Genomic DNA, 70,616 nt, shown 5'->3' with positions numbered 1-70,616 from the left:
CATCTAAATCCAGCGTTTTTATTCAGAAAGTGGAGTAAGCGCCTTTCATACACACACATAGACAATAATATATTGGAAACACATGGCCAAGTCCGTTTCTGTGTGAAGTGGATAAACATTTCAACGTGCGATGCTGAAAACAACAATGTAAACCAAACGAAAGCTCTCCATTCCTGACTAACATTTACTTATTTACTTTAATTCCTGGTAATTTGGATGCTTGTAAAAGAGAGATGGGATTCTCTGTTGTGGTTTGGTTTGCTGGGGGCAGAAAACAGAGTCTAGGAGGATGAGTTCTGTGAATTATGACATGGAAAGAAAATGAGTGGAGAGGAGTAGTCAGCATTTAGTCTTTAAGGGGTCATTATGTTTCACTAGGGCAAGATGTCTCTCGGAAACTTAGCTTGCATGTTAAAACACCTGCTGCGGTTCTACAATGAGGTCAAATCGGATCACAGTTGGCTGTCAATCACCAGAACAACAAGTCTGGAAAACAGGGTGGAGGAAATGTCAAAAAAATATCAGTGCTAAAGTTAGCTGATGAGCAAAATTAGATCTAAATCATTAAACTGAAAACTTGGTTAACAGATGAGAGCGAAGGGAGACATTACGAGAGAGTTCAACTGTTGTTCTGAGGTCAACATAAACATACGATATACAGAGCAAAAACACAGTTGCAAACATTATGTTTCATACAACAGGCCAATAGGCAAGACGTTAAAAGTGAGTAACTTATGTTTTAGATACAACATTGCCAGTACTTTGTCTATGAGAATATGTACTACAGAATCAGCCGTTGTGCATAGCGGAGGAATACAAAGTACGTTAGTTCTGTTTACTGTTTAAAGAATCTGTGAATGATTTTTTTTTTTTTATGAATCAATTCAATGAATCGCCTATATTAGTCACTTGTTTCGTTCCTGAATTAGTCTGTGTTTGTGACCGAATGCTTTGAGGAAATGAAAAAAATGACTCAAAGTCTGGTAGCTAGTTGCCACTTACTGGCGTAACAATGTAACCTACAGAAGGAGTGACTGAAAAATTGATAACCTTTCTACTGACTCTGAACAGAGTGAACACTCTGAACAGAGTGTATAACCTACTAAATTATTATAGGCCTAATGTAAACGACTGAAAAATGTGTGTGAGAAATTATTTTTGGTTTGTTTCAGTAAAAATAGGCAGAGGGAAACTCTATTCTATTCTCATAATTAGGTGAAGGGGCACCTCCTTTTTTTCTGAACTTCACCTTGAGCCTGTCAGCTGTTCACTGCTTCACAGAAGCCGCAGTGATCGCCACCCACATGCAGGTGCTTCCTCTCCTCCTCCCTGAGTCGACTCACTCTCTGCTCATCTCTTTTTATTGATCTCCAAATTAACCTGCCCTCTCCTGCTCTTTGTTCATGTTTTGCCCCTGAGCGGCGGCGTTTTCCATGAAACTTGGCTTGAGATCATGCTCTCAGTCGGCCCTAATAAACAGTAAAAAGATCCAGCCCTGCAGCGACAAACAGCACCGGTTAAACACGGGACATGTGCTACCTTACAAGTTGACAGGAGTCAATCAAGCAGAGGTCTTTGAGAAAGAAAACAGGAATGAATCTTGGTGCAGACAAGTGGTCAATAGGCAGAGACAAAGTTTGTTTAACTTAATTTGAAATACAGAACGATGCCTCAGGTTCAAACACAGATGGTTCTTTTTAAATGACCTCGAAACTGAACTTTCAGTTTGGTTTTTTTGTCTCTCCCCCTCACACACACACACTTTAAAGTCAGCATTCAGTCAGACATGATCAAACACATCCTTACAACCTCAACGTTAATGTTGTCTTTCAGCACGGCCCAGTGTACGTGCCATCTTCAGCGAGTCCTAAAGAACCAGGGTTCAATTATAAGGGCATGTTTGTACAGTATCTTAGACACACAATTAAACACTTGACATATATTGTCATTGGAAAGTTGTCTCCCTTGAAATGGTTTGGGTTGATCATAACATCACTGGTGAATGACTCACCTTTATCAAAGTAAGAGTTTTTATCCAGATTCTGTAGGGTAGGTGAGCGTGATTTCACCAAGTACAGCATGTTCCTGGATCAACATCCTTGTTGATCCTGAATCAAAATTCCAATCAACCAATCAAAACTGAGATATAACTTTTCGGAAAACATCTGTTTTAGGCTTACAACCACAGAAATACAAGATCAAGTGTTTCAAACTTCTGACTCTACATCAGGGCAAATAAACAAAATAATAAATAAAAAAAATATATATAATTTGTATTAATATCCAAAGTAATATTTTTATGCATATTATTTTTTTATTCCTTTTTTTTTTTTTGCTGCATTTGGCAGTCATGCTAATGGTTTCTATCAGCCACAGTTTACATTCAAGTAGGGATACAAAGTCGATAAAAAGTGATTCATAATTTCCAAAATAAAAGTTTGTGTTTATATAATATGTGTGTGTACTGTGTATATTTATAAGTAGGCTACAGTGTATATACACACAGATACATTCATATATTCAAGAAATATATGTAATATATATTTATATATGATATAAAAAATAATAAATACAATAAATATACATATATATTACATATATTTCTTGAATATATATATATATATATATATATATATATATATATATATATATATATATATATATATATATATATATATATATATATATATATATACACATGTATTGCAAGTGCATACATATAAATATACACAGTACACACATACATATTTTGTAAACAATTTATCGTGATTCATCGATTTTAGCCTTACCCTAAAGCATATGATACACTTTACCCCACTGCAACCATTTCGGGAAAGAAATAATTTACGTGGTTTTATATACTGCCAGTTCACCAATATGTGATTCAGATTTTTTTTTATATAATAGCTGCTATAGAAAAAACATTGAAATGTATTGATAATGGAGGAGACACAGCTTAACCACTGACATACTTTTTCCTATATCCGGTGCCGGCCCGAGCCTCTTGGGGGCCCTAAGCAGAATTTGATTTGGGGGCCCCCGTCCCACCATGCGGAGTTACCTGTGCTTCAAGATTATTGACACAAATGTCACACTATAATGTTACATTATAAATGAATACAGTAAGGTTATGTATTAATACAAAATAAATAAATAAAACTCAATACTTAACATACTTCACTCTTAAACTTCTGAATACAAACTGTCACAAAACATGAAATAAATAATTTGCAAATGTGCATTAAATCTGCAATCTTTTAAATGAAACCAAAATAGACAAACATTAATATACAAAAAAATATAATGCTACAAAAAATAGTTAAAACCTTAAATAATGAAAGCAAACATAAGAACAGGATTCAACAATGACAATTGTACAACAATGACCTCAAAATTGTTCCTTGCTAGCTTTTCAGGAGGCAAAGTCACTGATAACATCGGGACAGCAGGTAATGTATTGTTGTGCCCCCCCCCCCCCCTTCCTCAAATATGATGATGGAAAATAAACACCTACTATAGGGGTGAAAATAGAACTTAAATCAAATAAAAAAGTAAAATAATAAATTGTATTATTTACTAATTAGAATTGTACCATTCAACATTTACCTATGTCTATAACTTTATTATGACTAATTTATTTCATAGTCTTAAGAATTCAGAAATCATGCAATGCGAAACTAAGCAGTTTTACTATGATAAAACCTTGGTTTCTTTTTTGTAAGGGTTGTGAAATGCACGTTTTTTGTTTAAGAAATTATATAGGCTGTGTCATCTATAGCAAAAATGTAACAGCAGCAATTACATGGCATTTGGCTCCCTGTGCAGGAATTTGTAATAACATGAAGTCAATTTAAACGTTATTGATGGCTTAGGTGTGTTTTTATAGCAACAACAAAGAAATATTACAGTATATTAATACTTCTTTGTAAATTATTATTTGAAGTAACAAAACCATGGTTAATTTGCAGTTGGCTACAAGAACGATGATTTGTGTATTGATAAAACCATTGGTAATTTTCGTAAGGGAACCTGAAAAAAAAAAAACAACCTTTAACAGGAATGCACCTGAAAGTGATAAACAGGCCTCGTTTTTGCCTAAATGATTTATACTTTATTTTAATATATATTAAAAATGTATAAGGTGACTGCAATTCTTTCTCCTCAAATGCTACTGAGCTTCAAATTTGCCTTTGAGCCCATGTGAAAAAGTAGCATAATTTACATATAATTTACAGTTTATTTTAATAAATATTCAACATTATATTCAATTGTGCATTATAGCTGACACCTAGATGAACAATTACAGTTGCTTTTATGACTGTAAGTCATTCTCCTCAAATGCTACTGACGTTAGAAAAGTGTATCCCAATATCGCATGTAACTTTAGAGACAGCCCCTAAATTTGAAACTCTCGACGTCCGACGACAGCCAACTTTATGTCCTTTTCTTCTTTCTCTTTTCGGCACCAGAGGGATACATCCTTTTTGTGACATGGCTTAACATTTATTACAGTGACGCGCACTTGCGCGCCGGCGTGAATTGTCAATGCACGCGAGGTGTCTATGCGCAATTGCGCATGACTCAAATGCTAGCAGAGACAGCAGCAGTTGTCGGTAAATACATTTTTTTTTGTCTGGAATTATTCATTTATTCGTTCATTATTCATTCATTCATTCATTCATTTATATCACTTGTTTAAGTTATTTAATTGTAAATATATATATATATATATATATATATATATATATATATATATTGGGGGCCCCCTGGTGGCCCCAAGCAGCCGCTTAGTTCGCTTATGCCTCGGCCCGGCCCTGCCTATATCCCTCAGATATGGCTTGATTTTATGTTGAGAACTTAAACAACATATCTTGATCAACTCATACTCCCAGTGTAATCAGATACATACAGTATTGTACATTAAAATGAAAATTAGATCACTTATACAATACATTCTTCTGTTTCTAAAGTGCACTCCAGCATGTGTTCAGTTTCTATTCTAGTGTTTCTGAAAACAACAGAGTATCAGCAAAAAAAAAAAAAAAAAAAAAAAAAAAAAATGCATTCATTGCATCCGTATCGTCCTGGGGTGCCAAACAGTAATTCAACTACATATGAAACAACTCTTCTAAAAAGGAGTTTGGTACATTCCCCAGCGCACAAAACCTTTTCCATTGCTTGCTTTTTACTCTATGTTTATAGCATGTCCTTGTGCCACATAAACAGTTTGAGCAAACAAGCTGCAACGGTTTAAGATGCTTAACATTTTTTGCCTGGTCTTTTGGTCTATGGGGGGTCATTAACTCAGCATTAATCAAATGAGGAGAAAAAAAGCCTGTGGTCTGATGGGAGGAAATAGCAAGGAACACAACAGAGTGCAGTTCTCGCAGTCAACACGCAACACTGGCGTGTGCACACTCTTGGAATGGATGCTGTGGATGCAGAGAGACTTTGAGAGAGGCTCTAAATAGGAAAAATGTGTCTACTGCCTCACAGGTTCAAAGAGTTTGGCAATGTGATTTATTCTTTTATTTTCCATGTTGCAATGAAGCTTGGACTGATTTGGGGAAATATCTGCAGGGGTCAGAGGCAAAGCAAGTGGATGTAAAAAGCCACCAAAAGTCTATCTGTATTTCCTGTTTACTCTTAATTACTTCCGAGATTTCAGTCATAATGATGCATCATGCTAAAGCATTTGGCACAGAACATTCATTCACTCACCCCTCAACCACATCCAGCATCTTTGAATCATCAGCGCTGACATCATTGCGAATCTTGTTGAAACACGTTTGAATCTGACAGGTCTCAGAGCAGAAACTCTTGACAATGTAATGATGTTAATAATATCATGGCAACTAGCAGATATATTTTAAAGCAAATACATTTCTATTCATTCTATTGTGTCCCATTCCTTTTGACTAATCCTCAAAGAATCATGGAAAAAATGTATCACTGATAATAATAAGAAATGTTTCTTGAGCACCAAATCCGCATATTAAAATTATTTCTCCAGGATCATAGAATTTCTTGTCTTATTTTTAATGTATACCCAGTTTGCTTTGCTTACAGAAGTGGTCAAGCAAAGCTGCATGAACTCCAAAACCTGATGATCATGTTCTCCAGCATATTTTAAGATGATCCAAAGAGCATCTTGTGCTTTTTGTAAAATCATCACACTTAAAAATAGTGTTGAATCTGAAATATTTCTCCTTAAATTTATATCTTTTATTCAAAACCTGTCAACTTTGTTTATTTCCTGGTCTATTTTTTGACCCCACTGTGATAGAGATAAAATTCAGGAAGAAGAAAAAGAAGAAAATGCTCATCTGTTGTCCCCATACTGGCCCCATTCTATCAAACATTTACATTCCAACTGAAACACACACACATAAAATATTCAGGCACAGCGGTTGTTCTTAAATTCCGATTAAGTTTTTCATATTCCATTTAAAATGAATGTAAATCAAATGCAATTATCTTGTGGGCCGCGGGGGGTGAAGTAATTATTTTTGCGATTACAGAGGACTGTTGTGAATTAAATTAGCTGGCTCGGAGAATGTTTAACTAACATTAGAAGGATGACAACCTCTCCATCTTACTAAACATGGCACATGATTGGCAGACTTACTAACATAACATTTATCTTTTTCCACTGATAACTCTCCCGTTCTCTACCATAAACCTTGAGGTTTCTTCTTAGTGCTTAAAGTATCATCATAAACTTGCTTATTTTATACAGACAGCTCTAAACTGGTCTGTCGTGTGCTCTAAAGCGCAGCTCATAAGCATCATGTGACTGATACTCTTTTGCAATATCTGAATGGCTTTGAAATGCCAAATGGGAATAGTCTATAAACCCTTAGATAAATAATATGCATGATTTATCACTTTAACTCACATGACTTTTTACTCATCATTAAACACATTTCAAAATACACCAGAGGTCTCAGAAAAAAAATCATCCACCTGAAATCCTGCTAAAGTCTTCTTACATATTTACTCAAAATCCAGCCGCATAACCGTAAAAATGGCAAATTGAAGATGACAGTGCTTTTAATCATTGCTACAATATGACACTTCCAGAAACAGCCCAACAGACAGATAACATTCTCCGGACTATATTTCTGGCAAAAAATAAATAGTCTTTTTACGATACCCTTTGGACCCGGTGGAATGAAGGTCTAATTCAAACCAGAGAGGGTATCCTATTGGGGTGTCAGATGTTTCAACTGTCCCATGTCTGTCTGTTGTCATTCACAGCTGTATCCCCGTTTTCTAGTCGAGCCCATTAAAAAATGGAATGATTACAGCTGTTCGTATGTTTATTTTAACATTGTGATTCATCAGCAGATGAGCCAGTTGTTAGCGCTGATTTTGTTTGTCAGGGTGTTTTTATTGTTGCTGTTGCTACATTGAGAACACACAGATATTTGTATTATGTTGCAGCCCAGATCTAGAAAACATGGGTAATATGATACGTACAAATGCAGATGACTCCAGTTTTGGGATTAGGGTGTGCAGGTGTTACGGTTACAGCTTGCATTCCCGACACTGTCTGTGCATGTGTTAGGGTGTAACCATGGAAACTAAATGGGAGCTCATGCAAATTATATGCTTCGATCACACCCTGTTTGTTCAAGGCATTAAAATTCATATGAACAAAAAAATATGATTTGATTCTCAGTTCAGTTCAAATAAGGGGGTCTACACAAAAACACTGATTTATAGCAACTGGCATTGATTGATGTTTTTTATTAGTCACAGTTTTTAATTTTTTATTTATCAATATACATGAACGCACAATGAGAGAGATAAATTCTTCATTAGATGGCTTTAGACACAATACAGCTGTTAAAATACAAATAGTATTTTTTTTTACCCTTGAAGATATAGTGGTTACACTTTACAATAAGTTTTCATTTGATGACTACATTAGTTAACATGAACTAACATTGAACAACACTTCTATAGCATTTATTTATCTTCGTTAATGTAAATGTTTTATTAATAATTTTTTTTAATTATTTGCTAACATTAGTTAATGCACTGTGAACAAATAAAGATTGATTGCATTTTAATTATTAACAAAGGTTCATACTAAGTTCTGTAAAATTAATTGCTTGTTATTATGAACTAACTGACATACAACTAATATTAAAGCTGCAGTACGTACGTTTTGCCTATTTGTCGCCATCTCTGTTTGAAAACCTGCAATTGCAGCTGTTATGTAAAAAAAAAAGTTAGCCTGAATGCACCGTGGATAAAAAGCGTCTGCTAAATGCATAAATGTAAAGGTAATGTTTTGAGGAGTATATGTGTGGCAGTCAGTCACCACAAGGGTGTGGATATTTAATATACTTCGCATTCACAGATTCTAGTCTACGTGCTGGAATATAAGACGCAAAAAAGAATTTAAACTGGATATTGTCATCTGAACAAGTAAATTACAGGTCTGCCACATTTGTTCTGACCAACTGAGGAAAAAAGCATAAAAATAAATTGCGATTTGGTGATTTACTCTAAAGATCGGTTAGCTCATATCACATAAAACCATGCAAATTATTATTATTGTGTGACGAGTCAGCTGCCTCCTCCCTGGTTTTCACCGGGCTGGCGGCATGTGATGGGGCACACCTGAAGAAATGGAGCCTCATCACCACCGCTGTTTTAAAAGCCCAAGGCCCCTCTCTTCGGGAGACCGGTCTCTTCCCTGTGCATGCACGTTGGTGTCCTCGTGGGTCCAGGAAGGGTGCGTTGAGGGACTCCCGCGCTACTGGAGACGTGAGCTGCCGGCCGATGGGCCAGGATGCCGGGCCGTCCATCCCCTGCCAGCGCCGCGGCCAATGAGAGTGATGCGGCCGCTAGAGGAAGCCGCCGCCTCTCACGCCCCGGACAGAATAGGGGAGCGCGTGCGGCCACCGGACTCCGCCACTTACCTGGACCCTTCCTCCATGAACACTGCCCGACCCACACGAACCCTGCAGCATGACGAGGACAACAGATACCCTGTTATTTTGGACACTCTCCCCCATTGGCCACTCTTATTCCCTGTTTTGTTTTATTTTCTATTAATAAAAGCCTCTCTGAGGCCTGACACCACGCCCACTGTGTCTGTCTTGTGCTCCTCCCGTGAAAGTGGTGGAGAATGCGGGCAAGGCGGAGCCTAGACAGCGCAGTTGGGTAACATCTGGTGACCTCACTCCCTCTCGCTTGCAAACGTTCATGAGAACCGGGACTGGGACAGAGGAAAACCGAGGACAGCCTCCCAGCCACAAAAGGGTAAGTGACTTCTGTTACTGTCATTTTGCCCTGTGGAAACCCGGTTTCTCTGTCCCTGTTCCGGCGCGCTGCGAGAGGGAGGTCCGCCCGGAGAGGAATCCCCGCCCACTCCGACCATTTGGAGACTGGTTTTGGATGGTAGCATTCCAGTGTGGGGGGCGCCCTGATGATGGGGATGTCACTTGGGAGGGGGAATGTGACGAGTCAATCTATATTTGGATTGATTTTACTTACGGTACACTTTAAATATCTTGCATTTAAATACAGATGGAAAGATCATATCACATCAAGTGATGCTCTATATAAAATTGTATTATAATTTTTTTTTTATCCATTAGTCTTGAGTGATATGTCAGTAAATAAGTTATTAGATTTGAACTATACTTAGTATGAAATAAATGTATTTTAAAATAACTTTTTTTTTTTTTTTTACTAAGGATGTCAAACTAGCAATTAAGTGAAAATTGTTTCAATAGTTTTTGCCAGTGTATAAGGGTAATTCAGTCATGATTTCCTCACTCAAGTTGTTTACATTTTTCTTTCTACTTTTCCAGAATTTGTGGATCACAAAAAAAGATGTTTTGAAAAAAATGTTAAAGTGTTTGTTGTCCATAAGCTGAAAGTCATAATTTAGAGAATTTGTGGAACACAAAACAAGATGTTTTGAAAGACTTTGTGTCCTTCATGTTCCGCAGATTCAGTAAATACTAACAGAAAAGTAATTTACAGATAGCATTATTTGGCAGAGCACACATGTATTATTCCTAACAAACATATACTGGAACTTGGAAGGTTGTGCACATCTGATTTTTAAAATCCCATTTAATCCATAAAGTGCACAGATGCTTCATAGATGATGTAGCAACAGTGTAGTCACAATTTGCTTGGCTGGAGCCAGTGGGGCTGAAGCAGTTAAGTGGTTCCGCGTCTCTCTGCTCTGACTCCAATAAGCAGTGCTTATCTCTGGCACGGTGTCAGAAAATGGCACGAGCCTGCAGACCCCCCTTCATCCACAAGGAACTCATAAGGAAACAGTCTCACTGCTGCAGGCTATAGGCTGCTCTCACTTATGCTCCGCAGATCAACCGCCAACCACACTGATGGATGTCTCGTATTCAGAGCAACAGAACAGTACAAAGTGTTAAGTCAACACAAAGATTTTCAGCACGGAAAGAGGTCACGGTCAGCACGCTGCTTTTATGATAAAAACTGACGAATACAAAAAGCAAACATTTCTATTCATATTTCTATAAAAAAATGTCTATACTATTTTTATTTTTCAGTGTCAGTGACTTTTTCACAGTGAAATCGTGTTATGATAACAGTATTTATATTTTAAGGCTATACTACTGAAACCGTGTTTACAGTTGCTCCTATTCGCTTCCATTGCAAGTGCCTGTAACTGTAACCCAGATATATTTTGTTAAAGAAAAGGAGTCTAAACAAATTACATTATGCTATAAGTGCTGTCCTTTGAGTTTAACTTGCACTGAACACAGAATGTGTGTATCCAAAAATGACTGCTGTACAAAACAACTCTATGCATCTGCAAAAAGAGTCCTTTAAGAGTTAAATACATTCTGTGCTGCAAGCTTGCCATTCATTTGACTTCTGACACCAGAGTCACTATAAATGCCACACATTCCATGCGCACGAGGTAATTCTGATTGGACACACATGTTCTAACAGTATCTGCTGTCTCATTTCAGCCAAATCATATCTGGGGGATAAACAAGATGCATCTACAGCTTTGTTGCATTTCAAAGCAATCACAGCATATTAGTGTAATGACTGAGAAATAGCCACTAAGCACATGTTTTGCATTTCAAACGTACATGTGCAATGCAGCTTTTTAATTACAAGATGACCCCACCTGACTCTATAAACTTTGAGTTGGGGTTTCAAAGGCAGTCGAAACTGACGATGGATGATGGGAGAACCTCAAAATGTTTTTCAATTACATATTGCAATTTTATACAATGATGCAAGTATTTTTTACAATATAGTATGAGTGTTAAAATAATGAGTTTAAAAGTCAAAAACATATTTTATTGTCAAGATGCTTTCACATCAAATGCTTTTTAAGATATAGGATATTTCACCCAAAAAACGAATATTCGGTCATAATTTACTAATGTTGTTCCAAACCTGTGATTTACAAAAATACAATACAAAAAGTTTGGTCAAATGTTAATTGTCTTTGTGACGAGATGATGACAGAATTTTTATTTAATAAAAAGGGAAAAAAAAAAAACAAGATTGATTTTTACACATATTTTTTTGTGTATTTTATGATTTATAGTGCTAATTAAGTAAATTCTGGACTGGTTAAAAAAAAAAAGATTCAAATGTTCTTTCCTAATAAAAAATGCAGCTGTGACCATTTGCTTTATATACGGTAACACTTTCCAACAATGAAACATAATCTAATGTTTGCACAACATCAAGCTTTATTTGACTATTCTTTAATGCAGTTTGTGTACAAATCTAGTTACACCTAAAGAAGGAATAAAAAAAAGGATGTAATTTAAAAAACCTGTTCTGAATAATTCTCACATGTAAAAATTCTTATTTTGCAGTCAAGTAAACAGCCTGACCTTTTGACACTAAAGAGCAAACGTAATCCCAGAGTGACCGTGGTTTACGTGCCCTAAATAATCATGAAGAAATTCTGAAGTGCTGAGTCAAAATTCATCTGGAGGAGCGAATTCAGTCACGGATCATAAATAAAGGGCAGAATTGGATTAAATCAAGATGTGAACAGGGAATGTGGTCACAGATTAAGAATGAATAGTAAAGGGACAGTTAACAAAAAGCAGATTACGAAGTGCTAAAAATAATTCATATGCACAAACTCGTCTCATCTTCACAGAGTGAAGTTGTGTGTTTGAAACCACCCCCTGGTGCCTAACACAGGCCAAGCGAAGCATCAATCATTTATGTTTTCAACAAACAAGAATCTATTGGCAGCAGCCCGCACACATTTTATTCCATCGATTTAAGGACAAATGCACCATAGCACATGTACTCATAAATTCATAAGATGAGAGGTAAACAGATAAAAGCCAGCCTGGTATATTATCTGATCAGCCATGTATAGGATTGACAGGGGCAACAGACCGGAGAAAGGTTTTCTTCTCCAAACAGTGAAAGGTGTCAGAAATAATTAAATTAGGGTTTTCGAAACTTAATTCAGCAGATCTCCATCTGTTTTGTGAGAGACTCTGATGAAGCTGTCCCTGGACCGTGCGGCACGTCCAGCGTGACCCCTTTGCAGATGGATGTTCAGGTGTTCTCTGTGGGGCCTAATTCGTTTCATGGTCAGAAGTTAGGAATGTATGAACACAGATTTCTATGGCTGATCAGAAATGCCAAATTTTTTTTTGCATTCCAAGAAGATTTTTATTATTCTGTTGAATTTTCTACAATGAAAACTACCTGAGCTAACTAATCATGCATGCATGACTGCATTCTAAACAGGTTGCTGAAATTCCATAAAGGAATAGTTCACCCCCCAAAATGAAAATTTGCTTTAAATTGACTTCATCAGCACAGATTTGGAGAAATGTAGCATTAATTCACTTTGCTCACCATGGATCCTCTGTGGTGAATGGGTGCCCTCAGAATGCAAGTCTAAACAGCTGATAAAAACATCACAACAATCCACAAGTAATCTACACGAATCCAGTCCATCGATTAACATCTTGTGAAGTTTCAAGTTTGTAAGAAGCAAATGTGCATATTTCTCTCCTGATTCAGATAAGATTTATTTTTCACTTTAGAAAGCAGTATTATGTTAAGGAACTTATGTTAACTGGAAGTAACGATTTGAAGTTAAAAACTTCTTGAAGAATTTGTTTCTTACAAACACGCAGCTTTTTGCTTCACAAGAAGTTAACTGATGGGCTGGAGTCATGTGGATTACTTGAGAACTAATGTTAAGTTTTTTTCAGCTGATTGAACTTTCAATCTGACGGCACCCATTCACTACAGAGGATCCATGGTGAGCAAGTGAACTTCAAATAAGTTCAGATGAAGAAACAAATCTTTGATGGCCTGAGGGTGAGTCATTTTTTATCTTATTTTGATTTTTGGCTTAATAATTCCCTTAAACACGTATTGAAATGTCACTGTATTTGACTGAATGTCTGACAAAGCAGGTATAGCTCCAGGAAACATGTTACTTATTTAAACATTATACATGCATGTGTGCAGTCCTTCTATGTTCTCAGGAAGTTTAAACTACAAGGAAAATCAAAGATAACAGGAATACAATCACGTGTAACAATAACAAATCTATTCAGACTTTTGTGCTTAGAACAAATGCCACCCTTTTTTATAGTTGAGGTGTCATTCACAACTTACCAACAGGCTTTTATTTCAAACATAAGTCCTGCTGATAAATCAAATAAGGAATAATACTAATAATAACTTTTAATAATAATAATAATAATTCATTAACTGATGATGATTTGTAATATTAAAACATTAGTATGGGATCAGGTGGGGTTAGTCTTAGGTCATTATAGTTGTGTAGATTGGAAGGTTTTCAAGTAACCCCAAAATAACCCTACATTTTAGCAATGCTGTCTCACATTACTTCCTGAACAGTCATTGTTACAGGATTTAACCATTCATCTTAAAAATATTTTAAGTGAATTAAATAAAATAAAGAACCTATCTGATTTTGACAGAATCTTGTTGTAACTTCCTCTTGCATGTGCACTGATGGGAATAAGATACAATTAGCATGTGTTGCAAACCTTACAATGGACCTCCATGGAAGCTGAAAATGTAGTGAAGTGATTCCTGTTGTATAAGATAAATAAGAACAGTCTCATTGAGTCCACGTCTAAAGATTCTTTAGTATAAAGATTACATAAGCAAAAGTAAGGGTTATGTAGTGCAACTCATAGACATCTATAATAAAACCACAAAGAAGATAACAAGCCAAGAACCAAAGACTTACAAATAACTTACAAGAAGTCCCAAAAGCAAAATTAGACTGTGTGCTGCTCATAGCCAAGGAGAAATCTCTGAATTACTGTCTCCCGATTACTGAAACATAGTCTGGCTATTAAGATTACAAAAAGAGGAGCATGTGTCATCACTCATATAATCATTCACTCAGTTTTAAAAGATGCAGTGGAAAATATTTTATTGTACTTTGGGAACACAAGACATGCTGGTTAACAGCAAGTGGTCTAATGAACACACACTGCGCAGGTTGAGTGTGACTTCGTAAGACTTCACAGTTCACCATAAACTCTATAAATATGCTGAGCATTACTTTACAGTGATTTCATGTCTTTAAAATGTACCTGGTCGTCACAATTAATTCACTTCTTTTCTGTCTACTTGCAGATATAGACTTAATTAAGTCTAGTAATTAAAATGATTGTTTTACTTAATTTGAGTAGCCTTGCTGAGAGCTGACACAGAATTATTTCATGTTATTTTATATTATTTACAGAAATTATTGATTTGATTTACTCATAACAATAATGTTGACTTTTAAACCAACTATTATTAAAAACAAAACAATATTGGCATCACCAAACTTTTTGAACATACTAATATTTCCATGCTTTAGACAGTAACATTTACTACAGTGATAAAAAATATTACGTTGTTGAGTTTGACTGAAAAATAAATAAATTATTAAATAAATAAAAATAAGCACAATACTGTTTCAGTTTTGAACTGTTTTGAATATATTTTGGTGTATTTGAAGTATGCTCAAAGAGGCTGCATTTATTTGTTTCAAAAATACAGTAAAAGCAGTAATACCATGAGAATGGTATTAAAATTTAAAACTGTTTTCTAATTTAATATATTTTTACCATGTAATGAATTCCTGTGATGGAAAAGCTGCTTTTTCAGCAGCCATTTCTCCAGTCTTCAGTGTCACACGATCTCCCAGAAATCATTCTAACATGCTGATTGGGCTTCAAGAAACATTTATTCTTATTATCAATGTTGAAAACAGATTTTTTTATTTTTATTCTTCGATGAATAAAAAGTTCAAAAGAAGAACAGCATTTATTTTTGTTGCTTTTTTATTGTATTTAATTTTTTTTTTTCTCTCACTGACCCACAAAATTAAGTAAATATTAATTATGAAGAAAAAGTGACTGCACTTGTTGATGCAAATGTTTGACTTGTTGCTAGGGTATTGTTATGTGGTCACTATGATTTTAATGGTGGGCACAAGGGCTCCTTGCTATACCTGCTTTGTCAGACATTCAGTCAAATACAGTGACATTTCAATACGTGTTTAAGGGAATTATTAAACCTGCTCGTGAATACATATAAATTAAAAAAAAAAAAAAATAAATAAGGTATGGGCCCCTTTTTTTTACAAAAGTTCTAACCACATTATTTCAGGACACAGCACATCGATTTACAGTGTAGTTTTCCATTCTGGTATCTCTGCTCCACGACTGCTTGGCATACATTACAGGCATTTCTCTGACACTTATTAACCAGCTAAGCACTAAAAGTGGACCTCTGGAGCAGGAGAAAACTGGCAAATAAAAAAGCATTGAAAACATTTACTTGTCATTTAAAATCGTCTGAATTGTGTGCCCAATTCAAGCAAACCAAAAAGCTGCTTTTACTATCAAGGGCATTATATCTATATAATTCTCTTTATTTCAGACATCTTAGCCCAAGAAATGTGTTAAAAAAACAGTTTAAGTGTTTTGCTAATTAAATTAATTAATTACTACATCCTATCCCCCATAAAATTCCATTCTTGTAAGAAGACAAAATGCATGATTATAAACTGCATGACAATGATATAATGTCACAAATGGCAACAGATGAGTGCTAAAAACAGCTATGCATGACAGAACATGAGCACCAACACAGCAGAAAATCATTGTGACAACAACGGATGGTTGACCATCAGGGGATCATGTCTGCATTTCCAAGAATCATTACTTTAGGTATTTTACTCTCATACTTCACTTCACATGCTAGACACATAAGTGATCCACAGCGTCTTTACAATCAGATTAGGCACAATGACTGACCAATCAAAACTGTGCAATACCCGCAACTGTGAGTAATAAAAATCCAGACAATAATAGCTAGAAAAATGCCACGGAAGATTACATGTAAGTGGTTCCAGAGAGCAAAAATGCTTTCGAATTGAAGTGATGATGTGTCTCAAACACAAAACAGAGAATAGACTAGCATTGTTAAGTGCAAGAACAGCCAAAACTAAATAACAACTGTAACATTTAATGACTTTAAAGTTTATGAAACGACTTGCATTTAGAAATTAATTCCTCAGAAAGTCATTCACATCTTTCAGGTGATGCTTCTCAGAAAGCTGGCAGTTAATTACCTGAAACGCCTTTTAATGTTTTTAGCTGAAATAAAGCGTTTCCAGAATAATCAACAGTTCCTGTTAGCATGTCGTCTTAAAGACATTTCTTTGCTTGAGCTATGAGTACACACTTCTCAAAGCTAGTTTTCCCAAGAAAGCTAGATTTAGCTGCTAGGAAGTGCATGTGTTACTCTTAAGTATGTCAAATCATTCAGATTTTGGTTAAGTATGCTATGCATCCTTGAAAATGAGATTTTTCAGTCTAAAATCTTTAAAAACTAGCTAAAAACGGAACAATTCACACACAGTTCAATTCAGATTATCTCGCATCTTAAATGTCAAAATTGATGCTTACTTGTGGCCTCCATTTTTTTTATCGGTGAGATAAAAAAGCAGATTACAGGTACTATTGATAGTCTTCGCAAAATTTCATCCTCAAAGTGTCAACCCAAAGAAGGGCCACAAAAGCTAAGGGTTCCATTTAGGACTGGGCTTTAAAGGGGTCATGATCTGACAAATCAAAATTCCTTTGATCTTTTGATATATGAGGTCATTGTGTAATAAAAACATTCTGTAAGTTTCTCAACACTCTCTTGTTAGTCTAAAAACAAAATCCAAACAATAACCTTTATTTGATGAACTACTAACTACTAACGACCACATCAATAAGAATTTGGCCCTTTGTTAATTTCATTTTAAATGCTTGATTCATTTACTAACAAGGCACAGTTTGATCCAGGATTTTCAGAAAGACCGAAACTAAAAGCTAATTCTGTGCTTGCTATATTGGATCTGATGTCGTAGCACAAAAGTGTGAGTAAGTTTTTATTACGCGATCACCTGTTACTTCCGAAGAGCCATCAAAATAAAAAATATCCGGAATTATGAATTTTTTTTTACGAGGGTGATGCTAATTTGGCCAACAAAAATGTAAAAAAAAAATGGTCTCATTTCGTTTTACATCTAAAATGTCAAAACATCATGAACACAATATACATTTACTTAAAAACCAAAACAAAGACTTGTTTTCAGAGGACTAACAATAAATGTATTGTTTAAAAACAGTATTATTATCTCATATAATAATAAAATTTTTCTCAGAGCAGAAAAAATGCTCAAAAATCCAACAGACCTACTGTGGTAACCGGGAGGCCACATAAACACTTCCACGAAACAGAGTTGAAATAACCACACTTCTAAATCTGTTAGTGATTTCTCTTTGAGCACGAAAACAGAGTTCACACCATGCAAAGAGTGATAGTAAAAAAGATACGACCCACTTGTTTTGAATCAAATCCACTGGATCTCCACCAGCGGCTGGTTATAAAATCAGCCTGTGAGGAGTAATATTAATTTTGATGCACAGATTATTAACAAATAAATAACATGTGCTGTCCGAGCATGTCATTACATCAAACCACTTATATAATACAATATATACAGGACACCCGATAGTAATAAAGAAAGTGGCAACCAGATAACTTGCTGAGAACAGAATGGATTTTGCATAAAATGTCACGGTGGTTTCGCGATGCATTACTTGGCAAGTGTAAACAGGAGAGCATGTACGGGGATGTGATGAGATGTGTCATTTTCATGGAGGAGATTCTCTTCCTGAGGCTCAAAATAATTTGTGGCTGTCGGTATTCATTGACTTGATGATGTTGCAATAACAATGCCTCTAGGGGACTTGCCCCATCTGCTTGGAATACACTCTCAATTTTTTTGGAGTCGTCGCTCAAGCACTGATATAACCAAAGTCTGGTTTCAACCTGCTTCAACCACATTTAACAGCTGGCGATGTACACAGAGGGGGGGACTAACATATATGTAATCACTCTATTACTGAAAAAAGGAAATACATCACAGCTGAGCTGTCACGCTTACATTAAAACATGTGACCCCCCAAAAGAAGTTCACTATAGACGTAATACTTTGATGCTGTTAGAATCCAATTCTGGTTTATTCTAGCTTTCTTCCTGAGACAGTATTATTGTTAGCTCTAATCACCACACTATATCAGTCAGTTCCTCACTAGTTTTCTGCAGCATAATAGAAAACCACAAATTCAGACAGTTTGTCACTTACACCAAGACTGTAAGACAGCGAGAGCACAGAAGATTGAGCTTTATTGTTCCAGAACACTCGGTACCTTGACACTGTAAAAAAGTGAGACTGTATTTCTACTTTCTACAGATAAAAAGGCGAGAGGGAGAGGCTTTGCTGACTTAAATATAGAATTGGGTGTTGTTGAATTTAATGGAAACTGGTAGGAGTAAAGTTGTCTTTCCTGAACATGTCTACACTTGGCGGAAACATTTCCAGCAACCTTATGAAACAATTAACATAACGTTACCATAGTCACACAGCCTATTTGCAATTCTATTGTGTCTAATGTGCTGAAACGCTTTTAAAAACAAGACACAACTGTGTACTACATTAGCACTTGTAAAAAACTATTAGAAATTACTTATTTTCCCCCTGTATAAAATATATTAAAAGTTATTTTGAATTGTAACAATTTCACAATATCCTTATTTTTGATCAAATAAATGATCGACTTTAGTAAACATAAGATATTTCTTTCAAAAACATTACAAACATATATCTAACTTGCCCCAAACTTCTGAATGGTACAGTATATACCACCAGTATAATGAATTTTATTTATTTGTATAATTATGGATGAGCCATATGAATTAGTAAAGATCCAGAGAGAGGAAAACCAAGTCACATTTTTGGGGTGAGCAAAATGTTTGAGCAGCAATAATTATCATCTACAGTTTTTCTCTCTCTTCAGTTACAAATTTGGGCATGTTCCATTCACAAATTATTTTGGCTAAAGCCTCTGGTGTCATAATAGCTGTACTCGATATAGAAATCATTAATTCCACATTCCTAACTTGTTAACAAAATGTGTAGGTGGCTGGAATGTGTGAGGACTTGTACGGAGTCATTATCCCAAGGACAACATCTCCCAGTCACATCATCTGAAATAAACTCCATCACCAATTAGATGTGCATTCCAGATTCTTCGCAGGAAGTTCATCATCGCACGTTTGCAAGGCTGATTCTGAAGCATATTTGTCTGGTAAATGAATCTTTCCAAATACAATTCTGTCTGTCCATCTACAATTCAAAACCTCCCCGAGTCCGACTCTGTGAATACAGACAAGCAGGAGATATGAAAATAATTCGGAACTAAAACAAATGGTGTCATCTAATTAAAAACAATATTACAGGAATGCTGAATTAATGATTTCTCCCAGGGGTTATATTCCATCCTTTTAAGACAGGGCATGTAAAGTTGTTGGCTAGTTTAGAACAGGGATGTGGCTGCTGTCACTCAAGACAGCTCCCGCCCCTTCCCACCCCCTGTCAAGTATATAAAGCATTCAGGTTTTCCTGTGAAACTCAGACCATTAGCAGTGTCACAGCTGATACTCATCCCTAGCCAACCAAGATCTGGATGCTACTTGGAAATACAAAATAATCCTTTGAGTGAATTCTAGAGAACGACTGAAATTATCAGGTATGTTTTCTTGGTTTGCTTATTCTGACTTGTGAATTTTTGGCTTTAGTGACCTCAAAGGTCAAAAAATTGACTTTATGGCAAATCATTATCATTGCACCAAAGGTGCACTTGACTCCACAGGCAAGCATTAATCTTACTACTGGGAAATGACATGGTTGAGCAAAACTTAACCTCTGTGTAACTTTGAAAATAAATGAATGACTAGTGTGGAGTCCCCCGGGAACAGGAAGATCACATAATTTGGACATTTTTGCTCTGAACTAATCTGTTGAAGAGAATTAGAAAAAGAGCGTGCTTTTTATATGACTAATTACATTTTGGCATGTTCTTCCATAGGTTCCATTCACGATGAACTCAGTGCTTCAGAAGGCTTTCCTGTGGTGTGTGCTGACAGCACTTCTGCCGAGCATCACAAGCGCAAAACCTCTGAATACAGATGGTTTGAGAAGGTACGCTCATGACTAAACCACTCATCTCATGTAGGTTTTGAATCAAACCTAATGGCTTTCTCTTGTCATCGGCTAGGCTCAGTGTTTGGCTTCAAGGTAGGGTGAGGAGAGATGTCCACAGCTTGTCCGAGAGGAGCGAGAGCGACTCAGCAGCTCTGCTGACTCAGAGGAGCAGCGATCCCGAGTCATTTGTACCACAGCACAGGTATGTCACATTCTTCGACTGAATAGACACATATGAAGGCCAAACTGACGAATCTTTATCATCTACTTTTGAATGTTCTCTGAATGTTCTGAAACAAATAGTAACATTTAAAATGTAAGACGAATGTCCAACTAAAAGGTTTTTGAAAAAAAAAAAAAACATTCCATGAATAATGTGACACATTTTGAGCACATTATTAAAGACCAGATCTGTTAACATTATTGGAATGTTTTGAGAGAATCTCTCCAGGACATTCTGAGAACGTTCCCTGTTAGCTGGGTGAACGGATGCAAGAGACCTAATTGCTTTCTGTTTCTCTCTAGGAGTGTGAGGGTAAAGCGTACAGACGTAGCCTACTCAGTCAAAAGAGTGGAAAGAGCGGGCTGCGTTCTGTCCACCTGCTCCGTGCACGACCTGGCCCACCTTGTGAATATGATCAACACAAAGACGAGCAACGCCCCTGCTGAGAAGATCAGCTCAAAGGGCTATGGACGGAGGCGGAGACGTTAGTTCCATCAAACCTCCCTGCGCTAACTTTCCACAAAAGCCGTCTCAAGCTGGCATGGGTTCAATCTCTCTATTAAAGAACAACCCAGGAACACCTCTGCGGTTTGTCCTGAGTCTTTGGTTTCTATTGGCTCGGTTTACTGAGATACTTCTGATACTACCTATGCTGAACGTTAGTGTATTCTCTTCAGGCACAAAGGAGCAACTGGAGCATCCTTCTCTCCATCCTCTGCCTGATGGGTTGGACTGAGAAGGACTCAGGTCACTTAAAGTGGTTGTGGAAAATAGGAGTGTTATCAATTGGAAAAATAAAAATCACAACCTTTTTTTTTTTTTTTTTTTTTTTTGTGGGTCTAAGGCAATACGACAGGAAATAGATGGTCAATGCTCTGTGCATGTGTTTAGCATTCTTGTCATTCTAATGGAGCTTTGGGACTTGACTCTCTGTCTCTTCTGCAGCACTGATGCGCCCTCTGCTGGAGGAATGAAGGAACAGCCTAGAACTCTGCCAGAAGAGGACAGAGAGAGAATAGCAAGAAGAGGGAAAAGGAACTAACTTTTATGACTTAAAGCTATTTACCTTGGAGGACCAATGATGAAGAGCGGAGAGAGAGAGAGAGAGAGAGGGAGAGAGAGAGAGAGAGAGAGAACTCTTTATGGAAGAAATAATTTTTGTTGTCCTCAAGGGACATCCACATACTTGAAGACTGATTTATATATACTGTGGGAGCTGTGCAATATTTTACTTTAATATTGTTATCTAGTCTATTACAAATGTGTATTACAAAGATGTATATTATGAAAATATTGTATCTTAAAAGTTCATATTTATATCGACATACTGTACATGTATTCTTAAGACACTATTGTATACAGAAAAATGACATCTATGGTTTATTTTGAAATAAGATGTTTATCCTTCAATTCATATCGCTATAGCATTTGTTCCACATGAATCATTTAATAATGTGACACATGTTAATTAATGATGTATTAAACCCCAGCAAGAGTGAGGAAGGAAAAATTGCCTGTGTTGTTTCCATTATTTCCATGGCAGCTTTCGGTTCTTTACCTTGAAAAAATTCAGAATAACATAATAATATTAAGTGGTTTGAATGAATATAACAACATGTGTGTGTTGATTCCATCTAGACTGCTAGTGATAAAATGAATTAAATTTAATTTCTTTAAACAATAAAAAGTTTTCAATTACTGTCACTTGAGTAGACACGGTATAATATAAATATACCTTAAATAACTGCAAAAAAACTTAATAAAATCAGTTTAATTTAATGGTCTGTGGAAAAAATAAGAACTTCAAGAGCAACATTAAAAATCCAGCAGAGGGCGCGCTTTCCCCTTCAATTATTATACACGCTCAACGCAAAATAATAAGTAATTTTAGAAATAAATAGCAAAAGGTGAAGCAGCAAAAAGAATAACACTGATTAAATTATAAAGTAATTTTAAGATAATGTAATTCAACTGTCACTTTAACGTACAGATAAAAAGGCAGTCTTGCGAAACATCGTTCATGTGATGAGTTGTGAGATAAGCGAAACAGACAACTTCCACTTTTTTTGTAATTATAAGAAAAGCAACATTTAAAAGAAATGTACTTCTCAAAATTATGCTTAAAATAATGTACAATCACAATGAGATGAATTGGTTTCGAGATGCTTTATGTAGAAGTTCGTGTTATTTGACACAGCGACTAAAACGCGGTGCTCATCCACGCGCAGGACGCAGCTGGACGCAGTCAGTGGCGTTTGAGTATCGTATTTTAATATGGATATAAATTTAAAAGCAAAAAAAAAAAAAAAAGTTATGCCTGAAAGGTAGCCTCGGTTCCAGCCAAGTTCTCTGCTCAGATGAATAGAATGACAGGTGTTTGTGCACACAGTGAGTGAGTAACATAACCAAAATATGACACAAGCACTGAAAGGGTTAAGTGCTATGACATTTTTCACTTGAAGATGCTGCTTGTAAAAGTCTAGAGGCATATCTTCACACCCAGTGAGTGCTGTATTACAGAGCACAGCAGAGAGTCTCAAGGGACAGTCACACACACGCACACACGGAGAGAGAGATACAGTAAGACAGCAGGAAGAGAAAGAGTGAGTGAGAGAGAAAACAGAGGTCTGCACCCCTAAGGTGAGTTGGTTAATATATCTCTATAGAACAAAGTTTAGTAACCCCTTGGCTATCCCTACTCTGTCTCTTTCTTACACTGTTTACATATCTCCCTTTGTAAAATGGATTAACTTTAAAACTGATGGATTAAAGATGGTCCAGTTTTATCAGGGGTGGTGGCATGTTTTGAATGTTCAGGCATTTCCTTATTCAGAACTGTGTTCTTGTAGATAAGGTAAGATGACGACTAACAACATTCTAGCATTTAAAGGGGGCTGTTTTACCCCAGTAAAATGCTGTAAATTAAGTGCTCTGGATATTCAGTAAACCCACTAGGAAATAGCAATTTCCTTATGAGTTTTGCTTTTGTATCTGACGTTATATTTATAGTGTCTGCCAGATTGTTAGTACTTACCGATTTCCTTTTCCTGTTTTTGAATACCACAAGATTGTGGCAGTTAGCTGTCATCAACTTACTTAGAGGTAAACTGCCCCTGTTAATGTACTATTCTTATAAAATAACAACACACACATTCATTGTGGTGCTTTAACTGTGTAATTCTTCAGGAATGTTCCTAGAATGCATGTTAAGCACATGAGGACTTTGCCTCTTGTCTCTCAGGTGGAAGTTTCATAGATCGTGTTGCAACTACTACATTGTGCAAAATGAGCAGAAAAGGAACTCCCCTATCCAAGCAACAATCAACACCCAGCTTAGGGAGGGGTAAGTTTGGCATAGTATATGATGATAATGTATCTGAACGCTACATGTTACCTTAAAAATATGTCTCTTTTGTCTGTGTAAAAGGCCAGTGTGCTGGTCCACTGGAACAAACTCCTAAAAAGGTGGCCTGCAGACGTATTGTCTGGTGTTGTCACTCAGTCAAAGTAGGTCAAAAGCATAGCATGACAAGGTGTCCGTAACATTCTCTGCAAGCATGTCGTAAAGTGCTCTATCAAAAGAGCGCTGCCCGTTTCTATAAATAACCTATTTGCATTGAAGCACTTTTCTCATGCCAAGTGTCGATGACTTTGCAAAAAATTTATGTTTTCATTTAAAGCTATTTAACAGTTCATTCAATTACACTAATGACATGCATAAAATTAGACTGTTAATTGCTTTGCTTTTTAATATAGCTTTATGAGAATGATTTCACTGGAATTTAATTTTTGCACCCTTTGATTACATGAAATTAGAGTTAACTTTAATCAGAATCCGCAAAACAAGAAGAATGCTGCAAATGTATGGCAATAAGTGGGCTGGACTTGAAATGAAAGAAAGCCTCTTCCGTCTTTGAGATGGTGAAGAAAGTGAGTTAGTCCTTTGGATAAAGAGAAATGTGAGGTAAGGGGAGGGGCATAGGCTCAGTAGGATGGGCAGGTGTGGAGTTACTGCTGCGCTGCAGGGCGGAGTTCAGCTTTTCTCAATTGTTTCCCTAAAAATGAGGAAAGGTCAATGGAGACACGGTGTTAATAGGCACAAATAAAAATAACTATTCTGTCTGTCACACTCGATACTCTCTCCAAGACAACTCTGTGGTAGCCTGACCTTCTCAAAGCGCAGGTAAATAAATGCTCTCACTGGAGTTTCCATGAATTGGTGTGTTTTGTGTTAAAATTTACTTTGAGCTTTGTGTTCTTCCATACTCATTTCAAGGTTTAACAAAACAAGGTGAGAGTAGCTTCAGTCACGGTGCTGTATGAATACAGATGATGACGTTATGGGAAGGTGTTTGGAACAGAGTGTTCCTCTGGGCTGTGTGCCTGTAAGCTTGCGCTTTTCTAGAAGCTTGCTAATAATAATGCACTTACAGTATACTGGTAGTGTATGAGTTGTGTTGACTTAAAAAGGAGTTACCTGTGCAGGGTAGGGCATAGTTTGCGTGGGCTGGTTTAAAATCAGGTTGAGCTGTAATACATGACAGGTTGAGCTTGGGAATGTAAACATGGCTCTTAGTGCCATGCAGTGTATACTGCATGTTAAGCCATAGCGTATGGAGCCTTCCTTTAAAGGTTGAGTGATGTTTCTGGAACATGAGTAAGCCATGGCCAAGACAATGTTATTCCCTAATAAAAACATAGGGGGTGGGAAATTTCCCCGACAGCTTGCAAAGCTCTAGAACCTGCCAGCATTTAGAAGGGTCTCAGGTTTAGCTCACAGCTTGTTGTGACATCCAGCCAAGCTCTCTGCTGACGTGATGCTGTCAGACGCTTTAAATAGCGGGAAGCGGGATACTCAAGACTGGAAAACACTGAAGACCTAGAAGTGAAGACCACAGTTAGAAAGCAGCAGGAAAATAGAGTCTCTAAACACAGAGATCCAGTAAAAGCATGGCCAAATTAGGTGCTGAAGGTAAGAGAAAGTGTATATTCCAGCATTTGGTACAAAATGGTTGCTCAAGCAGAATACTAGGGGTCAGGAACATTCAAAAGATTGGACATTGGAAGGGTCAAACGGAAGTAAGGGGTAAACTGTGGCAAGCTTCTCTTCAATAGAAAGGTGATTTGTTGGTTGCACATGTTAAACAACAGCTCAACAATAGCACAATTCTTCTGATGGAATGGGTATTTTCAATGGGTTAAAGATGGGTTGAAATAAATAAGGAGTGATTGTCAAAATAATTGTTTGATTATGATATTATTTAATACTAGTACTTTCATATATATATATCATATATATATATATAAGTTTATTTGTGTTATACTGTATATTTTTATAGTAATAATATGAATGGAGGAATGAAGGAAGTGTGGTTTGGTTTGTCTGGTGAGGGTAACGCTCTCTCTCTCTCACTCACTCACTCACTAGTGGTATAGAACATGTGACAAAGAAAAAAAAGAAGAAAGAAGCAGACAATGCCTAAAAATAGTTTCATTTAAATATATAATTTATCCAATGTTGAAGCCTCCCACATGACGGGGGTTTTCAAACATTTTGATGGTCAAAATATGATGATCACTTTCATAAAATATAATGGTAGTTATATGATTTAATACTATGGAAATACTATGTAAAATACTATGCATCATATTACTTACACAACATGTTGTTTCCAGTATTAATTCATTAACTTTTGAATTGTCTACAATTACACTAAATATTTACCTTTTCTAAAGTTGTCAGAACCATTTTTACTTGCTATATAAATCTGTAAACATAAAACTTAATAGTTAAAACTAAAGCTACCAATTGAATAGCAGTTATTGTGTTAAATATTATTTATTTCCATATTTTTAAATCAGAATGAAACCATTATATTTTTAAGCAACTGTCAAAAATGTTTAATGTATATCTTATGTTATCATTTTAACTTTGAAAACCAGGATGCATGTGTGAAAACCTCTGTATGACACTCTCTTGCCTTTTGCATGCCTTTTCTTACAGTGTTGCATTTAAAACTTAACCACAAAGTTACACTTTGTAAATGTGTTGCATTAACTTCTGCTTCACTGTGTTGGTTGTTCAAGTCTTCTGATATATGAAGGAACAATGATACAATATTCTTCCTCAACTAGAGCACAAACATGATTTCTCAAGATTATCCTTAGTAAATAAATTAAATAAAGGTGCATGCCGTGCTCGCCGTGTACCATGTGCAGTTTCCTGCCAGAGGACACAACAACAACTGGTCTGACACTTTGGGAATCTAGTGACTGACCTCAGGACAGGAACTTGTTTAACCTCACAGATACCTGACTAAGACCAAGGCATAGAATGCAGAGGGAAACCTGAACTGTCTGGACCGATACTTGAGGACATGTTTATAACCATGATTTGTGCAGTTGCAAAACCACCATGGCTTAACTGCCATATTAAATGAAGTTCATTTTACCACCTTCAATAATAGTTGTACATTATGGCAAAATATAGCAATTCATTTATTGTGCAAATTCATACATATAATAGTAATAGCACATGTTGTTCATTTCAAAGTAATATTCTCAGTTGTCAGGTCTTGGCAACACTTGGCAAGAACTTTGTTCTTTACTGTAATTCGCACACACAGTACATTCCACATAGTCTCATTTGACACTGGTAAGGGAGGTACGAGATGAAAATGGTAACACCCAGAGTATACTCTGAAAACTTTGAACAATTGTACACAATGTTCCTAGAACCTGATCATTAACATTAACTCATAATAGAAAGTAGAAACCAACATTCTTGGTGTTTTATCTATTTATTGGCACCACTCCTTGCAGAAATGTCGCGTCAGTTCACAAAGATCTCTTTCCACGAGATGGATGAGAGAGTGCAACACTTGGCTGAGAAGGTGTATGCTTCGGCTCTGAAGGTAGAAGACACTAAAAACACCATGTCAATGTTCACCGTCCCTGAGGACTGTCCCATTGGCTTGCATCAGGCCATGGAGCGGGAGCTGCGTAAAGAGATAGAGGAGGAGAAGTCCGAGAAATCAGTCAAGAGGTCAGTAAACTCAAATACTGTACAGGACGTAGAACCAATCAGCAATTTGCATTAATGCGATATTGGAAATGTATTTCTTATGGTATATGCCCCATTTTAGGAAACAGAGTTTCAAGCTAATGCGATCACAGTCAATTTCCCTGCAACTCCCAGTTTCTCCAGAATGGGCAATGTCTGTGATTTCACCCCAGCTGACCCCGTCCTCACCTACAGTCCCCCTGCCAATCAATATCCCAGAATTCCAGAGGGTCACCATCAGTGGAGACTACTGTGCAGGGGTAGGAGGCAAATTATTTTATATATACATACACTTTAAATATCATATATTAAATAAAATGGTATATAAAAAGGGATATAATAATGTGTATGGTCTATATAATAATGCATTTATACACACACACATACACACACAGAGAGAGAGAGAGAGAGAGAGAGAGAGAGAGAGAGAGTAATATAAGGGGCAGTTTAAGAAAGTGAATAAACAGGGCTGGGAATTTAATTTGAGCCAAATAGCTATGAATTAGTGAAGCTAAAAAGAGTACATACAAGTGACTCTGTTCAGTTCCGATTTGCATGACCAGTTTAGGTGTGTCTTCAGAGTCAAATACGTAGAATGCTGTGGTCCATTAGTTAGTGAGTGTCCATTATACAGTGATTGCTTTTTGGATATTAATATTATGTTGGCGCATGAAAAGACTATTTTGTTTGTGTTCAAATCTGTTACTTTTAAAAGTACACTAGCAGATAAATACCCTCAAAGCTAACATTATATGGACTTTAAGTCACAAAACTTTAATTCTAATTACCATTACAGAGGTGTATATATACATTACACTAATACATTCATATATGGGTTTGGGGTCAGTGAGTTTTAATTAATCATTCATTTTGATCATCAAGGACGAATTAAATTGATCAAAACAGACTTCTGAACTTCTTCAAACAATCCTGAAATTTTTTTTTTATTATGGGTTTCACAAAAATGTTCAAATCAAATCAAAAGGGGCACTACTGTTTTCAACATTAATAACAGTATAATTTTATATTATATATAAAACTGATGTTAAGAACTTTTGTTGGAGTCATGAGATGTTTTATTGGTATATATTTCTATATATTTAGTTATATATGGATCATTTTGGATGATTTGTAAATGTATTTGCTTTATTTTGTTATATATTTAAGATATATGTGTATTTGTTTAAAAGATGTTTCTGGTATCTTTATGATATTAGGTGTATTATGGTAATACATGTTTTAATGAGCATACACCTTTTTGCACATATTTTTGTGGCCTTTGAGAATACAGCCTTCTGTGCTGAATCTGGACGGATCTCTTTCATCTTTGTATCAAAATTAATAATAGTAAATATTTTTTAAGCATCAAAATGGGGGAGGGAATCCAGAAAATTCAGCTTTGCCATCACAGTAATAATTTACATTTAAAAAATATTAAAATAGAATATTGAAATAATAGATTTCAATATTACAGCATAAGAGACTTATTTTAAAAACATAAAAAACTTTTGAACTGTAGTGTAAATGCTGGTGCACTCCTCTTGATTAATCTATGATCACTTCTGACAGATAACAGTCGAGGACTATGAGCAAGCAGCAAAAACCCTGCTGACAGCACTCTTCATCAGAGAAAAATATTCTCGGCTGGCATATCACCGCTTTCCCAGGATAACAGCCAAATTTTTAAGGAGTGCCAATAATGAGATTTGGAGTGAGGAGGACGAAGTGCTGCCAGGTATGTCATGGTCAGCAACAGCCCATGCAGCGATAATGCACAATTACCCTAATTTCCGGACTATAAGTCACACTTTTTTTTCATAGTTTGGCTGGTCCTGCGACTTATAGTCAGGTGCGACTTATTTATGTTCCTGTAGCTCAACTGGTAGAGCACTGTGCTAGCAAGCAAGCAAGTGCAAGGTTGGGGGTTCGATTCCCCGGGAACACATGATATGTAAAAATTGATAGCCTGAATGCACTGTAAGTCGCTTTGGATAAAAGCGTCTACATAAATAAATGCAGGTCTTTATCAAAATTAATTTGACATGAACCAAGAGAAACAAACCAAAAGAAAACATTACCGTCTCCAGCCGCCAGAAGCCACAGCCAATGGTGAAAGTCTTTGCGAAAGGAGACCCCGCCCCATTTTGGAGGTTCTGCCCACTTTTGGAGTTCACGCCTGTCTGCAGTTATACCTACTTGTAGTCTAGATGAAAATAGGGGTCCACGCGCACCCCCCGGCTTTTTTATGCCACCTGATTTTTTAAAATATTTTCATGTCTATTTTCATAATCTGCCAGGTGCCAAGCTGAAATAATGTCCCAAAGGGTTCTTTTTTAACCCTTTGCTGCACCCGACCGGAACCCGAAAAATCTGAAAGTGATATAGAAAGTGGCACAACATTAGAAGTAAACAACATACAGAGACAAATGAACACATTTTTCCATACAATTCTGAGCCCAGGAATTTAATGGAATAGTTATTTTTGACATTTGACAACATATTGACCTTATTTCTGGACAAAAATTGCAAAAAATGGCAAAGATGTGTAGAGGATCAACTATTTTTTGTTTTCTCAAGCGAATAGGGTTATTTTTTTTCCACAACATATTATTTCTTTATCATTCAAGTGTCTATTTTAAGATTAAATTGGGTACCAAGATGAAATAATGTCCAAAATGCTTAATTTTTAACCCTTTGCTGCACCCGACCGGAACCCGAAAAATCTAAAAATGATATAGAAAGTGGCGTAACATTAGAAGTAAACAACATACAGAGACAAATGAACACATTTTTCCATACAATTCTGACCCCAGGAATTTAATGGAATGGTTATTTTTGACATTTGACAACATATTGACCTTATTTCTGGACAAAAATAGCAAAAAATGGCCAAAGATGTGTAGAGGATCAACTATTTTTTCGTTTTCTCAAGCGCATAGGGTGATTTTTTTTTTCCTCAACCTGTTATTTCTTTATCATTCAAGTGTCTATTTTAAGATTAAATTGGGTACCAAGCTGAAATAATGTCCACAATGCTTAATTTTTAACCCTTTGCACCAAACCCGAAAAATCTAAATATGATATAAAGTGGCATAACTTTTGATGTAAACAACTCACAGAGACAAATGGACACATTTTTCAATACAATTCTGACCCCAGAAATTGTTATTTGTCATTTTTTATAACATCTTGACCATCTATGGACAAAAAGAGAAAAAAAAAGGTAATTTGACAGCGTTTTTATTATACTTAACAGACTGAAATAGGGTTTATTTGAACCTTTAACTTCACCTATCCTGAACCTGAAGATATTTAAAATAGTTTTACTTTTGAAGTAAACAAAACAAAGCAATGAACTAAACAAAACAAAGCAAATAAACTTAAATTTTAATAAATAACTACAGAAAAAAAGGTCCAAAAAGTTGACTGAGCATAAGCTGCAGGTTTTTTAACTTTGGGGCTTTGCAGTTGGTGGTCATCGGTTCGTACCTGCAGATCGCCATCTCCCACTGCTCTCTCTTTTGGAAAAATTTCAGTAAGTATTTGAAACTATAATTAAGATATACCTTTGTAGTCATAACTTAAGTCATAGTTAGTTTTTACTATAATCACAGGCTTTCAGAAATCGAATCTGTATTCTTGACTAGCAGTGTTGGTAGCTTAGTTGGTAGTTACTAGCTAAAGGTTTTTTTTTTTCTTTTTTTCAGGGTCAATACTACATACACACTTACAAAGGGGAAAATTAAACATTGTAACACAGCTCAAGTGCCTCCAAAGAGGATTCGTTCCCTAACACGTATTGTACATGTCTCAACTCTTTCTGAGTATGGTAATTTTACAACACTCGACACATGCAGGTGGGGAAGGCAAGCAAGAAGCTGTCATATCTACACAGTATATAAGAGATATGAGACTCTGTGAAGACGTCAGTTCACCATACCACATGAGGGATATTTGTGAACAGGTTCCATTAAAATTAGTGGACTTTTTTTTGGATACAATTGACTATCACCAATACTGCTGTAAAAGCTTCACAGGGAAAATACACTCACCTAAAGGATTATTAGGACCACCATACTAACACTGTGTTTGAGCCCCTTTCACCTTCAGAACTGCCTTAATTATATGTGGCATTGATTCAACTAGGTGCTGAAAGCATTCTTTAGAAATGTTGGCCCATATTGATAGGATAGCATCTTGCAGTTGATGGAGATTTGTGGGATGCACATCCAGGGCACGAAGCTCCCGTTCCACCACATCCCAAAGATGCTCTATTGGGTTGAGATCTGGTGACTGTGGGGGCCATTTTAGTACAGTGAACTCATTGTCATGTTCAAGAAACCAAATTGAAATGATTCAAGCTTTGTGACATGGTGCATTATCCTGCTGGAAGTAGCCATCAGAGGATGGGTACATACATGGTGGTCATAAAGGGATGGACATGGTCAGAAATATGACCATGCCCAATTGGCACGAAGGGGCCTAAAGTGTGCCAAGAAAACATCCCCCATGCCATTACACCACCAGCACCAGCCTGCACAGTGGTAACAAGGCATGATGGATCCATGTTCTCCCTATGCGCTTGAGAAAAAAAAAAATAGTTGATCCTCTACACATCTTTGGCAATTTTTTGCTATTTTTGTCCAGAAATAAGGTCAATATGTTGTCAAATGTCAAAAATAACCATTCCATTAAATTCCTGGGGTCAGAATTGTATGGAAAAATGTGTTCATTTGTCTCTGTATGTTGTTTACTTCTAATGTTGTGCCACTTTCTATATCATTTTTAGATTTTTCGGGTTCCGGTCGGGTTCAGCAAAGGGTTAAAAAAGAACCCTTTGGGACATTATTTCAGCTTGGCACCTGGCAGATTATGAAAATAGACACTTTAAGTAAATAAAAAAATCAGGTGGCATAAAAAAAGCCGGGGGGTGCGCGTGGACCCCTATTTCCATCTAGACTACTTGGGAACTTGATTCTAAATAAATGCGACTTATAGTCCAGTGCGACATATATTTGTTTTTTCCTCGTCATGACATATTTTTGTACTGATGCAAATTATACTTAGGTGTGACTTATAGTCCGAAAAATACGGTACCTGTTCAAAGACCTATAATGATAACAGCTGTGTGATGACATAAGTGTTCAATTAAGTTACTGCCCCAAATCCTTAATATTCTGTCTCAAAGACTGTAGGTTGTTTATTAAGTTTGGGTTGTTTATTAAAATTGATACTATAAACAGCCAGTCACGTTTCTATTTATGGTCGGACATACATATAACATGACATCAGCTCTTTATGCTTTATTTCCATGGCAATAGATATGTGCCCTGCTCCGAGTGAGGGTGAGGATCCCTACAGTATGGACGACCTTCCACAGAATCTGAACTACTCCCTGAAGATGAAAGACGGAATCATATACGTCTATGATAATGAAGATGCCTTAAAACAGGATCAGCCACGGAGCTTGCCATATCCTGACTTGGAAACCTTTGCTATTGAAATGAGCCACGTCCTTGCCATGATTGCAGACGGACCGACGTGAGTTTCGTCATGTTATACTTCCCCGCAAAACCTCAAACCCCAACTTAAAGGAACAGTTCACCCATGAAATGTACATTTTTTGAAAATGTTCTCACACTCAGGCTAGCCCAAGATATAGATGAGATTGTTTCTTCATCAGAACAGATTTGGAGAAATTTAGCATTACATTACTTGCTGACCAGAGGATCCTTTGAAGTGAATGGGTGCCGTCAGAATTAGAGACCAAACTGCTGATAAAAACACAAAAATCCACACGGCTCCAGTCTATCAGTTAACGTCTTGTGAAACCAAAGCTACATGTATTTAAAAACAAATCCATCATTGAGGCATTTTAACTTTAAATCATTGCTTCTGACCAAAATTCGAACCACTGCTATAGTCCATAATCTATAATATTGCTTTCATTTTTTTTCGATAAAGAAACCAACTCATCTACATCTTGGCTGGCTTTCAGGGTGAAAACATTTAAAACTCATTTTTATTTTTGCGTACGCTAACTATTTCTTTAACACAATACAATCTCAAAATTGATAACACTGTATTCGGCTGTTGCTAAATAATAAACAGGATAGGTGGTATTCAGCAAAAAAGGAAACGCATTATTTAGACATTTTCTCTTTTATAGGAAGACCTATTGTCACAGAAGGCTTAACTTCCTGATGTCCAAGTTCCATCTACATGAAATGCTAAATGAGATGGCCGAGCTAAAGGAACTGAAAAGCGTTCCTCACAGAGACTTCTACAATGTCAGAAAGGTATTTATTTATTGGTATTTACACTAATGTTAACACTACCTCCTACATAATGGTCCTTTTCTAAATATACATATTTGTGAACATCTAGGTTGATACGCACATTCACGCAGCTGCCTGCATGAACCAGAAGCATCTACTGAAGTTCATTAAGGACACATATAAGACCGAAGCAGACCGGGTGGTGCTGGAGAAAGGTGGAAAGAAGTTCACCCTCAAACAAGTGTTTGACAATCTGAAAATGGACCCATATGATCTCACAGTAGACTCATTGGATGTACACGCGGTATGTATTTCACATGACATCATTTTTCTACTGAAGATCTGTAATTAAGAACTTGCACTATTGTTTGTTACAGGGCAGACAAACGTTTCATCGCTTTGATAAATTCAATTCCAAATACAACCCAGTAGGTGCTAGTGAGCTTAGAGAGATCTATATCAAAAGCGATAACTACATCAATGGAGAATATTTTGCACGTCTCATCAAGGTAAGACTGATCAACTCACATCCTGATTTAGCAACTAATATATAAGGCTAAAATAAACTATCGTTGTTAGAGCGCCCAGATTACTTTTTTAAAGCAGGAAACTAACAAATTGTTACTGTTCTGCACAGGAGGTTGCTCATGACCTTGAAGAAAGTAAATATCAGCATGCAGAACCCCGTCTCTCAATTTACGGCAGAGCCCCTGAAGAGTGGGACAGCCTGTCTAAATGGTTTATCAGGCAAAAGTTGTACTCCCCTAACATGAGATGGATCATACAGGTACCCAGGATCTAGTAAGTCCTCCTCAAATGTACCTTAACGTACCAATTAAAAATAGTTTGTAATTGTAATATATATATATATATATATATATATATATATATATATATATACACACATACACACACACACACACACACACGCACACACACACATATTTCACAATAAATTCAAATTGTGTACTTTGTTTTTAGCGACATTTTCAGATTAAAGAAGATTGTTCCCAACTTCGCCAAGATGCTAGAGAACATCTTCCTCCCACTGTTTCAGGCCACCGTTAATCCTCAGAAACACAAAGAAACGTATGTCTTCCTGAAACATGTAAGTGCTTCATCACAGCTGGCAAGACCAGTCAGAGCAGAATCATGCCACATTACAACATTTAGTAACCAACAGGGCAATTAACAGCTTTAATACAAAACATTCATTTTACTAGAGGAACGAGCTTTCATGCCAAATCCCTTCTGAACAATTAAATGGTTCTCAGATGACTATGACTTCATGTACAATTGTCACGCACAATAAAATCACAAAAACAACAGAAAACATGGATTACGCCCAAATCAGTAATGTGCTCAATGTGTGGTTGATGTCACACATGTTGATGTCTCTATATTTGAACAGCCCGGTCAGTGTTTATATAAACCACGGGCCTTGAGTAAAATAAGGGCAAATCGTGGCCGTGGATGGATTTCAGCAAATCTTTGGATGTTTTTCTACAGGTGACAGGGTTTGACAGTGTGGATGATGAGTCCAAACACAGCGATCACATTTTCACCTACAAGAGTCCAAAACCTGAGGAGTGGACAATGGAGGAAAACCCACCGTACACTTACTACCTCTTCCACATGTATGCCAACATCATGGTCCTCAACAACCTTCGAAAGTAAGGCGCCATAAAGATCAAGCTGATTTCAGCATTCAAGTCCATTGCAAATAAACAAGCGATTTCCCTCAAATTTAGCCGAAATCTTTAGAACTGAAGTTTTTGTTTTTTGTTTTTAGGGAACGTGGTCTTAATACCTTCCAGTTCCGACCTCACTGTGGCGAGGCAGGATCCATCACTCATCTGGTGTCAGCCTTCCTCACAGCTGACAACATCTCTCACGGACTCAACTTGAAGAAGGTCAGCCTCAAAGACGGACAGTCTGTGTGCACATCAAACCACAAAACAAGTCATGACAAACAGTATTACTGTATTCTTTTCTTATGATTTGTTTTCTTATCCGATTTCTCAATGCAGAGTCCAGTCCTGCAGTACCTGTATTATTTGGCCCAGGTGCCCATTGCCATGTCTCCACTCAGCAATAACAGCTTGTTCCTGGAGTATTCCAAGAATCCCCTCAGGGAGTTCCTGCAAAAGGGCCTGTGTGTGTCTCTCTCCACGGATGACCCGTTACAGTTCCACTACACAAAGGTCAGCATGGAATCAGACACTTCTGACACTGAATGAGTTCATTATGAATCTTTTAGAGCAGTCAGGTGATGTGATTTTATGTTATGTACCTGCAGGAGGCCTTGATGGAGGAGTATGCCATTGCAGCACAACTGTGGAAACTGAGCACGTGCGACGTGTGTGAGATCGCCAGGAATAGTGTGCTTCAGAGCGGTTTGTCTCATCAGGTACTCTTCTCTGTCCTACCCTAGAAGACAGGGTTTTTTAATCTTTTAAATAAAACGCCATATAGTTTTAATATAATATCGTGGGTTCAGATTTTCTAAGAGTTTTAGCTCATCTTTCGTTTTCGATAAATAAAAAAGGTTACCTCCAATGGAAGTAAATGGGGTGAATTTTAAGAAATGCAAAGGTTTTAGGTTAATTAAAGCAGTTCCATTCATTCTTCTATTAAATCTTGTTTCTTGATCTGTAAAATAAGTCATTTTATAGTGATCATTTAGTTTATGGTCATGGTAACAAAGTTGTAAAATGTAATATAACTTTACACAGATTAAAAAAATCATGTTAACATCCATATTGTCTTTTAACATTTATGAACTGGTACTAATCATATCTATTGTAAGTACCTTTTTTACTATTATTTGTCACAAATGCTACTGTGTTTAACATGTACTGAACCCAGAATATTTCCTACAGTGTTACATTACCATCCATACGCTAAAGCACTTTCATACAGAAAAAAAAAAAAAAAAAAAAAACACTGAATGATTTTCTAGCTTAACCTGACATTAGAATTTTCCTTGCAGGAGAAGAAACACTTCCTGGGTGAGAATTATCTACAGGATGGACCAGAGGGAAATGACATCCGTAGGACAAACGTGGCGCAGATCCGTATGGCCTATCGACATGAGACCTTGTGCAATGAGCTCAGCTTCCTAGTGGACGCTGTCAAGTCAGAAGCAGTGGCTGAAAAAGCCTCGTAAACATGGCAGGGTGACAGATAGTCTAGAACACGGGTTCATATGCGTTGACCCCACATCAGCATAAAGCCTTATCTTGCTAAAGGTGAAGCACTAAACATCCATGGAAATGCATATGGTTGCAAGTCATGGAGCCATGATGGACATATTCTTTCACATAGTGCCTTCAGGGATGGATATATCTATTATATGTCTCACATCTGTTTCTTAAAAAATGGCACGTTTTGATCAAATGTTCCTGTGTTTTGCATGATGTTTGAGGGAGCATACATTTGCTACCTTTTCTAATGAGAAAGTCTTCAGGTTTGTGGTTTAAACAAAGTGGTCATTTGTTCAGATTAATGTTTTACGCAATAAAGGGTATGCAATAAATGAATGCTTTACACAAAGACTGGAAAAAATTGCCTTGGTAAACTAGTTTATTTGCAACCTGAGATTTTGAGGCTGTAATTCTGTTGGGCAACCTATGAAGTGGCATTTTATCTTTTGTCACAAAATCTTGTGTACGTGAACTTACACATTTTGTACACCAACAGAATTAGTTAAGCTGATTTGTTTTGCTTTTGAAACATGCCTGAGTGCTATTGTTTTTAAAGTAAAATAAATAAAGAGGTGTCAAAAAGAGCCTTTCATGACGTGACTGTTAATATTCCAGAGAAGTAGAAAAATGATTCTTTATTTGACAAACACTGCAGCCCAGTGGAAGTAGTGGGAACTGCTACAGCCTTCAAACCAGAACTAGCTAGAACAAAATATTCAGTTTACTTTATTTAAGATTTACACAAGAAAAGAGAACACCGTACATCCCAGCTCAGTCCATATTTAAAAGAACTCTCCTTTGAAAGAACTCTCTCACAAAAGAAAACAGCAACTGATGTCATTTCTCCAATAAAATTACTACCATTCAGTCCAATCTCTATAAATCTGTGAATATTGCAGAAATTATTATTTTTTTAAACTAGATCTTGTTAAAAGTAGATCTTGACAAACTAGATTAAATCTTAATAAACTGTCACACAAATTTAGGCTTTGATCTATACAAATCTTTATAATACAAGTCAATTCCCCTAAGCTGACAGATTCACAGTCTCTCTCATACACAGAAAAGTGCAGAATGAAAAGTCTGGGATTTCAAACCAGAAAAAAAAAAAAAAAAAAACATGAAAAAGTGGCTGCAAAGCGTCAGTGATGCCCTATAAAATAAAGCTTTCATTTGCAACTAAAGAAAACAAGACAAATTAGCTCATTCTCAATTGTTAATCCATCATAATTATGTTCAATAATGAATGTTATATGAGAGTCACGCCCTATAATTAACAATTGATCCAAATTACACATAGATAACGAGTTCATGTCAAACAGATCACTATAATTATTGTTAAGCCTAAGATTATAAATGCACGTCAACTGTACAGGTAATGTTACTGAATCATGTGTGACGGAATTACAGCATCAATACTATGAAACTGTTGCACATGCTGATACTGTGACGCTTATTCAGGTATTACAAGGCCTTTACGGAACAAATGCAATTAAGTGCAATTACTTCACAAACAAGATAAAACGGCAAGGGCAACGAGGAAATTAAGTTTTACAGCTACATCTCGTCTAGCATTTATCTACATACAGTTAACAGTCACATGTCTATGGATTGGTCAGGTCAGGTGTTATAATATGGTTAACCTAAAAATAGTTTATTAAAAGTTCAAAAACTCAGCAGTATTGCTTTCAGTGAGCGACACTATATAATGCAACAAATACCCACAGTCACTCAATGAAATAACGGTTTAAAGAAGGTCATCTGTACTGGGGAGACAGTGAGTATGACAGTGGCACAGTGCTTCATTTTAAGGTCGGTGTGGGTGCCCGGCTTCATCTGCTAGATTGAGAATGTACCCAGCTACATCTTCCTCCGTGGGAGCATCTGACATGACCCATGATTCATTAGCGGCAGTCACTTGAATACGGCAGAGGGGGCAGTTTCGGCTCTGACCGCTCCTATATGAGGCACAGACACATGATGGAGAAGGGTTTGTCATGGCTGATTAAAAGGATTTATGGATTTTATCATTTTTTACGGTCATAATGTTGATCCAAACCGGTTTGTCATTTTTTCTTCATACTTTCAGTAGGTCTAATTAAGGAAAATAATCTTGAGATACAGGAGTTATAATGAAATTGTATGGCTTTGTTCTGTACAGACGTATGGTATTCAATTTATTTGTGTTGGTCTTAAAAAGTTTTACTTTTGGTTCGAAAAACTCTGCAAACCTTGGATTCAGTTCACAAATTTGAAAGCTGAACTGGTCACAGTTAAGATTTTCTGCTGCTGTGTTCCATGGAACAAAAGTAAGTTTGGAACAATATGAGAGTAAATGATGAAATATGTAATTATTTAGTTAAACTGATCCAGGGACAGTCAACCCCAAATTTACTCATCCTAATGTTGTTTGAAATCTGTATTACTGTCTTTCTTCTGCTGAACACAAAAGAAGATATTTTGAAGAATGCTGGTATCCAAATGTTGGTGAACAATTTTGATTCCCCTTGACTTCCATTGTATTTTTGTCTATAAAATGATAGTCGATGGGAACGAACATCCCTCAAAATAGTTTCTTTTGTGTTTCACAGAAGAAAGTACAGGTTTGGTACAACTTGAGGGTGTGCAAATGATGACAAAATATTCATTATTTATGCTGATCATGTAATCCATTAATAAAGCATGATAATAAATCAGACTCTTACCACTTGTCAATGCACTTCTGACAGAAGTTGTGTGCACAGGGCAGAATAAGGTCTGCTTTCCCATCCATGCAGATACAGCATTCTTCCTCATCAGTCAACTGTTTCACCCTGTTAAGAGCAAATTTAGCTTCATGAGACAATGAGTCATCTATTATACATCATTACATCAGGTAAACTGAACAAATGAAGTATGTAAATACCTGCCCATCCACATGCTGACCTGGCAGGTGTCTTCTGATGACAGCGGTCCAGAGGATCCCTCTGCTGCAGCCTCTGAACAAAATGCTTCAGCTGCCTGACTGGTGATGTCTTTGTAGAGCTGGATAAACTGGTACAGATTCATAATACGCGAGGCCTCCACCATTCCATCCTCCTTGTTAATCTACAATCACACAGAAAGAGCAGTAACAATTGCCATCCCACCCTAGACAAACATCAATCACACATTTCAAAATTTGCAGTACAGAGCAAATGACTATATTATTTAGACTGAAAATCATTTCAATATATTCCACCTATAAATTCAGAGGTCTGTATATTAATCTCACCTTGGTGCACACTATTCTCACAGCAACCTTCCATAACGCGGTTGCATCAGATCCTGGCTGTACTTCAAACAAAAGATGTTTCTTTTGGCCGGAGGATAGTTTAGCGGTTCTGTGTACAAAAAAAATAAATAAAGCATATTACCTATTGCATCACATCAGACTGGATAATGTGCATGTTTTCAAATTAAACTCCGAACTTAAAAACAAGCAGGAAATGTAGTGATCTTATTCTTACTTTTACACCTTCATAAATGCAGTAATAATTTATATACATATGTATTTTTATTATTTTTCTTAATTATTCATTTGTTTTAGGATTATAATTATTATTTTTAATTATATGGTTTAATTAATATTATGCAAATAATATTTAATTAACAAAACCATTGATTTAGGGTTTTAGAGTTTATTAAATTGTGTTGTCATTATGACAAGTTGTAAAATTCAGTATAACTTTATTGAACAGGTTAAAAATAGATTATAATTTAACTGTCTATCAATTATAAATTAGCCATTGCACAATCCCTTTGTAATACCATTGTTAAACAAACAGCTTTCAACTATAAATTTTACATCCAAACCTTATGAACATTTTACCAACAATAAGCTCATATTTAGATTTCCCTTGCAGGAACAGTTTATGGGTAAGCATTACAAATAAAGATGGGCAAAAACTGCATTACAAATTTATTTTTTATATATGTTATTTAATATTATAATATTTCTATCATGAGAACTTTCTGAAAATATTAGTGTGGTAATTGATCTGCCGTAGCATATATAATAATTTGTAGCAGACCTATACAGGTGGAGCTGGGGAAGGTGAGGGTTTCAGAGGAACTCTGAAAACATGCTCCGAACTGCTCTAGTGAATACGAACTAGCCATTTAAATTGTAAAGCAGTAAACTCAAGGGCTGCATGTGCAAAATGAACCAATCAGCCTGTGCCAACTACCAAGTAGTTTAACACTGTGAATATCATCAGTTTGCATTAAAGACCCATCAGTCTACACCATTTTCATGACAGAACTTGGCATTACTTTTAATATAATCAATAATTTTATGGTTTTTATGCGACACCACATTCTAATCAAACGGCAGAAGGTTATTATCGTGTCACTAAAATGATTAATTTTAACACCTCACTTACACATCATTGAGCTCTGCCACACGACCCAAGAACTCATCATAGGTGAGGTAGCCACTGTCACGCACTAGCCCCACATGTTTGATCACTTTCTCAGGGAGTCTGTTCACTGCCTGGCCAGAAAGCTGCTGGCCCATCTTGGCTCCAGATGGAGGGCTTCTTCAAAACAACCCTAGACCTCATTCACTGCTGGAGGCTCTAGATAAGAGAGGATTGTTGACATGACACATCATGCAGTGTGACGTGCTACACTTCATAAAAACTAAACTTTGAACAGCATTTTCTTTCACATGGAATTTTATGACCTCATGTTAATTGATAGCATACAATCCACATTGAAAACTTAGGAATCAAAACTGTAAATAGAGTTTTGGGATTTTGGTTAAAAATTGTATTATGCAGATAATTCTTAATAGATGTAATTTTGTGTAACTGTCACTGATCATATGAACTTGCTTGCTTAAAATATAGGCTACTTCATCTATAAGATTCTTTGATTTGAATCATTCTCAAAGCAAATTAATAACATGATCACATTTCAGTGAAATAATTTTTTACTTCTTAATTTAACCTTTCACTCACATTTTGCTGAAAACAAAATTTGTAATTGTAGAGAAATGGAAAATTAAACATGGACCGCACAGTCCATAAATTTTACACTAAAATATTGATAAAAATGAAATGTATGCCCATGTTATTAGTTAAGAGACGATGTGAACGTGATGTGCTAAAAAAAAAAAAAAGAAAAAAAAAGGCATGGCCAAATATTAATCATATTAATACTGCTGATATTAAAATAATCTCCTTTCTGCTTATATATTAATTATTCATGCTACATAAGTAATTTTTCATAGATATCGATGAAGGTCTCATGTTGTTGGTGACATTAATCCCGAAACATTTATTCATAATAAATGTGCACCAATACTTTCGAAATGAACAGGTGTTTATTCATCTTCTTACCTACATTTTTGTTAACCAAAAATTACAAACTGTCTTTGAAAACACGTAACATCAAAGTAGACATGTGAACCATATAACGTTACATTTGTTTGAGAATGTGAAAAGGCGGTTTAAATACGATGTTGATATAAAACATTTACTGTTGCTACTAGTGTTAGCTTGGCTAGCCAAAACAATACATAAAGACCGTAACGGAAACACACCCAACACTTAGTATTGGCTACAGATTTACACGAAACCAGTGAGATTAAAATAAGTGACTACAAACCTGCTGACATTTGTTTTATCCAGGCAAATATTCGAGATGACAAGTAAGATGATAACAAGAAAACACTGACGCGGGTTGATGATGTCACGCTCAGTGGTAAAATGTATTGAACCTTGATACTTAAAAAAAAAAAAAAAAAAAAAAAATATATATATATATATATATATATATATATATATATAAATCCCTTGATACTTACAGACAACAAGTGATATATCTAAGGAATTAAAAGAGTACAAATTATTATCATTTAGCCTTATCATACAGCACTATTAAAAACGGAGTAGTATTTACATTCGTTATTGATATTTGAAAGTAAAATAATATTTGAAAATGAAATGAGCAGCAAACTAAAAACAAAGTAGGCTTAACAATTGATTATTATTATTGTTTTTAAAATTTTATTTTTTACAAAAACGCAGTGTTTTTTAGGGTGAGTCCTGGTTTTGTTCCATTTGAAAGACGATGTTGCATATTCCTTTGTTGTTGTTTTTGTTGGTCTGTTTTGGCATACAATGCCTCTCACTTATTTGTTTCCACATCTCCGTTTCCATAATCTGGTCTGGCCTCATTCTGGACCAGGATGGAAGCCGTTGTCCTCTTTTACTAAAGCAAAGCACACTAGTCAGTGAAGAGTATGCATGTAACAGTAACAACTGTTTTCCCATGACAGTGGATTAAACACTTACATTTTGAGATACCAAGCTGCACCTGCCGCTGCCAGCAAGAACAGTAGCACGATGGAAATGATGACAAATGTTTTGGAAGCTGCTAAAATATAAAGAAGACAAACGAGTGTGATAAAATGAATGTGCAAAGTTATTCAATTATTAATGAGGTGATATAAGTTTCAAAACCCAACCTTTAATGGATGGTCTGTTATGTGTAGTGGTCTGGGACAATGCGGGCTGACCTGTTGGAGTTGAACTATGCTGAAGAAGAAAATGAGTGGATGAATGAGAGGATGATGAGGGGGCTGATGTTGAGAATTTGCCTGAAGTTCTGAGAGATGAAAGAGACAGAGTGCTTGTTGTTGCCTGGGAACTGTCACTGGTGCTAGAAAGACTAACTGTTGTAAATGTTGTAGAGGAAGTGTTGAAAGTAAAGGAAGTGGATGGGGTGGCTGTGTAGGGAGGAAGGGATCTTGATGTGTAGGCAGGAGTAGAGGTTGACTCGGTGGATGATGGATGGGTTGTTTTAGTGGAATAACGGTTGTTTGATGGTGTTCTTCCTCCTGTTGTAGATTGAGGCCTGCTTGATGTTGTTTCAAATGATCCATCAGGACCTGAGGTGCATTGTGAGAGACATTTTACCAATAATCCTAGTAGATTTATTTACTGATTTTAAGTTTACAATTACATGTTTGTTTAAAAAACAAAACAAAAAAAAAACTTTATTTTAAATGTAATTATTTCCAATTTCAAAACTGATTATTATTATGAAAGTATTTTCAGAAACATATTGTGCATATAATTAATTACCTGCTGGCTTAAAACAGTAAACATCGAACTCTTTGCTGATGTTAGCTCTCCAAACAGAAATGCCTAACTTGTTTTTACCACATTTATCGCTTTTCTCGATTCGGGGAATAACAGCGATTTGCTCCTCAACCCAACCAAACCTGTGTGAAAACAAGATGTCTTCTAAGAGTGCAATCGCTTAGAAGAAACAGAACCTGCTGAGTTCAAATAGAAATTCTAACCACCACACACACTTCTATTCTACATCCACAAAATTCATTATACATTTGGGCATATAGTGTATTTGTAGGTCTGTGTCCTGGACATTCATAAAGATTGCCCATATTATATTTAATTTAAATGAGTCTGGTATTCTACTTTGAAAGGATGTATATAAGCCATACAGGTTTTTAAATGTTATTTTAAAACAATAATATTTCCTAAAAGAGCAGATCAATACCTATATATATGTACAATCATATTTTAAATTCGATTATAACGTCTGTTTAGTTGTCACTCATTAAACACTGATTTACCTGCATGTCTGAAAGCCATTTTTGTTTGCCGTTTCCACTTCAGCCTTATTAGCAATTCTCATTTGAATAGCCTCACATGCTTCTTTGGCTGTGGTGGCATTAAAACTGTACACATTGTTCTTGGTTTGGACTAACAATACTCCAGAAATTCCATCATTTGTAGGGACTAAAAGCAACCAACAAAAGATGGTTTTAATAAAGTGCATAAGTATAGATTCACAAACTATTAAAAATTGCATTTAAATCAACAGAACAAGAAAGAGATAAACCTACCTTGGATTAGACTCACATCTACACAGAGTGTGCTTGTAAATAAGAAGAGCGGTAGACATAACTGTAACCAGACTCTAGCCATGACTGCAGAACATGCCATCAAAACTGTCCAGAAGTTTGAACACAATCATTCTGATGATGCTGCAGAAAGAGACCCAAGAAAATAGGAAACAGGAGGCTGAGGATGATCTGTAAGATGACCTTCCCAATGAGGGCATTTAAAGCTAGGGCAGAGGACAACTAAAAAACATTCACTTCCTCTGGTTGTGCACCAGTTATGTCAAATCTCTGGGAACTCGTTTGATATATCATGCACATATAGACATTCTGGACAAGTTGGAAACATATCTGACTTCAATTCCATGTCTGAGTCACATTTAGTGCAAGTTAAATTCATTGTAAATGTTGACTTAAAACATTTTTTGATGTCCTTGATGATTTGTTATCCAACTGAAAAAAAGATTTCCTCTCAATGTGTCCTTGGACAAGTGATAATTTTATAAGCCTAATATGTAGCATCTGTGACGTTAGCAGAGGACTGCTGAATTAGGCCTGCTTCCTTCTGCAGCTCATTCTTTCCAGTGTTAACTGTGATTCTGAAGGCTAAATAAACAGAGAGCCTCATTATCACATCACTTTCAATGCAACCAGCCAAGCTGCATGCTATTGCGAGAAGCTCTGGGACTGTGAACAGTAAATTACAGGCTGTGTTAGTGTATAGTGATGACTTATGCAGGCAGACATAGAAAGCATCTCCTCTGAATGAACCCACAAGGGAGGTGTAGAAGATTACAGGAAGTTCCTCGAAGCATCCTGTACCATTTTTGCAGATTCAAATAATTATCCAATCTCTAAATTCCTGACTAAGAACATAAACACACCTTTCCCTTACTTTTCCGAGAGCACAGGAAATAAACCATGACAAAAGGATTTGACTGGGTCTTTCCATATTATTCTTTTGACATTTTAAGAATTTAGTGTTCTCTGCTTGTTGTTACTAAATAGCTAAAGTCACAAAGAGTTCAAAATGTTCAGTCACATACAGTTGCTGTTATGCAGCTAATAGTTATGGTAAAGTCACAAACAGAGCTTGCTGGGCTGGTGGAACTTGTTCTCATTTGTGCCGCTTCGCTCTGCTTGAATAATGCATTTACAATGGAGGGGTTTGAGTTTCCTTCCTCTGTAAAGTAAATGGAATCAATCTTGTATACTATACTTGTAAAGGATCTGGTGTTATTGAAGAAGAAGTTTACTATAGTAAGGATATAATTCAGAAGAATTCTGCTGAATAATAATTGAAGTATGCTATTTAAATTATGTTTTAGTGTGTTATTCACTTGTGAAATTGTGACAATGAGTGATCACAAAATAAATAACTATATGGATATGAAATATTGATTTGACTTGAATCTTATATTTTTTTATTGTCTTAAACTTACTCTTAACAAAGTCTGTTAGGAACAGTTCACATAGGACACATTTTGTGTTTAAAAATGTGAGAAGCAGGCCAGTCCTTTTTTCTAAATAGTTAGGCGTAACAGTCAAGCATGTCCCTCTAGCCCATGTTTACATAGAGGAACTACGCAAAACCAGCACAGAGGAACGCAAAATAAGGGTTCAGTGCATGTTTACATAGAAAAACAAAATAAAAGCAGTACAGTTGAATGCAAAAGCTTGTTCTTTTTTAACAGCCCTTTGCAACCCAATAAGCAACAGATGAAAACTGCAACGTCATTGCAGCTAGTAGGCTATACTCTCTATACACAAAGAATGTAAGTTGCTTAAGGTTCCTAAACCACCAGGGTGCCCCCTTGCTCTCAAAGCTGATTTAAAGATTAGTGTAGTGCGATTAATTGAATTTTATTTAGTTTTTGATTTTGGCTTCCAATGATAAGGAAAATGCGATGCAGCATTATGTTCTTTTAAAGTGCTGCACTATTGCCCTTCCTACATAACAGCTCCTTTGGGAAAGAGATGCTGTTCCATAGAAGACACTCTGTGCCCGCGATTCAAGATGGAGTGAAACATACCACGTTGGGCTTGTGGTTTGCACTTAATGGACAAATACACACAAAAATCAAAAGTCAGTCAGTTATCATGTCTAAAGTAAACATAAACAGTTGGGAAAGTAATTGAGTGTTTGTTGGTATATTAGATCTGTGCATTCGGTCTTAAAGTGACAGCAGCCTAATAAGCCTGCCGCTGTCTCTGTCATTAACCAAACAACAAAAGAAAATGAGTGAATCATTCCCTGCTTTTCACTGAATAACTTAAGCAACTTTAACAAGAATCAACATGATAGGGGCCCCTGACAAATTTTGCTTAAGGCCCCCAGAAGTCTAAGACCAGCACTGATTGCAATTATAATAATACTTTTTTTTACTACAATCCATACCTGAGATGTGAGATGGGTTCAACATTTTGCTTGATGGATGATAAAATGGGGAATTTCCAACAGACTGTATGTAATGATCAGAATATATAAAAACCTAGTCAGTCTTCAGTTCTGGCATCATTACCAATATGGTGTTAACCCTAACCAGCTCATTTCAGGATGCTGAGAGGCTATGGTGCAATTAGTCAAGGATGAGATGAGCTGTGTTTGATCCCTTGTGGTAGCGTAGAGTTTCTGCTCCCTGTGAGTTGGTATAACATTTCCTCATTAATTATTGAACCAGGCTGCATGTTGGTGAGTCTCCTTAGTTCCCATTCCATTCACGTCTACAGCGACTTTGGGTCTGCAGGAGGAAAAACACATTTCACAACGGCTCAAAATGTAAAGTTTGCATTTGGTTTCAGTGTCCTTTCAGAGAGATGAACTTAAGGGCCAGCTCTCATGGAGAGCTCCAGGCTCTGACTTCACTAAGGACCCCTGCTTCAGACAGTAGTACCTTTAAGTCTCTTTCTCACAGCAGCAACAACATGAGCGGCCGATTCGAAAGCATTGAAGAGCTTAAAGGAGTCTCTAAACCCACACACCCTCCTCGAAGACCTGTACGTGCAGTCCGTCCCATGAGTGCTCTGAGTGCCAGCGGCTCCTTCCTGCAGATAAACCACCTGCAGGGAGAACTAGTGAGGAAGAGGAAGGTAGGTGCTGACATGATGGAGAACATTAGGGCAATGTCCTGTCTGCACATTCAGAAGGGTGTATTTTACTAGATCATACACATTAATATAGAATTCTGCATTTGTATTTGAGGTCTTTCTCAAATATTCTGACTTGTGCCTCATGTGATTGACATGTACATGTGAAAAATAATTTGTATACAAGTCGTTTTCAGTGAAAGTAAAAAAAAAAAAAAAAAAAAAAATAATACTTTTCCATATATATTTTTTCTTTTAGATTTTTTTTCTTTTTTTGATTAGTTAACCAGAAAAAAACCCTGAAACTAAAAGTGCAACCATGTAAAAAATACAATAAAAAACGTTTAATAAAATAAATGGTAACTTTTGTTAAATGTAAAAATAAAAAAATAAATAAAAAATCTGTTTATATTTATATACAGTATGTAGCTATATATAAAATTATGTTTGTGTATTCAAAAACTACTAAATATGACAAAAACACAAAAAAATGGCTAAAACTTTAAAATAAAAATTTTCAATGGGAAAATACACAAATGTAAACTGATTAAAAATATTATGAACAAAAATTATAATAGTAAAATAAAATCTATCTATCTATCTATCTATCTATCTATCTATTTATCTATCTATCTATCTATCTATCTATCTATCTATCTATCTATCTATCTATAATTAAAAACATTATAAACTATGAGTATAAATTATATAATTTTCAACAAGCTGGGAAAGCTGGCAAATTCTTCAAAATATATTTTGTGCCTTACTGGATGCATATTTCCACTGTATCTGTGTTGTTCAGGAATGTGAAGACCTAAAGAAGGAGAACAAGTATCTGTCTAATGAAATTCACATGGAAAGGATCATGATGAGGACTGAGAGTGAGCTCACCATGAGAACCCTGCGCAATCTCAACCAGGAACTCCAGGCCCAAGTTAAAGAGGTGTGCATACACATCCGGAATCACAGTCAGAGTAGAAGAGCAGAACTGCTAATGCTAGTCGACACTGAAATACTACTCAACTAGTCCAATTGGGTGTTTTTAATGGTAAATAATTTTTTTTTGACTCTTTCCTTTGTAATAATTAGTTGAAACAGAAGCTGCATCTCAGCCAGCAGAGGGCGACACTGTGCTCCAGGGCAGCTGAGGATGCTGATAGAGGACGAGCAGAGGCGGACAAGAGCAGGGCACTAGCGGAGGCTCGGGCAATAGACAGCAGGCAAGAGAAAGATCTCGCAGTAGCTGACAAAACACGGCTCAGTGAAGAACTACATCTGCTGAAAAAAGAGGTACAGATTCAACAGCAAACACATAATGCAAAAGCAGAATAATGAAAAACATAGCTCCACTGAATTAATTTGCATACTGTCATCCATAGCACAATGATGTCCAGCTACTTTTAGCACAAGCTGAAAAGAATTACTTTGAGACCAAGCTAAAACTAGACAGGGTGTCAGGAGAAAAGCAGGCTCTCCATGAGGAGAACAGAACGCTGGAGGGTGAGAGGAACACGTTACGACACAAACTGAAGGAGTTGACTGAGGAGAATGTGAAGATAATGGAAAAGTAAGCTCGAAAGCCTTCAGTAATGCCATCTGTCTTTGGTAATACAAGCATTGTGAATGGATCCTGGCGTGCCAGCATCCAGGCCATTATATATAATGCAATAAAAGCTAAATAGGAATAGTCTGGTTCATGATGCTGTCTGTCACTGTCATCCACTCTCTCTGTAGGGAGGTGAACTCCAGACGCAGAGCTCTGGTTGCTGAAGAGCAGAGAGAAAGGGCAAATAAAGCTCAGCAGGAAGCGGAGCAGGAAAGACATTTAGCTGAGCGGGAGAGGGAAGATCGCACCAGGGAGTGTCTCAGCTGGAGAGAGAAACACCAGGTTCTGGCAGAAGTTATCAGAGCCCAAGAAGAACTTCAGTCTCTGAGACAGACCAAAGCTGTATGTCCCCCATTCCTTATGTGTCCATCTTGAATAAAGTGATAGATTTTTGGTATGCAAGGTTGCATACAAATGATCACAAGTGACAGTAAATACTATTTCTACTTCAAAAAATTTTGTTTTAACTTTTTATTCATCAAAGAATTCAGATTTTTTTTTTTTCATTTTCCACAAAAAATTTAAGCAACAATCTTGAGCATCTAATCAGCATATTAGAATGATTTCTGATGGACAAGTGAAAACTAGAGTAATGACTGCTTTAAATTCAGCTTTGCCACCACAGGAGTAAATTATATTTTAAAATAGGAATTACACTGGAAAAATATTTCACAATATTACATGTTTTTACTGTATTTTACGCTTAGTGAGCTTAAGATTTTTTTTTTTTTTTTCATTTTCTTATTTTAAAAAACATCTTTCCAAACCAAAATTCTGAGCAAAATTCTTAAACGGTTAACATCATGTATTACATTTTTTTAATGTAATATTCACAGGCATAATATTAAATAATAATAATATCAATGATAATGACTGAATAAAAACCTACAGAACCCTAAAAGAATTAACTATGACTTTGTGAAATGATTGTTTGCATTTAGTTTCTGACTTGATGGCAAAATAACACATGCGTGTATCTTACTTCAGTGTCAAGCTAATATTAAGAGCTACTTCCTGTGTATGACTGAAAGCGACCAGAGGGTTAAGATCCTGAAAAATCAAGATGGCACACCAAGGAACTTCACGGTAATGTTTCTTGTCTGTAATTGCAATACATTATTAACAAAATAAACAAGTGTAAACACATCCGTTTTGTTACTATATAACACAGCATTAAATAACATGCACACAGGAAGGAGACCCGGTGTATATCTCCACGCCTGACCTCAACAGTGAAGAATCCGAGAGAAGTTCAGGGAGGTATGTATTACTCAAAGGCTAATCTTGGTAAATAAATGGACTTAATTTGTTTTGTCTGTTCAGCAGGACGATGTTTAGGGTGGCTGCACCTCGAGTTGGACGGGACACAGGCCCAGCACACTTCAGCGAGCTGTCACCAATGGCAGACTCCCATGAATCAGGATTTTCAAGGAGAAACAGGAAAGTGGAATATTTCTGGATCCCCACTGATGAGGAATAAATGTCAAATGTCTAGTTTTAGATACATTGCCTAAACAACAAAATATGGCTTGTAAACAATTTGCTAAATCTCCTACTAGATTCAGTTAGCCTAAATTTAATTTTGTAAAGGTTTTAACCTTCAAACTATACTTTAAATGTTGTGCAAACCAACCGAAACAGTACTGTTTGGTAAAATAGTTCCATCTTCACTAGAAGAGATTTAACAAAATGAAAGCTATGAAAAGTACAATTCTCAGAATATTTCTTACAAATAATGTCAACTAGAAAACTTTAGCTGATCAAGTTTTTCCTTTATTGTGAACTCAGCAATAGTGGTGATGAATACAGCACTAAGCAGCCTTACAATGACATGATCATAAGCCATTTCCTGTCTGACAACTGGATTGCAGTTAACATGTTGGCAAACGCAAGTGTACAAGATTAACTTTGTCAAGTACAGTTAAAACTCCTGTCAATAAAAGGTTGTCTGAGAACCCCTTATTGACAAGGGCAAAAGCCTTTTACCTCATTTTTTCTGGATTTTTCCCATTTTCTTTTACATTTAATAACCCATTAAAAGGCAGGTTAAAATAATCACTTCGATGTTTAAGATTGGAATAATTTGCAGCAGATCAGTGGGACCTGAAGGGCAACATTACTACTGCCATTAAACAGAGAATACATTTCAGTTATCTTTTCAGAACACACTGCAGACAACATTAATAAAGTAAGATGGGGCAACAGAGGCGTTATTTTGACACTAGCTTGATCTCTGCATCTTCAATGGAAAGCACTTAAAATTACTGCTAGTTGAGATATGTATTAGGTAGTGTGTTGTGAAAAATCAAACTAAACAGATGTTCTGGATCTTAATTCATGACTAAAACTTTAGATATCAGAAGCCTGCACTAAATATCGCTTCTTCAGTAGGAGGTAGAAATGGAAACTGCTAACATGTTACAGTGATTACAGTTTTACGGATGTTTGAATCATGCACAAGGGGTGAAGGATATTGCAACCGACCCAGAATAACACTAATAAAAGCGTCAACATCTTAACCTACAAAGGCCATTCAACCAGGATCTCATGATTCATTTTAATCAATCCCCAAGACAGACCGTAAACAAATCATTGGTTCTATAGAACAACAGTTTCACTTCCACTGAGACACTGAAAGGTTTTCTGTCCGGTGTCATGTGAAACCAAAACAAACACGTAAGGAAGATTTGGCTACCACTTTTTCTACTGAAAAAGCGTAGTGGTTCTGAAACTAAAGCCTGACATTGGTTATGATGCGAGAAAACACATTAGAGACGTTATGATAATGGTATTACTATGTCTTTCATTTAATTAATGAGCCTAGCAGCAGTGTACTGTAACTGGCTGAGTGTGAGCTTCTGCAAATAATGCAGGAGCCAAAGAGAAGACAGCAAGTCATGTAGCAGGAAATCAATGTGTACTAGAAGACTATTCTGGTTCATCAGTCAGCTTCCTCCTCGGACTCCTCTTCCTCAGCCGTCTCAAGCCAAGTCAGCCACTGGTTCACCTGAAAAAAAAAAAAAAAAAAAAAGGATTTTACACCTGTAAAGTACATACTTGTACTCAAAAGGATAAAAACCTTCCCATTCGAGAACAGAGTTTACAGTGGTTAAACTTACCTGAAATAAAGCTTTTCCTTTTCCAGGAAATTCTTGGGAAATGTCTTCTTTCCATGCAAGGAAACATTCCTCCTCAATGATCTCCATGTCATAAAAGTGGACAAAGTAGCGAAGCAACATGCCTAAATTACAAAAATAAATAAATGAAATAAAACCTAGAGCCTCAATTATAAAGTAAAAAAAAAAAAAAAATGTTTAATTGATTCAGAAAATCACAACAGGCACAGCAGGTTATGAAAAGTAGTTTTTGTACCTTTTGGGAAAGCATTGGCATTGCAGTGCACCTGCAGGGCATACAGGGCACTGACCTGAAGATCAGTGTGATTATGGAGGAACTTCTGCAAGACTGGCTTGAAGAAGAGTAGCAGTTGCTTCTCCTGGTCCAGCTGCTCTTTAGAAGGGGAGGCCAGTTGCTCATCACCTTCGCTCACACCAAGCTCAGCAAAGATATACTGCAAGAAGCTGTTAAATGGAAAACCAATAATGACCTCAATTATGTAAATCTCAGTCTCGCATTTCTCCATTTATGAAATTAATGCAGATTCAATGGGCTGTACCTGGTCACAAGTATGTTGATGAAGCCCTTGTCGGTGTGGAGTTTGGGAGAAATGTTGTCTTTGATCCACTTGTAGATGGCTTGAGGGGAGGGGTCTGCCTTGATTTGCTTTAGCAGTTCCTTCTCCAGTTTCAGCAAGGGGAAAAGGAAATTTAAACCTTTCCCCTCAAGAATCTCCAGCATGCGGTCCTTATTCTGGTCAATTTCTGAGAAACAAATCTCTAGTTTAGTAAGTCCTATTTAATAGCAAAATATTGACAGAAAACCTAGAGTTGTGTGTAGGAAGACGACATACCAGGAAGCATCTTCTGCATGTTGACCTTGCTCTGCTGGAAGAGATCTGTGAGCCACTCACGGTCCTTGAGCTTGGAAGCTTGCTGGAGGCATAGCAAGAAAAGAGGAAAGTGGTTGCCGTTCTCCAGTGGATGAGCCAGTTCTGCCACACTGACCAACTCTGCAATGATGGCCCGTGCTGCAAACTGTGCTAGGTATGACTTTACCAGAGGAATGTCCACCTCAATCTTAGGGCACTGATCTAACACATTCAGCAGAGCCTGATGACAAAAATAATAATGGAAATTAGATGAAAAACTAAATGTAAATATTTGACTGCTTAAGGGGAAAAAAAAAAGCAAGGTAACTTGCCTGCATGAAGTTTTCCCCAGTGATGAAGCCCTCAGTACGCAGCGTATGGATAAGAGTGCTAGCCTGTTCCCGGTCTTCATCAGTCCTCTCCAGAGAACACAAGATGATCTTACTCAGCATCTCTGGCAGAAAGTGTTTGGGAGCTCTCATCTCTTTCACACCATTGACAGCTTCCTCTATGTTCTTACTGTTCAGATATTCAGTCACAATGTTCTCCTGTTGTAAACAAATTCAGTAAACTATTAGAAAAACTTAACAGTCGATGGTGTGAATGCTTTGAACACAAAAGGGTAGTGCAACAAACAGACACGCACAGTCATTTTCAGCAGTTCCTCCTTAGCAGGTACTGGTTTCTTAGTAGTCTTCTGAGGTTTCTCCTGGATCAGAGGTGGGTTGGTTTTCAGACCAAGTTGAGGAGGCTATAAAGAGCACATGGACTTAAGATTAGTTTTTTCAGTGCAAAGTCATTCCATGGAATTTAAACTAATTGACATGAGATATTAACCCCAACTAGAGAGTTCAGCAAAGCGGAGAGAATTTTCTACCTGTCCAAGTGGTGGAGTCTGTGTCCGTGGAGGTTGAGCACTGGGAGGAATCATGGTGGGAATCTGGGGCTGCAGTTTTGGCACTTGGTTTTTATTCATGAGGAACGACTGAGCAGGTCTAAGGCTGATCTGTAAGCATGGATCATGGGAAAACATACAGAACATTATTAGGCTAGTTACAAAGATTACAATTCTTGATACTATTTTGACAATTCACACCCTCATATCTCATAATCGCAGTCAGCGGACTGGCTGGCCGTTTAAGAGTGAGGGACAGAAGAGAAGCATAAGGAGGAAAGAAAGAACAGGAAGAAACAAAGAACAGAAAGTATGAAAACTGCCATCCAGTGGAGTCCCTCAGAATAACGCGTCTTTTTATAATCACAGGGCGGAAGACGTTTTGGTTTTACTCGGCACTTAGTGTCTCTGGTTTTACCTCGTCTGCATTGAGCTGCCCCTTCTTGAATCGTGGAGGCATGTCCTTAGATTGAGCTTGCTGCTGGTTTGAATGGTTCTGGTTTTGGTTGTGAAAATGCTGATTCTGTCCCTAGGGATAAATAGGTTTAATATAATCTCATAATAATAATGTTTGTTTAATTATTATTATTGCTGTAAGAGCTGCAAAAACATTTATGCTCACCTGGTTAGACTTGATGAAAGGCTTCATACCCAGGTCAAACTGTGACTGTGGTTGGGAAGCCATGTGTCCACTGTGGCCATTGAAAAGCGGATTTGTACGATGTCGTCCAAGGGTGGGGGAAAATCTGTCCTGGATCACACCTGGACCAGTCCCTATGCCACTACCTGCCAAAATAGATACAGTAAAGATGAAGACATGGCACATTTCTCAACAAACAAATACAATTGAAAGGGGATAAACTCACCTGGCATCTGACCAAACATGTCAGCCAATCCCCCAAGAGTTTCTCTATCCAGTTTCATCCTGTTTGGCATGAAAGAGCCTTCTAGGAAGAAGTCCATTCGCATTCCCTGGTTCATGGGTGGAATGAAAACACCCAAATCCTTCAGAGAGGGAAAGATAAAGACTTGTAATATTGTTTTTGTAACTTCACACTTTTGCAACATGACATTTTTTGTAAAAGGAAAAAGAAAAACCTGTGCTGACTCACCTTCACTGCATCTTGACGAATCTGGTTAATCGTCTTTGGTCCGTTGTCAATGAAAGCTTTGCGAGGAACCCAATTGTTCTCTCTCAGCTCCACGGTGTCCTGCAGTAGGAAACGAATCCTTGCAGGCAAATCCTTGTTGTTCATTAAGGATCGCATACGGCCAAAGTACTGATCCATTAAAGACTGTGGGAAAGGATGAAATGGATAAAAGATCATGCCCACAAATTACACTTGCGTAACTTAATGGCTGCTTCATCCACTTAAAACTGCTCCGCAAGAAAAAAAAAAAAAAAGAAAACCATCTCAGTCTAAGAACTGTTTGGTTCACAACAGCAAGACTTAAAAGGCACTATGAGTACTTTCCAAAAAGCCATCATGACATTATTCCAGTCTACCACGTCTGGTTCTTACAAATACAAAGCCAATTTCTAGCAAATTTACCAATTTTAGACACAAGGTGAAAAAAGGACATAATTCAAGGATCAATTTCAGAAAGAACAAGCTGCAGACAATTGCGTCATGGTTGAAACTCATCCCTTACAATCCCACAAATCAACTAAAAACTTATGTGCACTAAACTCATTCCTTGGTAAAAAAACAAAAAACAATTTGTACTTTAAACTTATGGTTACTGGTAACAAGATCATTAAAAATAAACATTTGACCGACGAATTGGTGTTTAAATATTTATCCATCAATGGTACCTTGGCTTTTTCATGGTCGAGTCTGGGCCCCACAGTCCTCATTATCTGACAGAGACACTCCAGATCCTCTCCCATGTCCTTGAGCTGGACCCTCTTCTTTTTCTCCAAAAGCTACAGATAGTGTAGAGAGTGCATGTCATCAAAATCATTGAGCCATCACTAACCAAAACACATAATGGAGTGGAACTAATAGACTGAAATATTGAGTGGGATACACACTGTTTTGATGCACTTATGAAGGATAGATTCATGGATGAGGTCAAGTTTGCCGAGTTCTCCAATGAATTTGATATTGCCAAGCATCTTGATTTTGGCAATGGCACGCTGCTCCTCCTCCTCAGAGGTGAGAGGGTTGTCTTGTTTGTCGTAGACTAAATGAATAGAGAGTTGAATGATAAAAACCTGCAACACAGCACAATCCTTGCAATAAAAAACCACCTAGGATGTTGGGGGAGGGAGTGACTCACTTTCAACATTTTTGGTGCGGTTTTCAAATTCATCTTGAAGCTTGGTAATTAGAAGTCTTCTGAAAGTCTGCAGGTAAATACACAGTACGGTGCACTATTAGAAAAATGAAGCTACAGGGGAAATTTATTTGGTAACCTATGATTTATTTGGGAATTAATACATGTAGCTCTTTAAGATTCAACAACCCATTCAGGAACTCACTGTGCTCTGCTTTTGCGATGACTGGATTTCAGGTGTTGGGCCATCAAAGTTTGGTGCATCCTCTGCCAAACGCAGACATAGCTGAGCATAGAGTGAGCTGTATTTGGGCTCTTCTAGGGCTTTGTCTACGATCTACAGGACAGATGACAGAATGAGTATGTTACCTTAGTAATTCTGTAATGTATTTTTTTTTTTATCTTTAGCATTTTGCACTTTTCAAAAACATTACAAACATCTTTTTAACAGTAGTGTTTTTTTTTTTTTTTAAATGTACTTTTTGGTCATTCAACATAACATGTCTTCCCAGTTTCTTACATTGATATGGTTCAATCAAATTCAGAATGAAACCTGGTGAAAATTTTAAACAGCCAGTAACCATCTTACCAGCAAGATGATTCCTTTGAGGACAAGTTTAGAGTCTACGCCCACATTGAGAAGCTCAAGGCATAGCTTGTCAAACTTTTCAGGGGTCAGTTTATTAAGTATGCTACAAGAGAGAAGCAAGAGCAAAGAATAAACATCTTGAAACAGTTAAAACAAAGAACACTGCACACCACATGTAATTTGTGCTTATCTGAGCTTGAGCGCATCAGCTGACCCAACCACAAAAACATGCTCACAAGGCTCAGGGCACAATGAACAAAAGAGCTCAAAAACAGAGGCTTCTTTAAACTCCATCTCTGTTGAAGTGAATATTCATTCTCCTTAAGGACACTCACCCTCTCACTTTCCTAAATAATGCATCGTGATGTTCTTTGTCATTGGAGGAGTTGACATCTCGTCTAGTGCTTCGTGAAGGAACCCATCTCTGAACGCTAGGCCCTGGGGTTTTCCCCAGGTACTCGCTGAAAGGAAACAAAGCGATTAGAGTCTCCAAAGAGTATTACAAATCTGGACTGTTCTTGACTTTAACAAACCATACCTGTTACCGACAGTCTTGGGAAAGTGCTGAGATGCACCCCTACCTCCTCCTCCGCCCGAAGAAGCACTAGAATTAAAAAAGCAATACTAGATTAGACCACTTCAGAAAACCACTCGCGCGGCAACCACAAGACAATACATAACAGGAGTTGTGGAAACCATTTTAAAAAGCAAAGCAGCAGAAAAAGAAATTGGTGGACCAGTTAATACACCTTAAGACTTTTTACTTTAACGTGGCAAGTACTCCAATATCTGAGTGGCTCCATTTTAAGACACCCATCAAAAAGAGTTCCCCCATCTCGATCAATTTTCAATCTTCAAAAAATTCAGGCAAATGCTTTACCCCTCGGTCATGAGTTAAGTTAAATCGACTGAACTGTCCACTTGCTCAAGGTGACTGGTGTGGCGTCAACGCAGATGATCGGGTCTAAAACGCAACTGAACCAGCGTGCAATAGAGAGAAATGCCAGTCAATATACAATGTTTATAGTGTTTCATCTGAGAGTAAGCCTATACATAGACAATCTTGACTGACATGAAAAGCTTCAACATTGGTAAAATCCCATTTAAATTGGGTGCCTCAAAATGAAGCCTTTTGCTGAATAAACAATGATGTATACATAGGCAATTTGTCATTATATTTTAGGGTACATCTAAGCTATGTTTCTTATTTTGATGGATAACAAATTAAGAAAAACTGGTAGCCAACTCCTGGCCAAAGTATGATCTAAGATCTCACCTGAAACGAGAAGCACCCCCTTCTGCAATCACACTCTCCACTTTGGCGGCTTGACAACGAAGAATTTTCAAAAGAATAATAATCAAAGGGAGGGGTGGGGAAATCCGAACTGTATTAAAGAGAAAAAAAGAAAACAAGGAAAGAAAATCAAGGAACCATGAGAAAACACAAGTGCCATGATCGGAAATGGCTGCGTATCACACATACTGGAGTTACAAGTCTGATCAGATTTAACAATTTCCTCTTCCTCTAAAGATGAAAAACTAGGCCTGCATCAGAGATTGAGATTAAATGTGATCAAAAATTGTTTATAGCACGAATATATTCGGTCGGAATCTAATTATTTATCCTCTTTCATAACAAAAGAGGCCAAACCCTTGCACAATAACGAGGCTAACAAAGAAAAACGGGCAAACATCGTCTTTTGGTTTTCATTTTTTCGGAAAGACTGAAAGACAACCAAAACACCTAACGTTAACGTTTTTAACAATAACGCCAAGAGACATAGCTCAACAATTCCACTAATATTATAGCTTCTGCGTAATAGCCAGAATGCATTTTTTTGTTTGATCATGTAATATTTCCACGCTTCAGGATACAGAAAGAAGCCAAAATAGATATATTAATCTATACAACGACTGACACGTATATCAATATTTTATAAAAACAGCAATTCAAGGAGAAACACTCTCAGGTGTTTGTTCTATAACGACGCCATTTTCTGCATTCACACACTCGTAACAGCAGCCATTTTATCTTACGTTAAATAATAATAAATAACCCTACCTTTACTAAGGCAACCTCAGTTTTGTCTTTGGCTTTGTCCTTCTAAAAGAGAAAAAAGGGATGGATATAAAAATAGATATGTTTTAGAGAGTTTTGAGACGGTAACCGGTCAGGCACGAATGCAGCTCACTGTGGGTGAGAAATGTTGTGCGCGAGCCTCCTCCTGGCTGACTGCTTGACGTCACACAGGAAGTTGATTTGTATTTGTCAGGACTTTTCGTTGGCAGTAATTTTCCGTTATTATGAGAAGGACCACATTGGCTACGGATATTTTTAAATGGTCTCTTACAATTGTATTTATTTATTTCAAATCTGTAGTTCTAACTTCGGAATCATAAATTTGACGATAAACAAAACGGTTGATCATAAAAAAAAGATTACACCTGGAAAATGCCGCTGCATCCATGCAAAGTCCCTTTTTTCTATGGTCTTCGATCCAATGCAACCAGTCAGTATGGATTTAGTGTAGTTCTTTACTGATACGATTGTATTTTAAAATATAATATAAATGTAGGCTATTTTGTACTCTATAAGTCTATTTTTTATTTCCTCTGATGAACTTTGAAAATAAATAAATAATTTTGTGCTAGTCATTTAGGTAATTTTTGTTTTGGCAAATCTGGACCACAAAATGAATGAATGAAATGATAATGAATTAATTATATATACAGTACAGACCAAAAGTTTGGACACACCTTCTCATTCAAAGAGTTTTCTTTATTTTCATGACTATGAAAATTGTAGAGTAACACTGAAGGCATCAAGGGCTATTTGACCAAGAAGAAGAGTGATGGGGTGCTGCGCCAGATGACCTGGCCTCCACAGTCACCGGACCTGAACCCAATCGAGATATGGGTGAGCTGGACCGCAGACAGAAGGCAAAAGGGCCAACAAGTGCTAAGCATCTCTCGGGGAACTCCTTCAAGACTGTTGGAAGACCATTTCAGGTGACTACCTCTTGAAGCTCATCAAGAGAATGCCGAGAGTGTGCAAAGCAGTAATCAAAGCAAAAGGTGGCTACTTTGAAGAACCAACAATATGACATTTTCAGTTTCTCACTTTTTTGTTATGTATATAATTCCATATATAATTCCACATGTGTTAATTCATAGTTTTGATGCCTTCAGTGTGAATCTACAATTTTCATAGTCATGAAAATAAAGAAAACTCTTTGAATGAGAAGGTGTGTCCAAACTTTTGGTCTGTACTACACTGTGTGTGTGTATATATATATATATATATATATATGACCTGTTTGAATTACTTGAACTGATTTAATCTGATACATATTAGATTAAATTAGATTAAACTTTATTGTCATTATGCAGAGTAAAAGTACAGAGCTAATGAAATGCAGTTAGCGTCTAAACAGAAGTGCACAAATATAGTGTTTTATATACATATAAGTGCAGAGTAAGTGAAACTATGATTTACAGAATTTACAGTGGAATGTACAGTGGAGTTGTATAGTATTAAGCAGAATATGTACAGAATATACATAAGAATGCTATGTAGGGATTATATGTACAAATATGATGAGTCTAATAGTTTTACATAGTTCCATTATAGTGCTGTTGATATTTTGTGAAGTTGTTGTCACAGAGCAAAGTGCAATGTTTCCTGAGGCTGCCACTAAAATGATGAAAGGTTCATGTTGAAATCTTCTGACAATTTGGTATTCTGCAAAATATTGGTAAATTAGGAAGTTGCTCTTATGCCTTAGAAACACAGCAGGTTTAAATGAATCTACGTCATTTCAGATTTCCAGTTTCTTCCAGACCAGCACAGTGAGAGACAGGGTGACTGAAGCATGAGTGAACACATTAGGCTATTTCTCCTCTCACTATTCAGAAACAGCTACAACATACTGCATTATTGGAAGTAACAGGGCAGTTTTATTTAAGCTAACCATAAGTGGTTTTTTAATTTACATGACAACTTTCCTTCAAGAAAGACAAGAAAACTAGTGTAGAATAAAGTCCTCCAATGACAAGTGAGGAAGAATTTGACATTAATAACCGTGAAAATGGCATGGAATTGAATGAGTTTTGACTGCAGATGAGAGAAAAGGGAATTGGATAATAATGGGTTGAGCAGGTGAGTGTATTCAATTCAAGACAGATTTGTCTCTAAAGAGAGAACAATGTCAGCAGCATCAAGCAAATGGGAGAAGCTTACATCACAAAGTGTTAATGAAAACCTGAAGATAAGAAACAGTGGACCAAGTGTGTCTGATCATGTGCGCTTAGACAGAATTGCACACAGGCTTGTTATGGGCAACAAAGGGAAGTGCAAACCCTGGCAGTGATAGAATAGTTGGATCAAGGGCAGCAATTAGGCTTTATCTTTGCATCACATAAAAAAGGAACTGTTTCTCGGAGTTTAGCAAGATGTGGGTGGGACTAATAACATGCAGGTCACACTCTTATAAATGGACTGTGACATGCACACAGAGTATAATTTCTTTAGGAAATATGAAACGAAAAGGGGAATCATATACTGTATAGTATGTCCCTTCATGCTGTAATTTGTAAAGTCATTGCAGATAATAAAATACAGTAGAGATATGTACTTTTTATTAAATTATGCAAAGTTTTTCAAATATCCATAACCTCACAATTAAATTATCTTTTGGATGTTTCTGAATAATAATAATAAAAAAAGAGAGACAAATGTAGGTCAAATCAAAGTATTTTAGCACAAAAATTATTTGCAAATCTCATGTACTCTTTTAGCAAAACTCTAAACACTTTCTCATTCACTTAAACACTTATTACACTGTGATGCATTTGTGCTGCAAAATGCTAAACACAAGCAGCAAAAGGTAAAGACAACCAAACCACAGTTGTCATCGTTTACACACAACGGTTCAAAATTGTTCACACTTGTTTTTAATGATGTGATCAAGTCAACTGTGCAAAATACGAGACAGTTTAGAGTGCACAAGTGGCACAGATGACTGAATGATGATACAGACAATCTGAGAAGGAGCAGATGAAGAGTAAATGTAAGAAGTGGAGGATGAGGAGAGAAAGAGTGAGGTTTAGAGAGTGTTTTCAAGGCCGGAGTGTCAGACCAGGGTTTTTTTTTCTCTTTGTCTAGCAAAAAGACAAAATCACTTGTGATGTGGACAAAGTCCTCTGGCTGGTCTCAGGCACAGAATGAATATCTCACTGACCCTGATTTTACAATCCAACAACTTACAGTATACAAGTTGTTGTACTGTAACATGCTATTCATTTAGAAATTTATTTGGATTTTTTGTAGTTGGACCTGAGTATTTTTGCATTATCCAAATGCTGAATATATACAAACATTCAGTACTATTCAATATTCAGCACAATAGTATTCTTGCAGCATACAGTTGGCCTATACAATATATTTACCTTACTCAGTTTCAATTACCATACTTTTTTACAGAATTGGAAAATAGTTTACTCAATACAATCTATGGTACTTTTTTTCTGTAATGTTCTGGATGCTGTGTTCTCCATTTTTCTCTGTAGTGTCTAATGAATGCTCTGTAGTGTTTATTTGATTGACTTTGAGTGCAAGTGAAATCATTTTGCATTGATTGTTTGATTTTGATGGAAGAGTCAGAGGTTTTGTGAATTTAGTTTGAGCATTTGGATTTGTGTTTAAGGTTCGGAGAAAATGAGTGATGGTTTCAAGAAATGTGTTTTAGCAATTCAGAAAAAGTGTCATTTGTTCCTGATGAAATACAAAGCACTATAGTTGATGTTCTTCTCCATGGACTAATCATAAGGGAAGTTGACCTACAGGCTCCTCTAGAAAGTTTCATTATACTTTCACAATACACATACACACTCAAAAAAATATTTAGGCCTTATAAATAAGATTTATGTAATTTGATTGCATATAAATTTTCCATCCATTTGGATTACATATTTTTAATGTAAACGTATTAATAAACTTAATGTGATAAATATATGTAAGTCCTATATAAATAAAACAAGTAACAATTAGATTTATGTAATATTTTCAATTAATCCAATTTATTTTAAATGAATAAGAAATGGGTTTATGTGTTATTATGAAATAAACCTATTTTACTTAAAATGCATCACATTTAAGTAATTTGTATTAATAAACCCAATGTATTTTAAAATCATATTTATAAATTTGTATTTACTTATTCATCACCATTTTCCCTCCCCAATCAAAATATACAACACAAAAAAGAACGGCCAGAGGGTCACTTCATTTCACATTTTTATTTTAGAAATAACAAGCACAAAAGGCAGCAAAAAGAGGAGCTAGCAAGATGGTCTCTGCTCACTTGTACTGTGTTGTGTACAACCTCAACAAAAATTAATGTAATTTCATTCTTTACTTAACAAACCAAGGTTAATTGCACTACTTTATTTATTTGTTTTTTTGCCACAACCATCCTATAACAAATAAATGCAAAGGATTTTAACAGACTGCAGGCACAGTACTTTTTCCTCAAGAACTGTGCTTAAAAAAAACTGCAAAACTTGAGGTAGACGTAACAATCAGGTCAAATCTGATTCAATGACAACACTTGTTAACATTACACAAACATTTTCACAAATCTGTGAAATGCAATAATTTGGAAAAATAGGGTGGTGGTTCTCACGAGTAGAAAAAGTGCAAGTCAAGGGGGAAAATGTAAATATCAGCACATCTCTCAATGATTCACTGAAGCATCTTAATTTTCAGTCCCTGAACTTTTGGCGACAGCTTGGTTGAATCCAGTTCCATCAGGATTTTCTGAAATGCTTCAAATGTGCACTTGAGGTCTTTTGGATAGTTTAGGTTAAGGGCATCAATTAGTCCAAAAAGCATCACACATCCAAGTGTGACACTTGGCAGGTTTTGCAGAACTTCAACTCCTTCTAGAACAACACCAACATCTGAAGGTTCTTCTTCAGGACCAGCACCCTCCGCTCGAATGACATAGATGCCCATTGTTGTCTGTGCAATGAGAGACTCAGCCTCCACACTTTCAGAGTCCTGGAGGATAAACAAAGAAAATAAGATCCCAATGTGTTCCAAGTTTTCCTATTGATTCAGTCATGTAATTGAAATGATAATTGTACTGTGTTCCTGTTTTGCCATGAATAATGTATTAATTTCCCTATCTACACCAAATCTGAGATCAGCATAATGATGTGAGTGTTTCACGATTCTGATTTCATATTTTGCTTACTTTGTAATACCAACTGGATCATTTTATACAGGTAATTTTTAGTTTGATCAATCATGCTCTGTACTGATTGCTGCATAGTTTAATCTTTCGCTGCACACTACACACAAGGGCATAAGCTAGACTGTGATACCAATGAGAAAAATAACTTAATCAATGAAAATTGAAATTTGTAACATGAAGAGAATAGCTTGACACACACTTACCACATATTCTTTGACAAGTGTCTTGATGTCTTCATTGAGGTAGACGCTTAGGCACCTCAGGATACAATCACGCCTGGTGTTTTTGTCTTCATTCTCAAACAAGCATAAGAAGATCCCAAAAAACGTCATTAATTATTAACTAATAGTTCAAGTAAGGCTACATTTTAAAGAGGTAGTTCACCCAAAATTTACAATTATGTCATAAATTTTGTCCAACTTTTGTTCATCTTCAGAACACAAATGAAGATCTCTTTTTAAGAAATCTGAAAACTTTGTTTCTCCATTGACAGCTACACAATCACCACTTTGACGCTTCAAATAATTCATAAAGAGATCATAAAACTATTCCATATGAATTGAGCATTTTAGTCCAAATTTTCTAATGAGACATGATCGCATTTTTTTAATGAACAGACTAAATTTAGGCTTTTATTGTATAAACATTGATCAGCAAACATAAACAGAAGCTCAACCGAACCTGCTTAACACACTAGAACAAACCTCACTGGTTCTCGCACATCAATGCAAAAATTCCTGAGCTTCCGTTTACTCTAACTGATGTGAGGTAATGAATGTTTGTTTGTGAAAAAAAGCCTAAATTCAATCTGTTAATTTCTTCAGAAATTTTGGACTAAACTGCTCAATTCATATGGAATAGTTTTATGATGTCTTGATAACATTTTTGGAATGTCAAAGTATTGGTAGTGTAGCTGTCAATAGAGGAACAGAAACCTCTCAGATTTCATTAAAAATATATTTGTTTGTGTTGTACAGAGCCCTGCACATGACATGCAAGAAAAAAAAATTTAATTGTGCACACGATTTAGCGAATCAAGGGAATGAATTATTAAATTGTGCGCACGATTAACTTTTTTTCTTGCATGTCATGTGCGGGGCTCCGTAGTGTTTCGAAGATAAGTTACGGGTTTGGAACATCATGAGGTTCAGTTAATAACGCTTTTTTATTTTTGGGTGAACTAATACACTATTATAAAACACTATACACAGACAATAATCTTAATTATTTAGCAACTTATTTATATGAATAATGTTTTAAAAATATTGTGCATAAACAATAATGGCAATAAAGTTCTTTAATTTGAATAGAGAGAAATAGAAAGACTGTGCGCATGTGTGTGAAAGAGACTGAGATGTCCTCACTAATAAATCAAATAAATGTGTATTTAATGTGTAAGAAAGATTGTGTTCTTGGCATCTCAGAGGGATAGAGAAAGTGTGTGTGTGTGTGTGTGTGTGTGTGTGTGTGTGTGTGTGTGTGTGTGTGTGTGTGTGTGTAGTGTGAGAGAGATTTCTGAATTCCTGTCAAGTCAAATGAGTAACTGGTTGAAAAAAAAAGCAAAACATAAAAACACACTTACTTTAGCTGTCAATGCCATTATGGTGTGGATTTTCTGTCCTGCACATCCTCCTTTGTGACGGAACACCTTCATCAGGCCATCAGTGTATTTGTCCAGTTGACCAATGAATTTTGATATCAGCGGAACAGTTGTTATACGCATGAACTCCAAGTTGACCTGAAAAAAGATGAAAAAGGACACAAAATAATATATTTCACCTTATACAAGATGTGTTAGTGTATAAATCTGCACTTCCGTTTCAAACAACACTTAACTACTTACTTCTCCAATTTCAAACAATGCTGGCCATCTGTTTCGGACCTCTGTAATCATTGGCTTCTGAAGAATTTATTGTCGTTGGTATGAGAAGGTACGCTGCATCTTTTCCTTGATAACGGTCTCGTTATTATTTTTTTTAACCTCGGTCAATAGAGCAACCCTTTCCACCTCCAGGCTGTCATTGGTTTCACCTCTCGGATGGTTTGGACAGAAATGAACCTCTGCCCTCCGTGGCTTTTTTATGTTTGCAGCTGGTTTTAGTTAGAAACAAAAGCATACTTTTGATTATGAAGTAACAAAGCCAGCATTATATTTTTTGAGAATTATTAGAATAGTACTCGCATTTACTAATTGCAGTAGTTTATAACTTGTCTTTATTTGCCGTCAAACGTTAAACCACAGAAAAACAGCAGACCAACAGCAAAAGACACAGACGGGGTAACGTTAAAACCATGGTTCACATAGAACACCCGACGATTAGTAATCGTTTAATGACACATCGCTATTTTAATCTTTAAACAGTTAACACCTAAAACCATTTTTCCCTCTCGGATTTAACTTAAGCTATGCACGTGGCTAAAGTTCCAAAGTTATGCTATTCAGGTCAGAAAATACGGAAATGAATATAACGTTAAACTAAAAATAAATACGCATCCCAGTTACTTTTAATTATACTGTCTAACTTAGCTGAAAAAAAGTAGCTTAAGGAGAAAGTAGAAAAAGTTAGCTTTTATAAGAACCATGTGCAAGTTACTTAGCTAACGTAAGTGGAATAAATGCAGATTGATAGTCAGTGCATTGATACAGTCTAATACGATATCAACAGCAGTAATAACACACATATATATTGAAAGCAGTCAACTTTTATACGATGAGTACATATGTAACTTGCCTTGCAATCAGGTTGATCCAAGAAGATTATCCAATGTAAGATGGCGAGGAGAACGGTGTTTCTTAAACTGCCTCTCTGCCGCGCGCGCGCTGGTTGCTGCTTTTTTTCCCATTTGCATTGCCATAGACATGTGTATGTGCCGTACCGCTCCCTACCGACTGGAGTATGAATCATTTCCGCCTCTAAACAATTCCATTGCCCATAAATTATATGCAAACCAATCTCATAAAATATAACTAATAGGATCTCGCTCGTTCCACAGCTAGATATATTTAAACCATATTCATAATGGTTAACTGATTAAATCGAATAGTTTTCACAATGAACCAATTTACATGGATTCTAAGCAATTTGACTACATACATTTTGAAAATATTATTATTTAAATAAAATCAAAAGGATGCAAATACATAATTATAAACTATGCCATGATTCATTTTTTTGAGTGCAATGTAATTACTGTACATAGCAGCAGTGCTTCACATGAGAGAACTTTCATTATTTTATGTACAGTAAATACTGTAGCACATGTTGTACATCCTCAAACTCGTTAACTGTTTATTTATTTGAAGCCAAGTAGTTCTTTTAAATAGATTAAGTGACTTTGTTGGTCTATCTGGAACAGTTTTAAATTGGTTTTTATCATATCTTAGTGAAAGAACATTTGTAGTATCCATTAATAATACCTTGTCTGAATATTATAAAGTACCATGTGGGGTTCCTCAGGGATCAGTTTTAGGACCACTACTTTTTAATCTATATATGTTACCTCTTGGTCAACTCATCAGGAGGCATGGTATCTCTTTTCATAGTTATGCAGATGACACACAGTTGTATGTATCTGTGTCTCCAGACAACCCTGTACAAATTTATTCCCTAGTAAATTGCATTAAAGACATAAATGATTGGATGACACAAAACTTCTTACAACTTAACCAAAATAAAACAGAAGTTTTGCTTATTGGATCAAAAACGCAGAGAGAGAAATTGATCCCTATACTAAATGTACTCGGATTAAACCCAAGCCAAGTGGCAAAAAACTTAGGAGTTGTCTTTGATTCTGATTTTAATTTTAAAGCTCATTTTATCATCTTAAGAACATTGCTAAAGTAAGATCATTTCTCTCTCTGAGCAATACAGAAAAAATAATGCATGCATTTATTACTAGCAGACTGGACTATTGTAATGCCCTTCTTACAGGTCTACAAAAGAATACAATTAACCAATAACAATTAATCCAAAACACCGCTGCTCGAACATTGACAAAAGTCAAAAAAAGAGATCATATTACACCAGTATTAAAGTCATTACACTGGTTACCTATTAGATTTCAAATTGATTTAAAAAATCTTTTATTAGTTTATAAGGCATTGCACAGACTTGCTCCAGACTATCTTTCAAATATGATTACAATATATGAACCGAAAATGACTCTAAGATGTTCAGATTCTTTTCTTTTAAATGTATCTTATAGTAGAACTAAAAAATTTGGTAATGCTGCTTTTAGCCGTTATGCTCCTCACCTCTGGACCAACCTTCCAGAGAACATAAGATGTGCTGAAAACATTAATAGCTTTAAATCTAAATTAAAAACATATCTTTTTAGTCAGGCCTTCCTATAAAATCTTATGAAACCTTTTTATATTGTGCTTTGCTTTGTTGTAATGATGTATTTTATTTATTTTTATTCATATTTTGATTTTTATAAATTCAATTTTTATCATGTATCTTAATGGGTCTATTTTACTTTTTAATTGTTCTTTTAATTTTATTAATTGCTGTTTCTATTGTTTCCTTGTCAAGCACTTTGAATTGCATTAACTTGTTTAGAAAATTGCTATATAAATAAAATTAGCTTGCTTGCTTGCTACATGTATTGTATTTGTGCAGGGCTGAGAGACAATTGTCTAGGGGAGATAGAGAAGTCTTTTGTCAGAAGACTAAGGAACTGCTATAACGTATAAGGATATTCCCAATATAATGCAATTTGGCAGAGGATGCTGAATGAATGGATGAATGCATGAATTTATTTATTTATTTACATTAACTGACAGTATATTCCAACATGTGTTTACTGTATATTCTGTTGTTTGGTTTTTGAACTTTTCTGTTCTACAGTAGTACTTTTCATCTACTGTAAGTTCTCTTTACAGTAGTGTAATGAAAGAAAACTTGTCCTGCAGTTTAATGCTGAACTTTAATGTATCTACATCCCTCTATTTGTTGTATAATGCAAAAGACCTTGACTAACAAAAGGATTCCTATTTCCCAAAAGGAGGTTTTTGTAACAGTGTTTTGATTTCATCTCACTAGTGTTTTCTTGGCAGTGAAGTAGTGTGTGTATTTGACAGGTTTGTGTATCATCTGAGGCCAAGGATTTAGTCTGATTCAAGAGAACGTTTTTAACCAAAGTAATTGATTTTGACCTGGAAGTTTGAAGTTTGCACAAGGTGGTGTATAGTTTTTCAGATTGTGTTTATAGTGTTAGCATTCGAGAAAATCTGTAACATAAGCCATACACGGTTAAATTGCACTTCTGACTTTAGCCGCTAGGTGGCAGTAGGGACCTTGTAAATATCATTTAAAAACCCAAAGCATAAAAAAAAATGCAGTTGCTTCCAAAAGCTGATCTATGAACAGTTAATTTGCACATATAACGCTTTCATAATTAAACTGTAGGTTGAGTTAATAATTGTTTGACTCTTTCTATCTGATTGTTTTCTTGTAAGTTTTTTGTTTTGTTTGTTTACAATTAGCTACAGTACTTTATTCCATTCATTTAATTTATGTAATCCACCTGACCTTAAGCATTCAAGCTTAACATTTGTTTGGTATACATTCATATTCTATAAATGATAGTCCTACCGTAAACCATACATGTACACAACACAACCACTATCAATTGAGCATGAAC

The 70,616-nt window shown here is 36.3% G+C and overlaps 6 protein-coding genes and 1 non-coding gene across 12 annotated transcripts; 2 read left to right on the top strand and 5 right to left on the bottom strand.

The window, feature by feature from the left end:
* The first annotated feature begins 23,316 nt into the window (after positions 1-23,316).
* On the top strand, positions 23,317-37,962 carry LOC127977273 (AMP deaminase 3). Of its 5 annotated transcripts, XM_052582071.1 has the most exons (17): positions 23,336-23,465; positions 23,893-23,927; positions 24,067-24,168; positions 27,648-27,870; positions 27,971-28,148; positions 29,458-29,623; positions 33,210-33,429; positions 34,058-34,187; positions 34,276-34,470; positions 34,544-34,675; positions 34,804-34,967; positions 35,148-35,274; positions 35,676-35,839; positions 35,959-36,079; positions 36,197-36,370; positions 36,466-36,576; positions 37,159-37,962. In XM_052582071.1, the coding sequence occupies exons 3-17, from the start codon at positions 24,111-24,113 to the stop codon at positions 37,333-37,335; spliced, it is 2,340 nt and encodes a 779-aa protein (XP_052438031.1). In that variant the 5' UTR covers positions 23,336-23,465; positions 23,893-23,927; positions 24,067-24,110; the 3' UTR covers positions 37,336-37,962. The 5 variants fall into 5 exon arrangements, with proteins under 5 accessions (XP_052438030.1, XP_052438031.1, XP_052438032.1 ...); XM_052582070.1 differs by lacking the exon at positions 23,893-23,927 and having other exon boundaries at positions 23,317-23,465; XM_052582072.1 differs by lacking the exon at positions 23,893-23,927 and having other exon boundaries at positions 23,340-23,465; positions 24,012-24,168.
* A 13-nt stretch (positions 37,963-37,975) lies between these two features.
* On the bottom strand, positions 37,976-43,128 carry LOC127977275 (RING finger protein 141). The gene is made up of 6 exons (XM_052582078.1): positions 43,004-43,128; positions 41,776-41,970; positions 40,626-40,734; positions 40,278-40,459; positions 40,078-40,185; positions 37,976-39,330 (listed from the first exon to the last, which is right to left on the bottom strand). The coding sequence occupies exons 2-6, from the start codon at positions 41,907-41,909 to the stop codon at positions 39,180-39,182; spliced, it is 684 nt and encodes a 227-aa protein (XP_052438038.1). The 5' UTR covers positions 41,910-41,970; positions 43,004-43,128; the 3' UTR covers positions 37,976-39,179.
* A 274-nt stretch (positions 43,129-43,402) lies between these two features.
* On the bottom strand, positions 43,403-45,436 carry LOC127977274 (lymphatic vessel endothelial hyaluronic acid receptor 1). 2 transcript variants are annotated; one of them, XM_052582075.1, is made up of 6 exons: positions 45,273-45,436; positions 45,000-45,165; positions 44,485-44,624; positions 43,866-44,288; positions 43,693-43,774; positions 43,403-43,609 (listed from the first exon to the last, which is right to left on the bottom strand). In XM_052582075.1, exons 1-6 carry the CDS (start codon positions 45,370-45,372, stop codon positions 43,432-43,434), a joined length of 1,089 nt encoding a protein of 362 aa, XP_052438035.1. In that variant the 5' UTR covers positions 45,373-45,436; the 3' UTR covers positions 43,403-43,431. The 2 variants fall into 2 exon arrangements, with proteins under 2 accessions (XP_052438035.1, XP_052438036.1); XM_052582076.1 differs by having other exon boundaries at positions 43,693-43,771.
* A 2,650-nt stretch (positions 45,437-48,086) lies between these two features.
* Positions 48,087-51,925, top strand: LOC127977089 (trichohyalin). The gene is made up of 8 exons (XM_052581775.1): positions 48,087-48,359; positions 49,159-49,299; positions 49,446-49,646; positions 49,736-49,923; positions 50,091-50,304; positions 50,950-51,048; positions 51,155-51,222; positions 51,289-51,925. Exons 1-8 carry the CDS (start codon positions 48,087-48,089, stop codon positions 51,440-51,442), a joined length of 1,338 nt encoding a protein of 445 aa, XP_052437735.1. The 3' UTR covers positions 51,443-51,925.
* On the bottom strand, positions 51,714-59,957 carry LOC127977470 (eukaryotic translation initiation factor 4 gamma 2). Its single transcript, XM_052582339.1, has 22 exons — positions 59,777-59,957; positions 58,991-59,099; positions 58,595-58,689; positions 58,253-58,318; positions 58,050-58,175; positions 57,715-57,817; positions 57,331-57,462; positions 57,129-57,195; positions 56,881-57,032; positions 56,662-56,772; positions 55,958-56,140; positions 55,712-55,850; positions 55,468-55,631; positions 55,264-55,374; positions 54,828-54,956; positions 54,597-54,701; positions 54,283-54,498; positions 53,933-54,191; positions 53,639-53,843; positions 53,335-53,543; positions 53,082-53,203; positions 51,714-52,969 (listed from the first exon to the last, which is right to left on the bottom strand). Exons 3-22 carry the CDS (start codon positions 58,603-58,605, stop codon positions 52,904-52,906), a joined length of 2,676 nt encoding a protein of 891 aa, XP_052438299.1. The 5' UTR covers positions 58,606-58,689; positions 58,991-59,099; positions 59,777-59,957; the 3' UTR covers positions 51,714-52,903.
* LOC127978056 (small nucleolar RNA SNORD97) lies at positions 55,043-55,219 on the bottom strand. Its single transcript, XR_008158498.1, has one exon. It is a non-coding gene; the product is annotated as a small nucleolar RNA SNORD97 (small nucleolar RNA).
* A 4,035-nt stretch (positions 59,958-63,992) lies between the features above and the next one.
* On the bottom strand, positions 63,993-67,079 carry LOC127977085 (uncharacterized). Its single transcript, XM_052581772.1, has 4 exons — positions 66,814-67,079; positions 66,553-66,708; positions 65,174-65,266; positions 63,993-64,774 (listed from the first exon to the last, which is right to left on the bottom strand). The coding sequence occupies exons 1-4, from the start codon at positions 66,862-66,864 to the stop codon at positions 64,457-64,459; spliced, it is 618 nt and encodes a 205-aa protein (XP_052437732.1). The 5' UTR covers positions 66,865-67,079; the 3' UTR covers positions 63,993-64,456.
* Positions 67,080-70,616: the final 3,537 nt, after the last annotated feature.

Source organism: Carassius gibelio, chromosome B18 (genome assembly GCF_023724105.1).
Source record: "Carassius gibelio isolate Cgi1373 ecotype wild population from Czech Republic chromosome B18, carGib1.2-hapl.c, whole genome shotgun sequence".
NCBI lineage: Eukaryota > Metazoa > Chordata > Actinopteri > Cypriniformes > Cyprinidae > Carassius > Carassius gibelio.
The sequence above is the reverse complement of the archived record's forward strand: the minus strand, read 5'-3'. Positions and strand labels throughout refer to the sequence as shown.

Bases quoted from the DNA above. Each gene is read 5' to 3' on its own strand.
- LOC127977470 (XM_052582339.1), bottom strand. The intron at 57,033-57,128 runs GTGAGTCACTCC...CTATTCATTTAG, and splicing joins CCGCACCAAAAATGTTGAAA to TCTACGACAAACAAGACAAC. The intron at 54,702-54,827 runs GTAGAAAATTCT...TGCTCTTTATAG, and splicing joins AGACTCCACCACTTGGACAG to CCTCCTCAACTTGGTCTGAA.
- LOC127977274 (XM_052582075.1), bottom strand. From the start codon at position 45,372: ATGGCATGTTCTGCAGTCATGGCTAGAGTCTGGTTACAGTTATGTCTA. The intron at 45,166-45,272 runs GTAGGTTTATCT...GGTTGCTTTTAG, and splicing joins AGATGTGAGTCTAATCCAAG to TCCCTACAAATGATGGAATT. The intron at 44,289-44,484 runs GTAATTAATTAT...AATGCACCTCAG, and splicing joins TTACTGTTTTAAGCCAGCAG to GTCCTGATGGATCATTTGAA.
- LOC127977275 (XM_052582078.1), bottom strand. From the start codon at position 41,909: ATGGGCCAGCAGCTTTCTGGCCAGGCAGTGAACAGACTCCCTGAGAAA. The intron at 40,735-41,775 runs GTAAGTGAGGTG...TTTTGTACACAG, and splicing joins GTGGCAGAGCTCAATGATGT to AACCGCTAAACTATCCTCCG. The intron at 40,460-40,625 runs GTGAGATTAATA...GTGTGATTGTAG, and splicing joins TGAGAATAGTGTGCACCAAG to ATTAACAAGGAGGATGGAAT.
- LOC127977273 (XM_052582070.1), top strand. From the start codon at position 24,111: ATGAGCAGAAAAGGAACTCCCCTATCCAAGCAACAATCAACACCCAGC. The intron at 35,840-35,958 runs GTAAGGCGCCAT...TTTTGTTTTTAG, and splicing joins GTCCTCAACAACCTTCGAAA to GGAACGTGGTCTTAATACCT. The intron at 36,080-36,196 runs GTCAGCCTCAAA...TTCTCAATGCAG, and splicing joins ACGGACTCAACTTGAAGAAG to AGTCCAGTCCTGCAGTACCT.
- LOC127977085 (XM_052581772.1), bottom strand. From the start codon at position 66,864: ATGATTACAGAGGTCCGAAACAGATGGCCAGCATTGTTTGAAATTGGA. The intron at 66,709-66,813 runs GTAAGTAGTTAA...ATCTTTTTTCAG, and splicing joins CATTGTTTGAAATTGGAGAA to GTCAACTTGGAGTTCATGCG. The intron at 65,267-66,552 runs GTAAGTGTGTTT...TGCTTGTTTGAG, and splicing joins TAATGGCATTGACAGCTAAA to AATGAAGACAAAAACACCAG.
- LOC127977089 (XM_052581775.1), top strand. From the start codon at position 48,087: ATGAACTTAAGGGCCAGCTCTCATGGAGAGCTCCAGGCTCTGACTTCA. The intron at 49,647-49,735 runs GTACAGATTCAA...TGTCATCCATAG, and splicing joins TACATCTGCTGAAAAAAGAG to CACAATGATGTCCAGCTACT. The intron at 51,049-51,154 runs GTAATGTTTCTT...ACATGCACACAG, and splicing joins GCACACCAAGGAACTTCACG to GAAGGAGACCCGGTGTATAT.